Genomic DNA, 60,948 nt, shown 5'->3' with positions numbered 1-60,948 from the left:
TTTGTACACCTCTAATAAGCCTTCAGCCTTCTTTGTTCCAAGAAAAATAACCCCAGCCTATCCAATCTCTCTGTGTCGCTACACGTTTCCAGCCCTGGCAACGTTCTTGTAAACCTCCTCTGCACTCTCTCCAGATCAATTACATCCTTCCTGTAATGTGGTGACCAGAACTGCTACAATATTCCACTTGTGGCCTCACCAGTGTTTTATACAATTCCAACATTATATGCTTATTTTTATACTCTATCCCTCTGCCAGTGAAGGAGAACATTCCATATGCCTTATTTGCAATCTTGTTTGCTTGAATTGCTGCCTTTAGGGACCTATATGCTTGTACGCCAAGGTCTCTCGTTTCATCTACCCCTCTCAGTATATTCCCTGTAACTGTTTGAGCTCCCTAAATGCATGACCTCACACTTCTCTATGTAAAAATTCATCTGCCACTTTACCACCCACTCCACCAACCCATCGATATCGTTTTGGAGATTATATCCTCTACACTTTCCACTGCTCGGCCAATCTACTTGGCCACCCTGAGCATTTAATTTCAGACATACGCAGAAGACACTCAACCCGTGTCCAGAGCTGCCTGAAGGAAATCTGGTGAAGGGCAGGATCCCAACAGTAAGTAACAACATCCCACAATAAAAAACTAGAATCAAATTTTAGGAAGGATAGTAGATCAGAAATGGAACCGGTCATTTAGTCAGTTTCCACAGACCTGGTCAGTTTCTCTGGACTGGTCAGTTTCGATGTGGAGATGCCGGCGTTGGACTGGGGTAAGCACGAAGGAGCTGTGCTCCGAAAGCTTATGGTATTTGCTACCAAATAAACCTGTTGGACTTTAACCTGGTGTTGTGAGACTTCTTACTGGTCAGTTTCCACAGACCCTGGTCAGTTTCCACAGACCCTGGTCAGTTTCCACAGACCTGGTCAGTTTCTCTGGACCTGGTCAGTTTCAGTTTTAACAACACCAGGTTAAAGTCCAACAGGTTTATTTGGTAGCAAACACCATTAGCTTTCGGAGCGCTGCTCCTTCGTCAGATGGAGTGGAAATGTGCTCTCAAACAGTGCACAGAGACACAAAAATCAAGTTACAGAATACTGATTAGAATGCGAATCCCTACAGCCAACCAGATCTTAAAGATACAGACAATGTGGGTGGAGGGAGCATTAAGCACAGGTTAAAGAGATGTGTATTGTCTCCAGACAGGACAGCCTGCAAGTCCAGGAGGCAAGCTGTGGGGGTTACTGATAATGTGACATAAATCCAACATCCCGGTTGAGGCCGTCCTCATGTGTGCGGAACTTGGCTATCAGTTTCTGCTCAGCGACTCTGCGCTGTCGTGTGTCGTGAAGGCCGCCTTGGAGAACGCTTACCTGAAGATCAGAGGCTGAATGCCCGTGACTGCTGAAGTGCTCCCCCACAGGAAGAGAACAGTCTTGCCTGGTGATTGTCGAGCGGTGTTCATCCATCCGTTGTCGTAGCGTCTGCATGGTTTCCCCAATGTACCATGCCTCGGGACATCCTTTCCTGCAGCGTATCAGGTAGTACAACGTAGTCAACGTACAAACCTGGTCAGTTTCTCTGGACCTGGTCAGTTTCCACAGACCTGGGTCAGTTTCCACAGACCTGGTCAGTCTCTCTGGACCTGGTCAGTTTCTCTGGGCCTCGGTCAGTTTCTCTGGACCTGGTCAGTTTCCACAGACCTGGTCAGCTTCCACAGACCGGGTCAGTTTCCACAGACCTGGTCAGTTTCTCTGGACCTCGGTCAGTTTCCACAGACCTGGTCAGTTTCTCTGGACCTGGTCATTTTGCCTCGACCTCGGTCAGTTTCCATGGACCTCGGTCAGTTTCCACAGACGTCGGTCAGTTTCTCTGGACCTTGGTCAGTTTCCACAGACCCTGGTCAGTTTCTCTGGACCTCGGTCAGTTTCTCCAAACCCTATTTGAATTACATATGTATCCAACACTTGGGAGGTTTTGTGAAAACACTGCCACTCTGGCCATTGCTTCTTTGCAGCCATTTCCACACTCTCTTTATAAATTTTTCCATTTTCTCCACAGGTGTGTTGGTGAGATCAGAAAAATCTCCAGAAATTCTTCTTGATGGCCAGAAAGCTGAATAGTAAATAACTGGCATCAAGTGGGGACACAGTTTGTCTTTGCTGCTTTCATTGCTCAGGTTAACCTGTTTCTGCACTCTGAACATTACAGCTTGAATTCCCTCAGCTCTCCCTCGGACACAGGATGTCACCTTATCCTGTCTGATGAGCAGCTTTTGCAATTCCCACCATTCGCTTCTCAATGTCTCTCTTAAGATGGGTTAATGCAAACTCTAAATACACATAGTGGAGTAGTGTCCTCAGTCTAAGGTCAGTCTTTATAGTATTTTCTGTCAGAGGGTCAGTACTGAGGGAGTGCTGCACTGTCAGACGGTCAGTACTGAGGGAGTGCCGCACTGTCAGAGGGTCAGTACTGAGGGAGTGCTGCACTGTCAGAGGGTCAGTACTGAGGGAGTGCTGCACTGTCAGACGGTCAGTACTGAGGGAGTGCTGCACTGTCAGGCGGTCAGTACTGAGGGAGTGCCGCACTGTCAGAGGGTCAGTACTGAGGGAGTGCCGCACTGTCAGAGGGTCAGTACTGAGGGAGTGCCGCACTGTCAGAGGGTCAGTACTGAGGGAGTGCCGCACTGTCAGAGGGTCAGTACTGAGGGAGTGCCGCACTGTCAGAGGGTCAGTACTGAGGGAGTGCTGCACTGTCAGAGGGTCAGTACTGAGGGAGTGCCGCACTGTCAGAGGGGTCAGTACTGAGGGAGTGCCGCACTGTCAGAGAGTCAGTGCTGAGGGAGTGCTGCACTGTCAGAGGGTCAGTGCTGAGGGAGTGCTGCACTGTCAGAGGGTCAGTACTGAGAGAGTGCTGCACTGTCAGAGGGTCAGTACTGAGGGAGTGCCGCACTGTCAGAGGGTCAGTACTGAGGGAGTGCCGCACTGTCAGAGAGTCAGTGCTGCACTGTCAGAGGGTCAGTGCTGAGGGAGTGCTGCACTGTCAGAGGGTCAGTACTGAGAGAGTGCTGCACTGTCAGAGGGTCAGTACTGAGGGAGTGCTGCACTGTCAAATTGTCAGTACTGAGGGAGTGCCGCACTGTCAGAGCAGAGTTCCCACCACTAGCCTATTCAGATGGATTGAAAGATTCTCCGGGACTGTTGAAAGATCAGAACATCTGATGGTGAAATCTTCCATTTTAATGTGAAACATTTTGGACAGTACCAAGGCCACAAAGCTGTCATTATTAAGACTGGTTCTCTCCTTATGAGACAATTCTAGAAAAATCACTGACAAATCACAACTTCCCATTTGTCTGTACATGTAACCATTTTATTTTACTTGCAATACTCTACAAACATACTCAGTATTTTCTCATGAAATGGGTCAGGTAGAGCACAGATGAAACACTTTTGTTAAGAGTTAGCAGCTGGAACTCGAATAGCTGGACTCTCCACTGAGAGAGGAGGAAAGAATTGTATTTATGTAGAAAGAGGATAAATGTACATCTGTGTCAATACACATACATGTATGGACACGGTTGTGCAAACACAAAATCACACATACACTTATGCATGCACACCACACACTCACAGCAACACTCAAACATTGAAAGTCTGCAACAGGCTAACTCCAACTTGTCACAATGAACAATATGACAACGATTGGATAACTTGCTCTCAATGTCTCCCATTGCATAATTTATTCTCTTGTGAGAGAATTCGTCCCATTTCCCACCTCAGGAAATAAAAGAGCAACACAGCCTGACAGCCAAACAATTCGTTCCCTTTTGAACCACAAATGCTGTCCTTTTGTTCAGCTTCGCGATGGAGGCAAGACTTTAGAACCATAGAAAATTACAGCTCAGAAACAGGCCTTTTGGCCCTTCTTGTCTGTGCCGAACCATTTTATGCCTAGTCCCACTGACCTGCACTTGGACCATATCCCTCCACACCCCTCTCATCCATGAACCCGTCCAAGTTTTTCTTAAATGTTAAAAGCATTTACCACTTTATCCGGCAGCTCATTCCACACTCCCACCACTCTCTGCGTGAAGAAGCCCCCCCTAATATTCCCTTTAAACTTTTCTCCTTTCCCCCTTAACCCATGCCCTCTGGTTTTTTTCTCCCCTAGCCTCAGCTAGGGGTAAAATCCCATCTGGTTCACTCACCTCCTTTCAGAAGGAAATCTGCCATCCTTACCTGGTCTGGCCTATGTGTGACTCCAAACCCACAATAATGTGGGTGACTCTGAATTGTCCCTCTGAAATGGCCAAGTGAGACATTCAGTTGTATAAAATCGCTGCAAGAAAGTCAGCAGGAGTAAAACTGGAATGAAAACTCGGCATCAACCCAAGCACCAGAAATGACAACCGCATCTTCTGCCCAGTGTCAAACAGCCTGTCAGTCATACTCACCAAATGATAAAGGAAAACCCCAAGGCATTCTACAAGTATGTGAAGAGCAAGAGGATAAGACGTGAAAGAATAGGACCTATCAAATGTGACGGTGGGAAAGTTTGTATGGAACCGGAACCGGAAGAAATAGCAGAGGTACTTAATGAATACTTTATTTCAGTATTCACTATGGAAAAGGATCTTGGTGGTTGTAGTGCAGACTTGCAGCGGACTGAAAAGCTTGAGCATGTAGATATTAAGAAAGAGGATGTGTTGGAGCTTTTGAAAAGCATCAAGTTAGATAAATCGCCGGGACTGGATGAGATGTACCCCAGGCTACTGTGGGAAGCGAGGGAGGAGATTGCTGAGCCTCTGGTGATGATCTTTGCATCATCAATGGAGACGGGAGAGGTTTCGGAGGATTGTGGATGTTGTTCCTTTATTCAAGAAAGGGAGTAGAGATAGCCCTGGAAATTATGGACCGGTGAGTCTAACCTCAGTAGTTGGTGAGTTGATGGAGAAGATCCTGAGAGGCAGGATTTATGAACATTTGGAGAGGTATAATATGATTAAGAATAGTCAGCATGGCTTTGTCAAAGGCAGATCATGCCTTACGAGCCTGATTGAATTTTTTGAGGATGTGACTAAACACATTGATGAAGGAAGAGTAGTAGATGTAGTATATATGGATTTCAGTAAGGCATTTGATAAGGTGCCCCATGCAAGGCTTATTGAGAAAGTGAGGGGGCATGGGATCCAAGGGGACATTGCTTTGTGGATCCAGAACTGGCTTGTCCACAGAAGGCAAAGAGTGGTTATAGATGGGTCATATTCTGCATGGAGGTCAGTCACCAGTGGAGTGCCCCAGGGATCTGTTCTGGGACCCTTACTCTTTGTGATTTTTATAAATGACCTGGATGAGGAAGTGGAGGGACGGGTTGGTAAGTTTGCTGATGACACAAAGGTTGGAGGTGTTGAGGATAGTGTGGAGGGATGTCAGAAGTTGCAGCGAGACATTGATTGGATGCAAGACTGGGCGGAGAAGTGGCAGATGGAGTTTAACCCAGATAAGTGTGAGGTGGTTCATTTTGGTAGGTCAAATAGGGTGGCGGAATATAATATTAATGGTAGGACTCTTGGCAGAGTGGAAGATCAGAAGGATCTTGGGGTCCGAGTACATAGGACGCTCAAAGCAGCTGTGCAGGTTGAGGCTGTGGTTAAGAAGGCGTATGGTGTACTGGCCTTCATCAATCGAGGAATTGAGTTTCGGAGTCGTGAGTTAATGTTGCAGCTATATAAGACCCTGGTCAGACCACACTTGGAGTACTGTGCTCAGTTCTGGTCACCTCATTACAGGAAGGATGTGGAAGCCATAGAAAGGGTGCAGAGGAGATTTACAAGGATGTTGCCTGGGTTGGAGAGCATGCCTTATGAGGATAGGTTGAGTGAGCTCGGCCTTTTCTCCTTGGAGAGACGAGGGGTGACCTGATAGAGGTGTATAAGATGTTGAGAGGTATTGATCGAGTGGATAGTCAGAGGCTTTTTCCCAGGGCTGAAATGGTTGCCACAAGAGGACACAGGTTTAAGGTGCTGGGGAGTAGGTACAGAGGAGATGTCAGGGGTAAGTTTTTCACTCAGAGGGTGGTGGGTGCGTGGAATGGGCTGCCAGCAACGGTGGTGGAGGCGGATTCGATAGGGTCTTTTAAGAGACTTTTAGATAAGTACATGGAACTTAGTAAGATAGAGGGTTATAGGTAAGCCTCGTAATCGCTAAGGTAGGGACATGTTCGGCACAACTTTGTGGGTTGAAGGGCCTGTATTGTGCTGTAGTTTTTCTATGTTTCTACGATACCATGCCGCCAATTTTCCAGAACTTCCATCACCATCCCTGGGTATGTCCTGTCCCCACCAGCAGGACTAGTTCATCAGACGCTGGTGGCACAGTGCTATACAATCGAGGGGGAGCTGCCCTGAGAGACTCAGTGATGACTCTGGACCCCAGCATCAGGTCAAATGTGAGAAAGGAAACCTGCTGGTTACCACCTATCACCCTCCCCCTCAGATGCTGAATCAGTGCCCCCCATTCTGAAATCTAATTGGAAGAGGCACCAAGGGTGGCAAGGGCACAGTGTATCCTGCTAGGGGACTTCAATGTCCACCATCAAGAGTGGCTCAGTAATACCAATACCGACCAAGATAGAGGAGTTCTAAAGGAGATGTTACTGCTAGACTGGGTCTGTGGGAGGTGATGAGGGAACCAATAAGAGGGAAAAACTTACTTGATCTCATCCTCACCAATCTACCTGTTGCAGATACACCTGTCCATAATATAATTGGTGGGAAGAGACCACTGCACAATCCTTGTGGAGACAAAGTCCCATGTTCACATTGAGGATACCCCCCAACGTGTTGTGTGGCATTTACACCATTCTAAATGGGATAGATTTGGAACAGGTTTAGCAACTCAAAATTGGGCATTCATTAGACATTGTGGACCATGAGCAGAATTGTATACAACCACAATCTGTAGCTTCATGGCCCAGCATATACCCCTCTCACTTCATTATCATCAACCCTGGTTCAAAGAAGAGTGCAGGAGGGATACCTAAAAATAAAATGCCTAAATGGTGAAACTATAACACAGGGCTACTTGCATGCTAAACAGAAGAAGCAACTTGTGATATACAGAGATAAGTGATCCCAAAACCAACAGAACAGATCAAAGCTCTGCAGTCCTGCCACATCCAGGAGTGAAGGTGGTGGCACCATTAAATAACTCACTGGAGGAGGAGGCTTCACAAATATCCCCATCCTCAGTGGTAGGGGAGCCTAGCACATCAGCACAAAAGACATGTCTCAAGCATTTGCAACAATTTTCAGAGTGCCGAGTAGGTGATCCATTTCAGCCTCCTCCTGAGGTGCTTGGCATCACAGCTGCCAGCCTTCAGCCAATTTGAATCACTGCACCTGGTATCAAGAAATGGCTGAAGGCATTGGATACAAAAAAAGCTATGGGCCCTGACGACATTTTGGCAATAGTATTGAAGATTTGTGCTCCAGAACTAGCTGCACTCCTAGCTAAGCTGTTCCAGTTTGGCTACAACACTGGCACCTACCAACAAGATGGAAATATGTCCAAGTATGTCCAGTACTCAAAAAAGCAGGAAAAATCCAACCCAGCCAATTACTGTCCCGTCAGCGTACTCTTGATCGTCAGTGAAGACAGTGCTATCAAGTGGCACTATCACAGCAATAACCTGCTCACTGATGTTCAGTTTGGCTTCTGCCAGGGTCACTCAGCTTCTGACCTCACACAGCCTTGGTCCAAACATGGACAAAGGAGGTGAACTCAAAAGATGAGGTGAGAGTGACTGCCCTTGTCATCAAGGCCAGATGTGACTGAGTGTGGCATAAGTCCTAAGTCTTGCTGAAAAAATGTCAAAGCTGTCAGTTTTCCATTCACCAGGACATTTCACAAGAATACCTGCTTAAAGGGAAAATGAGAATTAATACTGTATGAGAAGGGAAAGGGTTGGCAAGTGGACTCTGATTGGTAGAGGCATTGCCATGGAGAATGCACCAGTTCTGTACTACCAAATGACTAAGACTAGAGTCAGTGGCAATAGGGGATGGAGTCATACTGAGCACAAAGGAAGACAGTTGTAGTTATTGAATGTCAATCATCTCAGCCCCAGAATATCACTACAGGAGTTCCTCAGGAGAGTGTTCTCGGCTCAACCATCTTCAGCTGCTTTGTCAATGACCTTCCTTTCACCATGGGGTCAGAAGTGGGGATATTCATTGATGATTGCAGAATGTTCAGTATCCTTTGCAGCAGCTCAGATACTGAAGCAGTCTGTGCCCATACGCAGCAAGACCTTGACAAAGTCCAGGCTTGAGCTGATAAGTGGCAAGTAACATTCATACCACACAAGTGTCAGGCAATGACCATCTCCAACGAGAGAGAATCTAACTTCTTCCCCTTGACATTCAATGGTATTACCATCGCTGAAATTCTACTATCAATCTCCTGGGGGTTACCATTGACCAGAAACTGAATCAGCCATGTAAATATTGTGGCTATAAGAGCAGATCAGGGGCAGGGAATTCTGTGGGGAGTATGTCATTTCCTGACTCCCTGAAGCCTGGCAACCATTGACAAGGCACAAGTCAGAAGCGTGATGGAATACACTCCACTCGCCTGGATGTGTGCAACTCAATGACACTCAAGAAGCTCGATACCATCAAGGATAAAACAGCTCCGCTTGATCGCATCCCATCCACCACCTCAAACATTCGATGCCTCCACCACCTGAACACAGTGGCAATGTTTCAAAGACAATTGCAAAGCCCTCATGAAGGTTTGCTCTGTTAATATCAACACCTGGGAAGCAGATGCCCAACAACAGCCTAAATGTTGATCCATTGTCAAAAGTGGTGTCAAAACTTTCCAATCAAAAACAGTAGCCAAGACAAGAGAACGGAGAGGGAAAGTGGGCAGCTTTTCCAGCACCTCTACTTGCTAACGACTGATGTCCTCACTAAGACAGAACGTGAACGTGGAGCCAACACTAATATTTAACTTCCACTGAGCAATCTGTAAGAAAGAATAAGACATGAAATTTGTCTAACCAAGCCTTAGAATCCCAACAGTGCAAAAGGAGGCCATTCGGCCCATCGAGCCTGCACCATCAACAATCCCACCCAGGCGCTATCCCCGTAACCCCACGTATTCACCCTGCTAGTCCCTGACACTAAGGGACAATTTTATATGGCCAATCAACCTAACCTGCACATCTTTGGAGTGTGGGAGGAAACCGGAGCACCCGGAGAAAACCCACGCAGACACGGGGGAGAACGTGCAAACTCCACACAGTCACCCAAGGCAGGAATTGAACCCAGCGTTGTGCCAAATGGCTCAGCCTCCACTGCCTTCTCAGAAGAGAATTCCATACACTAGCACCTGTCTTGATAGAAGAAGTTTCCCCTCCTCAGGAGACCCCTTCTATTTAATTACTAGTTCTAGACTCCCCAATGAGGGGGAACAACATTTCAGAACTGCATCTGTGCCCGCAGAATCTTATGTTTCAATAAGATCACCTCTCATTCTTCTTCGCTTCAGTGAGTAAAGGCCCAACCTGCTCCATCTTTTCTCATTAGACAACCCTTCATCCCAGGAATCATCCTCATGATTTCACAGAGTTTTACAGCACAGCACGAGGCCCTTCGGCCCATTGTGTCACTTTCTTTGAACTTGTAACATATATCCTTCATTTGCAGTTTTCCATTCAGCTGGAAGCTTTCCAGAACTTAGGGAATTTTGGAAGATTATAACCAATGCATCCACTCTGTGCAGCCACATACAGATGCAAACCATCAGGTCCAAGAGGACTTGCCAGTCTTTAATCCCATTAGTTACCTTAGTATCTTAATTCAAGGAATTGTTGATAGAGAGATAGGGAGAGAGCTAGAGAGACAGATAGACTGGCAGCAGTTTATACCACTCACGAGATGCACTGCAACAACTCATCAATGATCTTTTTATGCCACCACCTGCAAGTTTCCCTCCAAGCCACACACCATCCTGACTTGGAAATATATCGGCCATTCCTTCACTGTCTCTGGGTCAAAATCCTAGAATTCCCTCCCTAACAGCACAGTGGGTGTACCTACACCACAGGGACCGCAGAGGTTCAAGAAAGCAGCTCCCAACCACCTTTCCAAAGGGAATTAGGTCCAGGCAATAAATGCTGGGCTAGCCAGCAATGCTAACATCCCATCAAATAATTAAACAAATATAAAATGGAGAACTTCAACTCCCCCATTATGAGGGGTGGGGTGGGAGAGACACCCAGCTCCTACCTTCCCCATTATTAGGGGAGGGAATCTCTCATCCTTCTGCCACAACTCTGCACAAAGCCATTGATATTATACGTTACCTTCCGGGACCCTATTCATTACATGAAGCCACCCTCGGCAACATTTCTGTTACTCTCCCCGAGTCTGTTATTTGCAATCTGGAACCAGACTGAAATTCGCTGTTTCCTTCTATTTTCAACCTCCTGTTATTTCCTGTGGCTGAGTCCTAGAAGCCTCCCTGCATCCTGTCGCGTGGAAGACAACTGTTTACTAAATTAAGTAACGTTCTGCTCGAGTGTCATAATCGAGCATCTCAGGTTCTTGATCAGGGTGGCTCTTATTTTCGAGTGTTGCTAGATCCCTCCCATCATCCCCACTCCACCTATAATTCCCATCCCCATCCCCCCAACCCCAACTCCCACTGTTACTCCCCATCCCTACCCTCTTCCCCAACCCCATCGCTCCACACCCACTGCAAATATATCTCCCACTGATTGTTAAAATTATTTCTTGGTGTTGCTCCTTTCTGATAATTTGTGATATTGTTCACATTGTGCTTGAATCTTTTTTTGCATCGTTGGATTATTTTAAACAATACAAATTAATTCCAGTTTTCGAACTTCAGTAAAACCAGGACCTGTTTACCAGCCGAGTGTTCTGTTGGCGTGCCGGCAGAAAGATTGGTGTCCAGTGAGATGGACAAGCACCCCACAAAGAGAATGACCTCTTTTTCCACTGAGTCTGTTGTTATTAAAAATGTTTTGCAGCATTTGTTTTTTAAATGTTGAAGGCCCGAGGGCAGTGTCTGAAATGGGCAGACAAACTCCACAGGAGTTACTAAACCTTGGCACTGAACTCATCTTTATTGTCCTGTGACAGGTCATCCATTTCAAATGCATCCCCTTCTTCTGCCAGCAGTTCTGTTCTTTCAAGCCCGTCCTCGTCTGTCTCAACCTTCAGGTAGCCATTTCTCCCAGACACCTCTTCCTCGTTCATGGGAAGCGTCGACTCATCACCTCCATCACCACTGATGTAGACACATGCTGAGTAGGCCATGCGTCTCTCCAGTCTATCCTGCACCATCCGGTGGATGTACATCAGAGGAATGGGCAGACAGGCGATGATAATTAGGAGGATCATCATGGCCAATGCCCAGTTAGGATACTCCAGCATCTTCTCCTCTGCCTAGAAATACAGGATAAGTCAAAGAAGCAAAATTTTACACTGAACTCGCTATAAACCTCAAACAGAAGCAATGTCAAAAGCATCAAATTTACATCAGAGGCACAAATTACAGCCCCACCCATCACCATCAGACTTCCAAATGTCAATATAGCAGCTCCAATGAAAGCAAAGTTATACACCACAAACAGTAATCCGGTATAGTTGGACAGAGCATCCCAGGTGTGGCACATGTCTGCAGTAAGGAGCACCCTTTTGCAACAGGATACTCCATACCTGTCCTGGGAGTGTTTGATGGGACAGTGTAGAGGGAGCTTCACTCAGTATCTAACCCCGTGCTGTACCTGTCCTGGGAGTGTTTGATGGGGGACAGTGTAGAGGGAGCTTTACTCTGTATCTAACGCCGTGCTGCACCTGTCCTGGGAGTGTTTGATGGGGGACAGTGTAGAAGGACCTTTGCTCTGTATCTAACCCCGTGCTGCACCTGTCCTGGGAGTGTTTGATGGGGGACAGTGTAGAAGGAGCTTTGCTCTGTATCTACCCCCATGCTATATCTAGATAAGCTAGGAGAATGGGCCAAAATTTGGCAGATGGCGTTTAATGTGAATAAGTGAGGTTATCCATTTTGGCAGAAAAATTGAAAAGCATCAAATTTACATCAGAGGCACAAATTACAGCCCCAGTTACCTAAATGGAAAGCAGATTCAAAATGTGAAGGGCTGAAGTTGCCTACTTCTGCTCCTAATTTCTATGTTCCTACGTTCGCTATGTTCTGTACCTAATGCCGTGCTGTACCTGACCTGGGATGGTTTGCCATCACTAAGGAGAAGGTTCTGGGGAAACTGAAAGGTCTGAAGGTGGATAAATCACCTGGATAGTCTCATGAGGGGTGGATAAATCACCTGGATAGTCACATGAGCAGCCTGGGAATGGAGGGATACAAACGATTGGTCTAGTTGGACCAAGTAGCGGCACAGGCTTGGAGGGCCGAAGGGCCTGTTTCCTGTGCTGTACTGTTCTTTGTTCTACACCTCAGGGTTCTAAAAGAGATAGCTGAGGAAATTGTGGAGGCATTAGTGGTGGTGATCTTTCAGCAATCACTGGAGGCAGGGAGAGTCCCAGAGGACTAGAAAGTAGCTAATGTAACACCGCTGGTTAAGAAGGGAGGGGGGCAGCAGACGGGAAATTATAGGCCGGTTAGCCTGACTTCGATCATTGGCAAGATTTTAGAGTCCATTATTAAAGATAAGATCACGGAGTACTTGGAAGTGCACGATAAAATAGGACTGAGTCAGCACGACTTTGTCAAGGGGAAGTCATGACTGACAAATCTGTTAGAGTTCTTTGAGGAGTTAACAAGGAAGTTAGATAAAGGAGAACCAGTGGATGTGATTTATTTAGATTTCCAAAAGGCCTTTGACAAGGCGCCACATAGGAGACTGTTAAATAAGTTAAGAGCCCAAGGTGTTAAGGGTAAGATCCTGGCATGGATAGAGGATTGGCTGACTGGCAGAAGGCAGAGAGTGGGGATAAAGAGGTCTTTTTCAGGATGGCAGCTGGTGACTAGTGGTGTGCCTCAGGGGTCGGTGCTGGGACCACAACTTTTCACAATATACATTAACGATTTGGAGGAAGGAACTGAAGGCACTGTGGCTAAGTTTGCAGATGATACAAAGATATGTAGAAGGACAAGTAGTATTGAGGAAGCAGGGAGGCTGCAGAAGGACTTGGACAGGTTAGGAGAGTGGGCAAAGAAGTGGCAGATGGAATACAATGTGGAAAAGTGTGAGGTTATGCACTTTGGAAGGAGGAATGGAGGCATAGACTATTTTCTAAATGGGGAAATCAGAAACACAAAGGGACTTGGGAGTCCTTGTTCAAGATTTTCTTAAGGTTATCGTGCAGGTTCAGTCGGCAGTTAGGAAGGCAAATGCAATGTTAGCATTCATGTCGAGAGGGCTAGAATACAAGAGCAGGGATGTACTTCTGAGGCTGTATAAGGCTCTGGTCAGACCCCATTTGGAGTATTGTGAGCAGTTTTGGGCCCCGTATCTAAGGAAGGATGTGCTGGCCTTGGAAAGGGTCCAGAGGAGGTTCACAAGAATGATCCCTGGAATGAAGAGCTTGTCGTATGAGGAACAGTTGAGGACTCTGGGTCTGTACTTGTTGGAGTTTAGAAGGATGATCTTATTGAAACTTACAGGATGCTGCAAGGCCTGGATAGAATGGGCGTGAAGAGGAAGTTTCCACTAATAGGAAAAACTAGAACCAGAGGGCACCTCAGGCTAAAGGGACGATTATTTAAAACAGAGATGAGGAGGAATTTCTTCAGCCAGAGAGTGGTGAATCTGTGGAACTTTTTGCCGCAGAAGGCTATGGAGACCAGGTCATTGAGTATCTTTAAGACAAAGATAGATAAGGTTCATGATTAATAAGGGGATCAGAGGTTATGGAGAAAAGGCAGGAGAATGGGGATGAGAAAAATATCAGCCATGATTGAATGGCGGAGCAGACTCGATGGGCCGAATGGCCTAATTCTGCTCCTACATCTTATGGTCTTATGGTTTGATGGGGGACAGCGTAGAGGGAGCTATACTCTGTATCTAACCCCATGCTGCACCGGTTTTGGGAGGGTTCTAAGCATAATGGTGTATGTCAGAGTGGAATCTCATGAGAGTTTTTCCAGTAACATTGTTATGAATTTGGAGTGATTTGAATCTATTCTCGGGCATGAGGCACTAAACATCCAGGGGCTAGGTATGCGAAGTGATTTGGTATCTGTCCATCACAATTTGTGGACGTTGCCTGCAACGGTCAATACACCGTTCCCATCTTTCAAAAGGTTCAAGAATCTTTGCGCTCTGCCCCTTTGCCCTCTGCCCCTTTGCTCTCTGCCCCTTTGCCCTCTGCCCCTTTGCCCTCTGCCCCTTTGCCCTCTGCCCCTTTGCCCTCTGCCCCTTTGCTCTCTGCCCCTTTGCCCTCTGCCCCTTTGCTCTCTGCCCTTTGCCCTCTGCCCCACCAATGCATCCATGTGAATTTCACCAGCGCAGCAGTGTTGCAGTTTCACCCCATTCTGATCAATGTTGTTCTGAGAGCTGTGAAGGGTAAAGCAATCCGGCTGCTATGGGATAATCATCACTCTCAGTTCCATCTGCATCCAAACCAAACCACCCTGCACTGAACCTCCCTCTGGTTTAACCAAAATGATTCTGAGATAAGCTGTGATTGGTCGTACCTTCTCTTGGTTCCATGCTCGATATTGTGGATGCTTGAAGCACATGTGGATCAGACTGGCCAAGAGCAGAGCTGCCATCATACAGGGACAGAGAAACTTCCATAGATACTTGTACAGAACCACAGGACGATGATTAGTCATAGCTTGGATGTCATCTATAAACCTGCAATAAACAATCTTAGTTACAACTCACTCAGAACTTCCATCCAGAGAGTTAGTGGCTGGAAGAAAATCAAAATCAGTCACAGTCCAGATTCTCATCACTATCCAGTCATAACTCCAGGGAGTGTTTGACGGGGGACAGTGTCGAGGGAGCTTTACTCTGTATCTAACCCTGTGCTGTACCTGTCCTGGGAGTGTTTGATGGGGACAGTGTAGAGGGAGCTTTACTCTGTGTCTAACCCCGTGCTGTACCTGTCCTGGGGGTGTTTGATGGGGGACAGTGTAGAGGGAGCTTTACTCTGTATCTAACCCCGTGCTGTACCTGTCCTGGGAGTGTTTGATGGGGGACAGTGTAGAGGGAGCTTTACTCTGTGTCTAACCCCGTGCTGTACCTGTCCTGCGAGTGTTTGATTTTGATGGGGACAGCGTACAAGAGAATATTGAGTTTGCCATACAATGCTGACTCGGTTCGTCTTTCTTTGCCAAGATCTTCATTTTGGGGCTGCCTTAACTCAACCCCATGAAGAGCCTCTTACTCCCTCATCCTCCAAAGGTGGCATAAAGCAAATGGCCACTAACGCTTGGTACCAGACACATTGTGTCAGACATTGCGGCCTGAAATGGGAGTCCCCAGACCCTGATCACAGCAGGAATACACATCATGTTGTAGGCTGTTTTCCTCATAAAACACCAATCCCCAACACCGGCCCAGATGTTGTCCTGAGTCCCAGAGTTCCCTCATTCCCTCAGCACAGACATTAATCTGTCAGAGTACAAGGACTGACTCAGGAAAAGTTTGTGACATGCTCTCCAACTTGCAATTCTAAAGACAAAAAGTCCAGACAGAAAGAAGGGAAAGGAGATGGGAGACAGCTGAAATGGACAGAGGGAGTGAATAAAGTGTAGGATTGAATCTTCCGTGGAATGACAATCACCCTCTGCTCAGAGAGTCCGAACTGTCCAAAGTCTGAGATTGGACTGAGTTTCGAAGCAGCAGCAGGATGAGGGTGAATGAAAAAGTCAGCATGTGGATAGGGAAGATGTGGTGAAAAAGATAATAAACTAGCAAAAAAAAGGAAAAGAGCTAAGAGAAAGTGGGAGAAATAGGAAAGAGATAACAAAGATTAACAGACACACTGAACGCTGAAAATGGAGCCTGAGCTCAAAGACTGAGAACTTACTTATCAGCTCCATAGACCCACGCCACTGCAATCAACTCAAACAGAACCACCAAGATCAGAGGGAGTGTTGCCGAGTAATCATCAAACATGGTGACAAAGTAGTTTCCGGACCGCTGGGTAAAAATCATCCCAATAATAAATCCCAGTGTGCAGCAGAAGACTGGAAAAAAAGGACAAGTAGGATGATGAGGGGTCAAGGGTACGGGTGAAGTAGCTTCGAGGAGCTGAATGCGCCCCCCCCCCCCGCTCATTGATACACAACAGAGAACCAGCAAAAGCAGAACAAATTACACAAGATATTTTGTGCTTCAGAGATGAGATTTGTGTGGAATTGGTATGTGTTTGGTGGTGGGGGTTGGGGTGAGGGCGGGGGGGGGTGGAAGGGGAAGTGAAGGTTAATCTAAGTTCAGTAACAGCAACAACCTGCATTTATATAGTGCCGTTAAAACTGTAAATATCCCAAAGCACTTCACAAGAATGATTATCAAGCAAAAATAAAGCCTTGTGCCACGCAAGGAGATATTCGGGCAGGTGACCAAAAGCTTGGTAAAAGAGTTTTAAGGAATGTCTGAAAGGAGAGATGCATGGTGAGGTTTAGGGAGGGAATTTCAGAACTCAGGGCTGAGGAACCTCAAGGCACTGCTGCCAACGGGGGAATGATTAAATCACGGATGTGCAAGGGGGCAGAATTGGAAAAGAACAGAATTCTCAGGCAATTGCAGGGCTTGAGGAGACTACAAAGATAGCTGGGGAGGGGGGGTGGGGGGGCGGTGAGGTCGGGCAGGGATTTGAAAACAAGAATGAGAATTTGAATATTGTGGCATTAATGGGCTTTGACCCGATGTAGGTTTTGGAGCATTGGGGTATTCGCATTTGGCGTGTGTTTGGACATGGGCAACAAGAGGCAGCGTAAAGACCGGGAGAGGCGGCATAAAGACTGTGAGAGGCAGCGTAAAGACCGAGAGAGGCAGCGTAAAGATCGAGCGAGGCGGCGTAAAGATCGAGAGAGGCAGCGTAAAGACCGAGAGAGACAGCGTAAAGAGCGAGAGAGGCAGCGTAAAGACCGGGAGAGGCACCGTAAAGAGCGAGAGAGGCAGCGTAAAGATCGAGCGAGGCGGCGTAAAGACCGAGAGAGGCAGCGTAAAGAGCGAGAGAGGCAGCGTAAAGACCGGGAGAGGCAGCGTAAAGAGCGGGAGAGGCAGCATTACGACCGGGAGAGGCAGCGTGAAGACAAGCAGAGGCAGTGTAAAGAGCGAGAGAGGCAGCGTAAAGAGTGGGAGAGGCAGCATAAAGACCGAGAGAGGCAGCGTAAAGAGCAAGAGAGGCAGCGTAAAGATCGAGAGAGGCAGCATAAAGACCGAGAGAGGCAGCGTAAAGACCGGGAGAGGCAGCGTAAAGACCAGGAGAGGCGGCGTAAAGACCGAGAGAGGCAGTGTAAAGACCGAGAGAGGCAGCGTAAAGACCGAGAGAGGCAGCGTAAAGAGCGAGAGAGGCAGCGTAAAGACCGGGAGAGGCGGTGTAAAGACCGGGAGAGGCGGTGTAAAGACCGAGAGAGGCAGCGTAAAGACCGAGAGAGGCAGCGTAAAGACCGAGAGAGGCAGCGTAAAGGTCGAGAGAGGCAGCGTAAAGATCGAGAGAGGCAGCGTAAAGAGCGAGAGAGGCAGCGTAAAGATCGAGAGAGGCAGCGTAAAGACAAGGATAGGCACCGTAAAGACCGGGAGAGGCAGCGTAAAGACCGGGAGAGGCAGCGTAAAGAGCGAGAGAGGCAGCGTAAAGATCGAGAGAGGCAGCGTAAAGACCGAGAGAGGCAGCGTAAAGACCGAGAGAGGCAGCGTAAAGACCGGGAGAGGCAGCGTAAAGGTTGAGAGAGGCAGCGTAAAGTCCGAGAGAGGCAGCGTAAAGACCGAGAGAGGCAGCGTAAAGACCGAGAGAGGCAGCGTAAAGACCGGGAGAGGCAGTGTAAAGACAGAGAGAGGCAGCGTAAAGACCGAGAGAGGCAGCGTAAAGACCGGGAGAGGCAGCGTAAAGGTCGAGAGAGGCAGCGTAAAGTCCGAGAGAGGCAGCGTAAAGACCGAGAGAGGCAGCGTAAAGACCGAGAGAGGCAGCGTAAAGACCGGGAGAGGCAGTGTAAAGACAGAGAGAGGCAGCGTAAAGACCGAGAGAGGCAGCGTAAAGACCGCGAGAGGCAGCGTAAAGACCGAGAGAGGCGGCGTAAAGACCGCGAGAGGCAGCGTAAAGACCGCGAGAGGCAGCGTAAAGAGCGAGAGAGGCAGCGTAAAGATCGAGAGAGGCAGCGTAAAGACCGGGAGAGGCAGCGTAAAGACCGGGAGAGGCAGCGTAAAGACCGAGAGAGGCAGCGTAAAGACCGGGAGAGGCAGCGTAAAGACCGGGAGAGGCGGCGTAAAGACCGGGAGAGGCGGCGTAAAGACCGGGAGAGGCAGCGTAAAGACCGAGAGAGGCAGCGTAAAGAGCGAGAGAGGCAGCGTAAAGGTCGAGAGAGGCAGCGTAAAGAGCGAGAGAGGCAGCGTAAAGAGCGAGAGAGGCAGCGTAAAGGTCGAGAGAGGCAGCGTAAAGGTCGAGAGAGGCAGTGTAAAGACCGAGAGAGGCAGCGTAAAGACCGGGAGAGGCAGCATAACGACCGATAGAGGCAGCGTAAAGATCGAGAGAGGCAGCGTAAAGACCGAGAGAGGCAGCATAAAGACCGAGAGAGGCAGTGTAAAGACCGGGAGAGGCGGTGTAAAGACCGGGAGAGGCAGCGTAAAGACCGAGAGAGGCAGCGTAAAGAGCGAGAGAGGCAGCGTAAAGAGCGAGAGAGGCAGCGTAAAGGTCGAGAGAGGCAACGTAAAGACCAAGACAGGCAGCGTAAAGACCGAGAGAGGCGGCGTAAAGACCGGGAGAGGCAGCGTAAAGAGCGAGAGAGGCAGCGTAAAGGTCGAGAGAGGCAGCGTAAAGACCGAGAGAGGCAGCGTAAAGACCGAGAGAGGCAGCGTAAAGACCGGGAGAGGCAGCGTAAAGATCGAGAGAGGCAGCGTAAAGATCGAGAGAGGCAGCGTAAAGAGCGAGAGAGGCAGCGTAAAGACCGGGAGAGGCAGCGTAAAGATCGAGAGAGGCAGCGTAAAGACCGAGAGAGGCAGCGTAAAGATCGAGAGAGGCAGCGTAAAGAGCGAGAGAGGCAGCGTAAAGACCGGGAGAGGCAGTGTAAAGATCGAGAGAGGCAGCATAAAGACCGGGAGAGGCAGCGTAAAGATCGAGAGAGGCAGCGTAAAGACCGAGAGAGGCAGCGTAAAGACCGAGAGAGGCAGCGTAAAGAGCGAGAGAGGCAGCGTAAAGACTACGAGAGGCAGCATAAAGACCGGGAGAGGCAGGTGTGAAGTAAAGTTGGTTGTTGGCAGCAACATGTGGCAACTGATGCTTTGTTTTTGGATGATGTCACCAAGAGGCAGCATGTAGATTAGCAATAGGAGGCTGGGGGTCAGTGGTTCAAGGCTAGATTTTTAGGGGACATCGGTCAGTGTAGGATCAGTAGGTGAAGCCAATGAAGGTAATTTTCTGGTTCCAATTGGATAGATGAAAATGGAATCTGGTGAGGGAGACTCGCTCAGTGGTACAAAATTGGAGAGGAGTTTGAGGAAGATGGACTGGTCAATAACCAAATAGGCTGCAGATCGGACAAGACGGCCAATTGAAATGGGGATAGAGATTTTTCAGGTCCACAATGTTTAACATTGGTCGCATTGGGTACTTGACAAACTATCATTCAACTACTACCCGTCTTGATTCAATTGGTCCAGCACACATTACCTGTGAAAATGGACTTCCTTCGAGACAGAGAGGGGAAGTTGTCAAGGAGGGGAGTGAGAATTCCCTGCATGTTTCCAAACATTGTGCTCATCCCCAAGTTCAGCAGCATCAGAAAAAACAAGATAGACCAAAATGGCGACGCAGGGAAGTGTGTGATGGCTTCTGTGAATGCAATGAAGGCAAGGCCAGTACCCTCAACACCCTGTGGCAGACGGAGAATCAACAAATCAGTTAGACTTGATCAAGTAGCATCTGGTTTTCAGGCAAAACCAGTCAGAGCTCTAATAGTCATAAAACATCTCCTCATTTCCCCCTTCCCCATTGTACAAATCCCAATGGATCAAACCCCTTCCCCATTGCACACAATCCCAATGGATCAAACCCCTTCCCATTCACCCCCACTGTGCAGGATCCCAATGGACTGAATCCTTTCCCATTCACCCCCGTTGTGCAGGATCCCAATGGACGGAAGCCTTTCCCATTCACCCTCACTGTTCTGAATCACTATTTGATAAGCTTGCAGGAACAGATTACCTTTTGCATTTCTTGTTCAAGTTTGCACTCCTGGATATGATGATGTTCTAACACTGAGCTCACGGAGTCAAACCATTCTCTGTATTGCTTGTTCGAAACAATTGAAAAGTTGAGAGATTCTGGGATTAAACTTGTGTTTAAAACTCCATTATCGATCAAGTCAATCACTTTGAGGCTGTTCCTGAAACACAGCAATCAACAAATCAATATCCGCAATCTACTAATGTTCGACCAATCAATAAGTACACACCATGAAAACCTGTACCACCCCCAAAATCAACCATCAACAAACTCAGTGTGATCCAGAGAGTGAATGAGTCCCATTGTTAAACCTTCCCCATAACATGCACAGGATTAAGCCACTGACTGAATCGTAACATCATTCACACTTTAAAATCTGTTCACAGCAGCCAGCATATAATCCTTTCATAATGCTTCAGAAATCCAATTATAATCCCATATAATTCCATTTTAAACCCCATATTTAACCACTTCTTTCACAGAATAACATTTTACAAAGGAGGTGACATTGCTCAAATTTCTCATTATCATTGAAGTAAACAGGTGCCAAACCTTTGCACACATTTCTGAGTGAGTACATTCGCTCGGAATCCCAGCACTGCAAAAACGACCAATGTGGCAAACACAGACGTCAGGAAGTTGATGAAGGAGACGAGGAAAGCATCAAAATGACAATTATTGTTGCGGTTATTGTAGCTGGAATAAGCAATGACGCTCCCAAAACCCAGGCCCAAGGCAAAGAACACTTGGGTGGCAGCCTGTCGCCAAACTTGGGTATTAATCAAACTCTCCAGCTGCAAAACATACAAACAAATCTGCTTTTAAATTTACAGCAATTATAGAAAGTAGAGTCAGGATTTTATCCCTAATTATCACTGAATTTACCCACTAATCTACAATTTCCAGTATCAAGGTACCACTCGGCCAGATCCCCAGGACAGACACAGCATTGGGGTTGGATAGAGTAAAGCTCCCTCGACACTGTCCCCCATCAAACACTCCCAGGACAGGTACAGCACGGGGTAGATACAGAGTAAAGCTCCCTCTACACTGATCCCCATCAAACACTCCCAGGACAGGTACAGCACGGGGTTAGATACAGAGTAAAGCTCCCTCTACACTGTCCCCCATCAAACACTCCCAGGACAGGTACAGCACGGGGTTAGATACAGAGTAAAGCTCCCTCTACACTGTCCCCATCAAACACTCCCAGGACAGGTACAGCACGGGGTTAGATACAGAGTAAAGCTCCCTCTACACTGTCCCCCATCAAACACTCCCAGGACAGGTACAGCACGGGGTTAGATACAGAGTAAAGCTGTCCGACAAGTGATCTCTGTAAAATCAGTAGACTCGGGGTCAAATTGTTATTCATTCGTAGGACTTGGATGTCGCTGGCTGGCCAGCATCTATTGCCCATCATTTGTTGCCCTTGAGAAGGTTGTGGTAAGCTGCCTTCTTGAAACGCTGCAGTCCACTCGTACTGCTCATAGAATCATAGAAACCCTACAGTACAGAAAGAGGCCCTTCGGCCCATCAAGTCTGCACCGACCACAATCCCACCCAGGCCCTATCCCCATATCCCCATAGATTTTCCCACTAATCCCTCTAACCTATGCATCTCAGGACACTAAGGGCAATTTTAGCATGGCCAATCAACCTAACCCGCACATCTTTGGACTGTGGGAGGAAACCAGAGCACCCGGAGGAAACCCACGCAGACACGAGGAGAATGTGCAAACTCCACACAGACAGTGACCCAAGCCAGGAATCGAACCCAGGTCGCTGGAGAAGCAGCAGTGCTAACCACTGTGCTACCGTGCCGCCCATATTATTGCTGACATATTATTGTTTTGGAATGGGATTAACTATTATCATTTTGAATTTCTGTGTTTCGTAACAGAATTGTTCCTTGGTATCCCGCATGGTAGGTTGTTGCATAAGGATCCAGGGTGAGGAATCTAAATGGATACAAAACTGGCTTCTTGACAGAATAAGAAGTCTCACAACACCAGGTTAAAGTCCAACAGGTTTATTTGGTAGCAAAAGCCACTAGCTTTCGGAGCGCTTGCTGCTCCTTCGTCAGGTGAGTGGGAGTTAGTGGCTTTTGCTACCAAATAAACCTGTTGGACTTTAACCTGGTGTTGTGAGACTTCTTACTGTGTTTACCCCAGTCCAACGCCGGCATCTCCACTTCTTGACAGAAGTCAGAGGGTGGTTGTAGAGGATTGTTTTTCAAACTGGAGGCCTGTGACCAGCGGTGTGTCTCAGGGATCAGTGCTGGGTCCATTGTTATTTGTCATTTATATTAATGATTTGGATGAGAGTATAGGAGGCATGGTTAGTAAGTTTGCAGATGACACCAAGATTGGTGGCATAGTGGACAATGAAGAAAGGTATCTCCAATTGCAACGGGATCTTGATCAATTGGGCCAGTGGGCTGACGAATGGCAGATGGAGTTTAATGTAGACAAATGCAAGGTGATGCATTTTGGAAGAATGAACCAGGGCAGGACTTACTCAGTTAATGGGCGTTGGAGAGAGTTACAGAACAAAGAGATCTAGGGTGACATGTTCATAGCTCCTTGAAAGTGGAGTCACAGGTGGACAGAGTGGTGAAGAAGGCATTCGGCATGCTTGATTTCATCGGTCAGAACATTGAATACAGGAGTTGAAGTGTCTTGTTGAAGTTGTACAAGACATTGGTAAGGCCACACTTGGAATACTGTGTGCAATTCTGGTCACCCTATTGTAGAAAGGATATCATTAAACTAGAAACAGTGCAGAAAAGATTTACTAGGATGCTACCGGGACTTGATGGTTTGGGTTATAAGGAGAGAGTGGATAGACTGGGACTTTTTTCTCTGGAGCATAGGAGGCTGAGGGGTGATCTTATAGAGGTCTATAAAATAATGAGGGGCATAGATCAGCTAGATAGTCAATATCTTTTCCCAAAGGTAGGGGAGTCTAAAACTCGAAGGCATAGGTTTAAGGTGAGAGGGGAGAGATACAAAAGTGTCCAGAGGGGCAATCTTTTCACACAGAGGGTGGTGAGTGTCTGGAACAAGCTGCCAGAGACAGTCGTAGAGGTGGGTGCAATTTTGACTTTTAAAAATCATTTAGATAGTTACATGGGGAAGAGGAGTATAGAGGGATATGGGCCAAATGCGGGCAATTAGGATTAGCTTAGGGGTTTTTAAAAAAAAGGGCGGCATGGACAAGTTGAGCCAAAGGGCCTGTTTCCTTGCTGTAAACCTCTATGACTCTGTGAGTCTCTCACTGAAGGCCCTTCTCTGAGGAGCCCTGAGGGATACACTCTCAGCAACGACTTGCAGAACATTCAAGTGATGAAACCTCACTAAGGCGGGACAGTGATGGGGATTCGAGGAAAGCATGCAATGAACCTCCAGTTTGTGAACAATCTTGATGGGGAGAATGGGTTTGCTTCGGATGCTCCAATTTCCTCCCACAGTCCAAAAATATGCGAGTTGGGTGGATTGGCCATGCTAAATTGCCCCTTAGTGTCAGGGGGGATTAACACGGTAAATATGTGGGGTTATTGGGATAGGGCCTGGATGGGATTGTTGTCAATGCAGGCTCGATGGGGCGAATGGCCTCCTTCTGCACTGTAGGGATTCCAGGAACACTATTAGAACGCCAGTCATGCCAACTGTGGGGTAGAGCTGAAGAGATTGGCTGCCTCCAGAATGTCTGGATCTCAGTCAGGATAGCAACAGGGACGTATAATTGACATAATGTCGTTGAGTATGGCAAGGTCAAAGGAGGCCAGTGTCCAGATATGTGTTGGTTAGTTGGATTAGCCATGGTAGATGCACATGGTTACTGGGATAGGGTGCAAGGGAGGGCCCGGATGGGATGCTCTTTCGGAGAGTTGGTGCAGATTCGATGGGCAGAATGGCCTCTTTTTGCACTGTAAGGTTTCTTTTTTTATTCATTTGTGGGACATGGGCATCACTGGCTGGCCAACATTTCTTGCCCATCCCTAATTGCCCTTGGAGGGCTGTTGAGAGTCAACCACATTGCTGTGGCTCTGGAGTCACATGTAGGCCAGACCGGGTAAGGACGGCAGATTTCCTTCCCTAATGGACATTAGTGAACCAGATGGGTTTTTCTGACCATCAACAATGTTTTCATGGTCATCAGTAGATTCTTAATTCCAGATTTTTTAAAAATTGAATTAAAATTTCATCATCTCACATGGTGGGATTCGAACCCAGGTCCCCAGAACGTTAGATGAGTTTCTAACTGGGCCATCGCCTTTCCCTCTATTGATTCTGCTGCACTTCAACATCCAGTGATCTCTACAAGGAGCCAGGGTCATCTGGACAAGAGACCCCCAGTCAGTTTCACTGAGCAAAAACCCCTCCCCATCACTGAGTGAGGCCCCACCCCCAGTCACTGAGTGAAGCCCCTCCCCAATCACTGAGTGAAGCCCCTCCCCTGTCACTGAGTGAAGCCCCTCCCCCAGTCACTGAGTGAAGCCCCTCCCCATCACTGAGTGAAGCCCCTCCCCAGTCAGAGTGAAGCCCCTCCCCGTCACTGAGTGAAGCCCCTCCCCATCACTGAGTGAAGCCCCTCCCCAGTCAGAGTGAAGCCCCTCCCCAGAGTGAAGCCCCTCCCCAGTCACTGAGTGAAGCCCCTCCCCAGTCACTGTGAAGCCCCTCCCCTGTCACTGAGTGAAACCCCTCCCCAGAGTGAAGCCCCTCCCCAGTCGCTGAGTGAAGCCCCTCCCCTGTCACTGAGTAAGCCCCTCTCCAGTCACTGTGAAGCCCCTCCCCTGTCACTGAGTGAAGCCCCTCCCCGTCACTGAGTGAAGCCCCTCCCCAGTCACTGTGAAGCCCCTCCCCAGTCACTGTGAAGCCCCTCCCCTGTCACTGAGTGAAGCCCCTCCCCAGTCATTGTGAAGCCCCTCCCCTGTCACTGAGTGAAACCCCTCCCCTGTCACTGAGTGAAGCCCCTCCCCAGTCACTGTGAAGCCCCTCCCCTGTCACTGAGTGAAGCCCCTCCCCAGTCATTGTGAAGCCCCTCCCCTGTCACTGAGTGAAACCCCTCCCCAGTCGCTGAGTGAAGCCCCTCCCGTCACTGAGTGAAGCCCCTCCTCTGTCACTGAGTGAAGCCCCTCCCCTGTCACTGAGTGAAGCCCCTCCCCAGTCACTGAGTGAAGCCCCTGCCCAGTCAGAGTGAAGCCCCTCCCCAGTCAGAGTGAAGCCCCTCCCCATCAGAGTGCAGCCCCTCCCCAGTCAGAGTGCAGCCCCTCCCCAGTCAGAGTGCAGCCCCTCCCCAGTCCCCAGTCAGAGTGCAGCCCCTCCCAGTCAGAGTGCAGCCCCTCCCCAGTCAGAGTGCAGCCCCTCCCCAGTCAGAGTGCAGCCCCTCCCCAGTCACTGAGTGAAGCCCCTCCCCAGTCAGAGTGCAGCCCCTCCCCAGTCAGAGTGCAGCCCCTCCCCAGTCAGAGTGCAGCCCCTCCCCAGTCAGAGTGCAGCTCAGCCCCCAGTCACTGAGTGAAGACCTTGCCTTCCCTTTACCTTAGGTGTGAACATGTAGCGAATTCCATCCAAAGAACCTTCCAGAAGGAGGCCTCGAATGAGGAAACAGAAAAGCACCACGTATGGGAAGATGGAACTGAAGTACATAACCTGCAGGATAAATGGCAGCACTGGTGTTATAATCTCTGATAGTGCAATGTAGAATTATTCAGGCATCATGTATAAGTGTTTGAGAAAAGATACATCACACTTGGGAATGTTAAATCAATCCTCCTGGGAATGCAAAGACCATTCAGCCCATTCCAGAACTCTCCTCATTCAATCTACACGGACCCAAAGCTGTGGTGCCATCTCCCCTCGCCCCACGCCCTCCTCATTGAGCTGAACTGTGCTTTTTTTAATTCATTTGTGGGATATGGGTGTCGCTGGCTGGCCATCATTTATTGCCCATCCGTAGTTTCCGTTGGAGGGCAGTTGAGAGTCAACCACATTGCTGTGGCTCTGGAGTCACACGTAGTCCAGACCAGGTAAGGACAGCAGATTTCCTTCCCTTCAAGACATTAGTGAACCAGATGGGATTTTCCAACAATCGACAATGGTTTCATGGTCATTAGTAGATGCTTAATTCCAGATTCTGTCCAAAGATGTGCGAGTTAGGTGGATTGGCTATGCTAAATTGCTCCTTAGTGTCAGGGGGGACTAGCTAGGGTAAATGCATGGAGTTATGGGAATAGGGCCTGGTTGGGATTGTGGTCGGTGCAGACTCGATGGGCCGAGTGGCCTCCTTCTGCACTGTAGGATTCTACGATTTTTTTATTGAATTCAAAATCCGCGATCTGCCATGGTGGGATTCGAACTGGGTCCCCGTTTCAAACCGCATATTCCCTCCAACATTATGACCACTTAGTTTCAAAGCTGCATTGTCTATCCCGGTCCTGGGCTTCACCACCGAATCCCCATTTTGGCACCGGTCTCTCAATCCAATTCTCTCCAATTCCACACGATAAACTCTGCTGTGTCCCATGTGGAGCTGGTCCTATCCTGCTCTACACCAATCCGCACTCATCCAGCACACATAGAACATAGAACATTACAGCGCAGAACAGGCCCTTCGGCCCACGATGTTGCACCGACCAGTTAAAAAAAAAACTGTGACCCTCCAACCTAAACCAATTTCTTTTCGTCCATGAACCTATCTACAGATCTCTTAAACGCCCCCAAACTAGGCGCATTTACTACTGATGCTGGCAGGGCATTCCAATCCCTCACCACCCTCTGGGTAAAGAACCTACCCCTGACATCGGTTCTATAACTACCCCCCCTCAATTTAAAGCCATGCCCCCTCGTGCTGGATTTCTCCATCAGAGGAAAAAGGCTATCACTATCCACCCTATCTAAACCTCTAATCATCTTATATGTTTCAATAAGATCCCCTCTTAGCCGCCGCCTTTCCAGCGAAAACAATCCCAAATCCCTCAGCCTCTCCTCATAGGATCTCCCCTCCATACCAGGCAACATCCTGGTAAACCTCCTCTGCACCCTCTCCAAAGCCTCCACATCCTTCCTGTAATGTGGGGACCAGAACTGCACACAGTACTCCAAGTGCGGCCGCACCAGAGTTGTGTACAGTTGCAACATAACGCTACGACTCCTAAATTCAATCCCCCTACCAATAAACGCCAAGACACCATATGCCTTCTTAACAACCTTATCTACTTGATTCCCAACTTTCAGGGATCTATGCACACATACACCTAGATCCCTCTGCTCCTCCACACTATTCAAAGTCCTCCCGTTAGCCCTATACTCAACACATCTGTTATTCCTACCTAAGTGAATTACCTCACACTTCTCCGCATTAAACTCCATCCGCCACCTCTCGGCCCAACTTTGCAACCTGTCTAAGTCTTCCTGCAAACTACGACACCCTTCCTCACTGTCTACCACACCACCGACTTTGGTGTCATCAGCAAATTTGCTAATCCACCCAACTATACCCTCATCCAGATCATTAATAAATATTACAAACAGCAGTGGCCCCAAAACAGATCCCTGAGGTACACCACTTGTAACCGCACTCCATGATGAATATTTACTATCAACCACCACCCTCTGTTTCCTATCCGCTAGCCAATTCCTGATCCAATTTCCTAGATCACCCCCAATCCCATACATCTGCATTTTCTGCAGAAGCCTACCATGGTGAACCTTATCAAACGCCTTACTAAAATCCATATATACCACGTCCACTGCCTTGCCCCCATCCACCTCCTTGGTCACTTTCTCAAAAAACTCAATAAGGTTAGTAAGGCACGACCTACCTGCCACAAAACCATGCTGACTATCACCTATCAATTCATTACTCTCCAAATAACTATAAATCCTATCCCTTATAATTTTTTCCAACATCTTGCCGACAACAGAAGTGAGACTCACCGGTCTATAATTCCCGGGGAAGTCTCTGTTCCCCTTCTTAAACAATGGGACAACATTCGCTAACCTCCAATCTTCTGGTACTATACCAGAGGCCAACGACGACCTGAAGATCAGAGCCAGAGGCTCTGCAATCACTTCTCTTGCCTCCCAGAGAATCCTTGGATAAATCCCATCCGGACCAGGGGATTTATCTATTTTCAGACCCTCCAGAATATCCTGCACATCCTCCTTATCAACTGTAATACTGTCTATTCTACTCCCTTGCAACCCAGTGTCCTCCTCAGCTATATTCATGTCCCCTTGCGTGAACACCGAAGAGAAATATTGGTTCAATGCTTCACCAATCTCCTCCGGTTCCACACATAACTTCCCTCTGCCATCTATAACTGGCCCTAAACTTGCCCTAACCAACCTTCTGTTCTTGACATACCTATAGAACGCCTTAGGATTCTCTTTAACCCTATCCGCCAAAGTCTTCTCATGTCCCCTTTTAGCCCTTCTAAGCTCGCTCTTCAACTCCCTCTTAGCCAATCTAAAGCTTTCTAGTGCACTACCCGAGTGCTCACGTCTCATCCGAACATAAGCCTCCTTTTTCTTTTTAACCAACAAAGAAACTTTTTTGGTGCACCACGGTTCCCTAGCCCTACCAATTCCTCCTTGCCTGACAGGGACATACCTATCACAGACTCGCAGTAGCTGCTCCTTGAAAAAACTCCACATGTCGGACGTTCCCAGTCCCTGTAATCTCCTAGTCCAACCTATGTTTCCTAATTCTCTCCTAATAGCCTCATAATTACCCTTCCCCCAGCTAAAACCATTGGCCCGAGGTTCATGCCTATCCCTTTCCATCACTAAGGTGAACGTAACCGAATTGTGGTCACTATCACCAAAATGCACACCAACTTCCAAGTCTAGCACCTGGTCTGGCTCATTTCCCAGCACCAGATCCAATATAGCCTCACCTCTAGTTGGCCTGTCTACATACTGAGTCAAAAAACCTTCCTGCACGCTTTGAACAAAAACTGACCCCTCTAACGAGCTAGAGCTATAACAATTCCAGTCAATATTAGTCAAGTTAAAATCCCCCATAACAATTGCTCTATTACTTTCACTCCTAAGCAGGATTGACTCCGCAATCCTTTCCTCAACCTCTCTAGAACTTTTAGGAGGTCTATAAAAGACTCCCAACAGGGTGACCTCTCCTCTCCTATTTCTAATCTCCGCCCATACTACCTCAACAGATAAGTCCTCATCAAACCTCCTCTCTGACACTGTGATACAATCTCTGACCAATAATGCTACCCCTCCCCCTCTTCTACCTCCTTCCCTACTTCGACTAAAACATTTGAACCCCGGGACCTGCAGCATCCATTCCTGCCCCTGCTCTATCCATGTCTCTGAAATAGCCACAACATCGAAGTCCCAGGTACTGATCCACGCTGCAAGTTCACCCACTTTATTGCGAATACTCCTGGCATTGAAGTATACACATTTCAAACCTTGCTCCACCCCACCTCTGCAATGCCGTGCATTGCAGTCCCCATCCATGCATCCCTCACTTTCAGCCCCACTACTCAGGATCCCTCCCCCCCCCCGAATCAGTTTAAACCTCCCTGCATGGCCTTAGCAAATTTACCCCCCAGGATATTGGTCCCCTTCTGATTAAGGTGTAGACCATCCTTCTCATAGAGGTCACACCTTCCCCAGTACGAGCCCCAATTGCTTAAGTACCTGAACCCCTCCCTCCTGCACCATCCCCTCAGCCATGAATTCAAACCTTCCCTCTCCCTATTCCTCTCTAAACTATCCCGTGGTACAGGCAAGAGTCCAGAGATAACCACTCTGTCAGTCTTGGCCTTTAGTTTCCACCCCAACTCCATAAATCCCTGCCTAATATCCCCTTCCCCTATCCTCCCTATGTCGTGTGTCCCCACATGTACAATAACTTGTGGTTTATCTCCCTCCCCCCTAAGAGTCCTGAATACCCTGTCAGACACATCCCGGACCCCAGCCCCTGGTAGGCAACACACCAACCCTGAGTCCCTACCTTTAGTTCCGACCCTCCTATCTGTCTCCTTAATTGTGGAGTCCCCAATCACAAGGCCCAGTCTTTTACAGCCCCTAACCACCTGAGCTTTCTCACTCGGCTCACCCCCAGAGATCTGCTCTCTATGCTCAGTTGATTCCTCCTCAACTGTAGCCTCCAGCACCGAAAACCTATTATGGAGGGGAACCGCCCCAGGGGATTGTCTTCCCGATTGCTTCTTACCCCTCCTCCTGGCATTGACCCAAGCCTCATTTCTAGGAGTTACTATTTCTCTATAACTCCTATCAACTTCCACCTCCGCCTCCCGAATTATGCGGAGTTCCTCTACCTCCCCCTCCAGCTCCTTTACACGCTCCTCCAGAAGCTGCAATCTAATGCACTTCTTACAACTAAAATCTCCTGAAACACTACTGGATTTCCTCACCACATACATCCCACAGGAGATGCAGCATACTGCCTGAACTGCCATCCCTGAAGCCATTACCAGCAAGAAAAAAAAGAAAACAAAAAAACTTCCCCACACTTCCCCAACTGTCACTCTCCACTGCAGCCCGAGCAACACTCCCTCACTGAGACACCAACTGTCACTCTCCACTGCAGCCCGAGCAGCACTCCCTCACTGAGACACCAACTGTCACTCTCCACTGCAGCCCGAGCAGCACTCCCTCACTGAGACACCAACTGTCACTCTCCACTGCAGCCCGAGCAGCACTCCCTCACTGAGACACCAACTGTCACTCTCCACTGCAGCACACTCGTCCTCTTGGCTCGCACTGTGCCACAGCATTCCATTATTGTTTACGTTCTGCTGCTTTTTACTTCTGTGACCTCCATCAGTCACATTCCCCCCCCTGCAGCCTTTACCTTTCCCACTTTGCGCTCCTGTGTGTGACTCCACTATTTGTAGAGTGTAAGATACAGGAGTAGGCCATTCAGCCCTTCCAGTCTGCTCCTCCCTTCAATACAGTCAGGCTGATTTGATTATGGTCTCAACTCCATTTTCCTGTCTGCCTCCATAACCTTTAACTCGCTCGTTTATCAAAAATCTATCTCAGCCTTGAATGAATTCAGTGACCCAGCCTCTTTCCAGGGAAGAGAATTTCAGACGAACAGCCCTCTGAGAGATGCAAGTGGAGCTGCCTCAGGCTCTGAACCTGATCCCACCCCCTAACCTTCTCTGAAAACCTTCTCAAATTCCATCTCTCACCCCCAAACCTTCAAACACTTCCTTAAACTCTGTCCCAACTCTGACAAAGCTCTTGGGATATTTTCTAAATGAAAGGTGCTCAGTGGAGTCTGTTCTTCCCCGCAGTGCATCCAGTCAATATTCTCATTCAAAAAGATGCTTCTCTCTCTGACAAACCAATTCCATCTGGGGCTGCAAAGACACAGGGGGGTCGCAGGCACATGGGAGGGGCGCAGACACATGGGGGGGTGGGGCACATCGGCATGGGGGGGCCGCAGTGGGATCACTATTTGCATTCAGCCAGATGGGACTCCCGTCCAGACATGATTGTGGTATTCCCCCCCTCCCCAACCCCGCCTCCTAACAAAGCCCTATCCAAGGATCAAGACTGGGATCCCTTGGTTGCTGGGGTTCAGACGGGGGTGGGGGGAAGAGTCCCACCCACTGGGAGCCCACTTGTCACTGTCTGTAGAAATGAAGATATTGAAGGTGTGAACTTCATCCGTTACCTTCCCTGAGGATTTGATTCCTTTGATCATGGCGAGACAAACAATCACCCAGGCAGCGAAGAGGCAGCCAGTCATGGTGGGATCTAGTCCTCCACTCTCATTGATGGAGCTGGTGATATTCAGGGCCTCACGGTACCAGAAGTAGGTGGTGGCGGAGCTCTCCAGGCACTCGGTGACTGTGGCACAGACAGATAAAACACCACAACATTGGCAAATGTCAACAGCAGGGAGCAGGCAGAGCTATGTGGGGGCAGGGGCTGATGATGGGGGGAAAGGGTGGGAAGTGAGGAAGAAAATATGGTGAAGAGATAGTAATTGAGGAAGATTGGCTGTACCTGCTGCTGTCTGGTTGGGGAGAGAGGGACACGACTGCCAGGGCAGTGGATACTGGAAAGAGTGACCAAAGTAAAATAGACTCCAGCTGATGATGACATTGTAATAGAGCGAGACAAGGGAACAGACCTACAGAAAGCAGAAAGAGACACATCAGTGACCTCAGCTTGAATATACTTCAAACCTCATACAAAATTATAGGACAGAATTCACCCACACTGATCCCCTCTTGCCACCATCCCCACCCCACTGTCCCCACGTCCCACTGTCCCCCCTAACCCCCCCCCTCCACTGTCCCCACGTCCCACTGTCCCCCCCACCCCCCCCCACTGTCCTCCTTCTCCCACTGTTCCCCCCAACCCTCCCATTGTCCTCACCTCCCACTGTCTCCCCCCAACCCTATCCCCCCACTGACCCCACCTCCTACTGTCTCCCCCAAACCCTAAACTCCCCACTGTCCCCACCTCCCGCAGTCTCCCTCCCTGTGTTGTCCGTCCCCCCATGGTTCCCACCATGCTTTGTCACCCCCACCTTCCCCAAGCTGCCACTGCGCCCAACCCGGGTGTTCTCTTCCTGCAGCCTTGGCAATCTTGCCCATCACAGATTAATCCGTGGAAATCTGGGGCATTCGCCACCATCCACACCCACTCAGCTGTTTAACAAATCCATTCCACTGTGCAGCACAGTGGTTAGCACTGCTGCCTCACAGCTCCAGAGACCTGGGTTCGATTCCCACCTTGGGTCACTGTCCGTGTGGCGTTTGCACGTTCTCCCCGTTCTCTGCGTGGGTTTCCTCCGGATGCTCCGGTTTTCTCCCACACTCCAAAGATGTGCGGGTTAGGTGGATTGGCCATGTTAAATTGACCCTTAGTGTCCTGGGATGCATAGATTAGAGGGATTAGTGGGGTAAATATATGGGGTTACGGGGATAGGGTTTGGGTGGGATTGTTGTCAGTGCAGATGTGTTGGGCCGAATGGCCTCTTTCTGCACTGCAGGGTTTCTATGTTTCTATGCTTCAGATTCTGACAAGAGTTCCCCCACCCCATAGCCACCCCCTCACCCACTCTCCTTCCCACAACTCACACACTCTTCTCCCAACCCAGCACTCCCCACACCCCCATCCACTCTCTCCACAATCCCCCTCTGAAACTTGCCACCTACCATACAGCTGGAAAATCCTATTCCCGAAAGGCGTGGGTTAATATGTTTCCAGACTCCGATGCTGCCCTGTCGGATACTTTGTCCAGCTGCCAACTCCAGGAAGAAGAGTGGGATTCCCATCGACACCAACAGGATTAGGTAAAGGAAAAGGAAAGCGCCTGGAACAGTAACAGAATGGGAAAGTTACTGAAGGATTTGAGAGTTATCGATGAAGAGAAACTATTTTCTCAGTTTGAGGGGGGGTGGGGGGAGGAATCCAGAACGAGGGGAGAGAGCTAGGCAGGTCAGGGGGGTTGTCAGGAAGCACATCCTCACACACAGGGAACGGAAATCTGGAACTCTCCTCCAGCTCCTCATACTGAGATGGATTGAGATTATGGAGTTCAGACGGATACACAGAGTCAATAAAGATCCAAGAATCGTCTAACTGAATGATGGGACAGACTGATGGGCTGAATGGTCTCCTGATGTTCCAAAAACTCAAACCCTGATGGGTCACTGACAATTCAGATTACATACAATTGTTACTGTGCAGCTAATAACCCAAGAATTACCCCACAGCTCTGCTATTAGCTTGGTAAGTACATGAACATATAATGGGGTACAGTCTCCAATCAGTGTTCAGAGAGCCCCTCTTAACCAAAGGGTTAACAGGTCGAGAGGGAGAAAAATCAGTGAGAGTCAGCACCTTCAGAAACTGTATCCCAGTGAGAGTCAGCACCTTCAGGAACTGTATCCCAGTGAGAGTCAACACCTTCAGGAACTGTATCCCAGTGAGAGTCAACACCTTCAGGAACTGTATCCCAGTGAGAGTCAGCACCTTCAGGAACTATATCCCAGTGAGAGTCGGCACCTTCAGGAACTGTATCCCAGTGAGAGTCAGCACCTTCAGGAACTGTATCCCAGTGAGAGTCAGCACCTTCAGGAACTGTATCCCAGTGAGAGTCAGCACCTTCAGGAACTGTATCCCAGTGAGAGTCAGCACCTTCAGTGGAGGACATGCTGTAGGTTTTACTAGTTCCTGAGGTTCCGTTCTGATTGGGATTTGATGGTATCAATGTCGCATCTTCCCTCTAAAGAAAAGCAAATTACTGTGGCTGCTGGAATCCAAAACTCTTTAAACTCACCCAGACTCGAAACATTGGCTCTATTCTCTCTGCACAAATGCTGCCAGAACTGCTGAGATTTTCCAGCATTTTCTGTTTTTGTCTGATCTTTCCTCGTCTGCTCTGTTCTACTTTAGCTGCGAGTGCACACGAGCAGTATTATTTCTTACGCAGCACGATGAATACAGTAGGTTTTAACCTCTGGAACGTTTTAGAAGAGTCAGAAAGTTCTGCTTTATTCTGAACCAACACCATTAAAAAGCTGCTCTGATTTGTTTCCCACTGGAGTTTCTGGCTATCAGCTGGACACAACTTGGCTGCCAGATTTCTTTCATTACAACAGTGACCGCATCTCAAGAGTACTTCCTGAGCATAATAAGTTTTTGTGAAGCCTGAGGTCGTGAAAGGCATTATAAAGATGCATGTCTTTCTAACTGGGTGTCTCTGGGTTTGGGTTTGCCTGACTCCCTCTGGTGATCCACCAGGTTTCTGATCTGAGCTGAACCAGGCTATCACTGGTCACTGAGCCCAGTGCGTGTGTGCATTCTGGCTGAGTACAGGTGAACAGCCCACACACACTCACTATCATAAGGTCATTGTGATGAGGTCACCCAGCAAATCAACATTTTCAGGGGAGGAATGTGGAAAGAAGCAAGTGCGAGTAAGAAAATGTTGAAGCTTACCGCCCCCATTCTGGTGGCAGAGATAGGGGAATCTCCAGACATTCCCTAGTCCCACAGAAAACCCCACCTGGGCGAGGATATACTGCAGCTTGCTTCCCCATGCTGGCCTGGAAGGTTCATCCAGCACAAGTTCTGTGCTGGACTCGTTCACATCAACACCCTGTGAATCCGTTTTGTTCTTTTCCATCAGAGGACTGTGTAGACCAGGTGTAGCTGATCTGTGTCCTTACAGTACAGGCTGAGGAAGTAAAAATACAACACGTGATTAGGAAAATCCAACATTTAAACTGCCTCATTACAGGAATGGAAAATTCCATGCCCCTCTTTCCAACAGGCCTCTGCTTCTCTGGCAGCCAGTCAGACAGAACACACCAGGAATAGGTCAGGTTGTTCAGAACAAGGCAACTGATTCAAAGTGATAAAGAACAAAGAACAAAGAACAGCACAGCACAGGAAACAGGCCCTTCGGCCCTCCAAGCCTGTGCCGCTCCTTGGTCCAACTAGACCAATCGTTTGTATCCCTCCATTCCCAGGCTGCTCATGTGACTATCCAGGTAAGTCTTAAATGATGTCAGCGTGCCTGCCTCCACCACCCTACTTGGCAGCGCATTCCAGGCCCCCACCACCCTCTGTGTAAAAAACATCCCTCTAATATCTGAGTTATACTTCGCCCCTCTCACCTTGAGCCCGTGACCCCTCGTGATCGTCACCTCCGACGATGATATTAGGAGATTAAAATGTACTGCATTATAATTTAAATTGTGATGTGTAGTCAAGGATATCAAAATCACCCTGGAGCTGCAGAAAGCATTAAGACCCCCCCCCCCCACCCCCACCCCCCCAACCCCCCGCAGCAGATATCCAGACGGCAGGATAGAATGATCAGATAAACACTTAGACACTGACCCACGACAGCGGTCTGGCAGGGGAACAGAGTGTTGCAGGGAAAGATGGAACGCTGTTACACTTTCAGCAGAGTTGGGCCAAAGGAAAGAGATCCATCAGAAAAGAGAATCAGAGATGTTAAGAATGAGAATTCAATCACGGCTCACAGCAGCCCGAGCGGTTCTGTCTGGAAAAAGGGAAGCAGTCTTTCGCACATCGATCCAGTGCGACAGATATGAACAGGCCTCCGGACCAGACTCACACTGAGGTGTGCAATAGTTAGAAACATAGAAAAACTACAGCACAAAACAGGTCCTTCGGCCCCACAAGTTGTGCCGAACATGTCCCTACCTTTTAGGCCTACCTATAGCCCTCCATCCTATTAAGTCCCATGCACTCATCCAGGAGTCTGTTAAAAGACCCTATTGAGTTTGCCTCCTCCACCACTGACAGCAGCCGATTCCACTCGCCCACCACCCTCTGTGTGAAAAACTTCCCCCTAACATTTCCCCTGTACCTACCCCCCCAGCACCTTAAACCTGTGTCCTCTCGTAGCAGCCATTTCCACCCTGGGAAAAAGTCTCTGAGAGTCCATCCGATCTATGCCTCTCAACATCTTATATACCTCTATTAGGTCTCCTCTCGTCCTACGTCTCTCCAAGGAGAAAAGACCGAGCTCCCTCAACCTATCCTCATAAGGCATGCCACTCAATCCAGGCAACATCCTTGCAAATCTTCTCTGCACCCTTTCAATCTTTTCCACATCCTTCCTGTAATGAGGCGACCAGAACTGAGCACAGTACTCCAAGTGGGGTCTGACGAAGGTCTTATATATCATTATCCCCGGACTCCTAAACTCAATCCCTCGATTGATAAAGGCCAGCACACCATACGCCTTCTTAACCACCTCCTCCACCTGCGGGGTCGATTTTAGAGTCCTATGGACCCGGACCCCAAGGTCCTTCTGATCCTCTACAGTACTAAGAGTCTTTCCCTACATATTGTACTCTTTCATCCCATTTGACCTGCCAAAATGGACCACTACGCATTTATCTGGGTTGAAGTCCATCTGCCACTTCTCCGCCCAGTCTTGCATCCTATATATGTCCCTCTGTAACTTCTGACATCCCTCCAGACTATCCGCAACCCCACCAACCTTCGTGTTGTCGGCAAACTTACCAACCCATCCCTCCACTTCCTCATCCGGGTCATTTATGAAAATGACAAACAGCAAGGGTCCCAGAACAGATCCCTGGGGCACACCACTGGTGACCGACCTCCATTTAGAAAAAGACCCATCTATACCCACTCTCTGCCTCCTTTGGGCAAGTTTATTTGGTAGCAAATATCCAACAGGTTGGACTTTAACCTGGTGTTGTGAGACTTCTTACTGTCCTTTGGGCAAGCCAGTTCTGGATCCACAGGGCAGCAGCCCCTTGGATCCCATGCCCTCTCACTTTTTCTAGAAGCCTTGCATGGGGCACATTATCGAACGCCTTGCTAAAATCCATATAAACCACATCTACCGCTTTCCCTTCGTCAATGTGTTTAGTCACATTTTCGAAGAACTCCACCAGGCTCGTAAGGCACGATCTGCCTTTGACAAAGCCATGCTGAGTATTCTTGAGCATACTAAACCTCTCTAAATGCTCATAAATCTTGTCCCTCAGGATCTTCTCCATCAGCTTACCAACCACTGAGGTTAGACTCACCGGTCGGTAATTTCCTGGGCTATCCCTATTCCCCTTCTTGAAAATAGGAACCACGTCTGAAATCCTCCAATCCTCCGGCACCTCTCCCGTCTCCATCAACGACGCAAAGATCATCGCCTCCCACAGTAACCTGGGGTACATCCCATCCGGACCCGGCAACTTATCTATCTTGATGCCATTCAAAGATTCCAGCACAACCTCTTTGTTAAAGTCCACATACTCAATCTTTTCAGTCCACCGCAAGCCCGCAGTACATCCACCCAGGTCCTTCTCCTCTGTGGAAACCGAGGCAAAATACTCATTAAGCACCTCTGCCATTTCTACTGGTTCCATACTGATTTTCCCGCCTTCACCTTTTATAGGCCCTATTCCTTCACGTCTCATCCTTTTACTCTTCACATATTTATAGAACGCCTTAGGGTTTTCCTTAATCCTACCTGTAGTTATTGCTACTTGACACTTTCACTCTGCATTTGTGGAACAGCATATGGCACAAGCCAAAACCCTCGCTCAAACGGTCAAGGATGTGCGGGTTAGGTTCATTGGCCATTCTAAATTGCCCCTTAGTGTCCCGGGATGCGTAGGTTAGAGGGATTAGTGGGTAAATATGTAGGGATATGGGGATAGGGTCTGGGTGGGATTGTGGTTGGTGCAGGCTCGATGGGCCGAATGGCCTCTTTCTGCACTGCAGGATTCTATGATTCTATGAAACAAAATATTAACGTGGCAAATTCATCTCTGAAAATCTCCTAACAAGGCCAGCGTCAACCTGAGGCTGCAGCAGAGTCTGTAACCCCCCCCAGAAGGCCACTGACAGCCAACTGCACACACTTCTTCAATAGCTGCTCCACTTTTACCTAATTTCATCCCCAAAGAATGGCTTCTGTGACCATTAGCTGAAAGTTACCCCTGGGGTAGCCACTCTCCCCCTCCACGCCACCCCCCCCCCCCCCCACCGCCATGGTCTCCTCCTCCTTCTCATCCACATGGTGCAACATGATCCAAAAACACAACCGTTACACTGTCAACACCCAGTTCTACCCCCCTACCACCTCCCTCGGACCCCCCCCGCAATGTCTCACATTCGTCACACTGCCTGACCAACATCCAGTCCTGGAAAAGCGCCAAATTCCCCAACTCAATCCTGGGAAGACCACAGCCATGGACTCCAATCTTCACCACAAACTCCGTTCGCTAACCAGCCTCACCCATCCTCTGGCCACTGTCTCTCATTGAGTGGGTTCTTGGCAACCTTGTTATCACATCTGACTGCAAGATGAGCTTTTTGACTCATATTTCACTAAGACCGGCTATTTCCATCCCTGTAAGAAGTCTCACAACACCAGGTTAAAGTCCAGCAGGTTCATCTGGTATCAGGTGAGTCACCTGATGAAGGGGCAGCGCTCCGAAAGCTCGTGATGCCAAATAAATCTGTTGGACTTTAACCTGGTGTTGTGAGACTTCTTACTGTGCCCACCCCAGTCCACCACCGACATCTCCACATTATTTCCATCCCTGACTGAGCCCATCAGTGACTGAAGCTCTTAGCCAAACCGTTCTTATTGTGACACTTCACTATTCCACTATTTCCTGCTCACTCTCCCAACTGACACAACCTCTGGCTTCTCCTAAACGCTACTGCTCCAACTTGCACCAAGTCCCATTCACCCATTACCCAATGCTTGGTAAACTCTTTGAGCATTCCAACTTTAATCATCCTTGGCTGTGCCTTCAGCAGCCGGGACCCTAAGCTCTGGAAATCCCTCCATAACCGTCTCTGCCTCACCTTATAGAATCATACAACGGTTACACACTCTTCCTTCAAAAAACTCCTTCAAACCTATCACTTTGACCAAGCTTTTGGGTCATCCACCCCAATATCACCAAACGTGGCTCACAGTCAGATTTTGTCTGATTATGATTCTGTGTTGTTTTAATATATATATATAAAACACAACTGATGGTGAGTGGGCCGAGACAGACAGAGGGACTGAGAGACAGAAGCCAGTATAGACATTCTCCCTGTGGTGATATAAACAGGGCCTAGTTTTAAGGTTGATAAAATTGGATATCCTAAATTAAATAATTAGGCATATTGAAATCAAACACAGTCAAACCTCAGGCAGGCCAATTGTACAATACACAAATGTGTCTGTGCCTGACCCATCAACCACCCATCAAAGGTCGTTACACTCTACTTGAGACTTAGCAGGAGATCATGGCACCTCATTGAAATGCATCGGTCTATTGTTAGAAGCCCAGATCGAGCCAGACTTTCTTTCACCAAGAGTTCCTGTAGATACCTTATCTGATAACAAGTTCAATGTGTGGAGATGCCGCTGAAAGATGCCCTCATAAGAACAGGATATGGCGCTCGACTCATCGATCAACAGTTCCGACGCGCCACAGCGAAAAACCGCACCAACCTCCTCAGAAGACAAACACAGGACACGGTGGACAGAGTACCCTTCGTCGTCCAGTACTTCCCCGGAGCGGAGAAGCTACGACATCTTCTCCGGAGCCTTCAACATGTCATTGATGAAAACGAACATCTTGCCAAGGCCATCCTCACACCTCCACTTCTTGCCTTCAAACAACCACGCAACCTCAAACAGACCATTGTCCGCAGCAAACTACCCAGCCTTCAGGAGAACAGTGACCACGACACCACACAACCCTGCCACAGCAACCTCTGCAAGACGTGCCGGATCATCTCACGTGAGAACACCATCTACCAGGTACACGGTACCTACTCTTGCAACTCGGCCAACGTTGTCTACCTGATACGCTGCAGGAAAGGATGTCCCGAGGCATGGTACATTGGGGAAACTATGCAGACGCTACGACAACGGATGAATGAACACCGCTCGACAATCACCAGGCAAGACTGTTCTCTTCCTGTGGGGGAGCACTTCAGCGGTCACAGGCATTCAGCCTTGGATCTTCAGGTAAGCGTTCTCCAAGGCGGCCTTCACGACACACGACAGCGCAGAGTCGCTGAGCAGAAACTGATAGCCAAGTTCCGCACACATGAGGACGGCCTAAACCGGGATGTTGGATTTATGTCACATTATCAGTAACCCCCACAGCTTTCCCCCTGATCTTGCAGAATCTCACTAGCTGTACTGTCTGGAGACAATACACATCTCTTTAACCTGTGTTGAATGCTCCCTCCACCCACATTGTCTGTACCTTTAAGACCTGGCTGGCTGTAGAGATTTGCATTCTAATTAGTATTCTGTGTCTGTGCACTGTTGGAGAACAGATATCCACTCCATCTGACGAAGGAGCTGTGCTCCGAAAGCTTATGGTATTTGCTACCAAATAAACCTGTTGGACTTTAACCTGGTGTTGTGAGACTTCTTAACAAGTTCAACAACATGGAGATGGACACCTGGGGGGCGGACCCTGGTGTCCTGTCAGGCAGACATCAAGAAACCCACTGGGTATTGGAACCCCCTCCTGGGACCTCATTGGCCGGAAGCCAGAGAGGTTTCTGGAAAGGCAAGCAGGCTGGGGATAAAGGGACACACTCAGAGGCACACGGCAGCGAAGACTCGATGAGGGAGGCAGTTGTGACCATTCGGAAGACTGACCAGAGAAGGAAGAAGCTGCCATCGAGACTCACCTTCGTGATGACAGACCAGAGGGACTCAGAGAATCGGGCCTGCAGTTTAACCAAACCATCTTTACGGGTAGTATACTTGAATCTGGGGTACCCTCTTGTTTTATGTGGGTAATTTAAGGGTTAATAGTGTTATTATTAATAAACTTGTTGAATCTTTACTTGTGTTTGTCCTTTGTCCACCTTGCAAATAAGGGCACCGGGGTAAAACCTTGGAGTAAGTAAACTGGTTGAAAGTATCTGAGAATTAACAGGTACTACATCCCCCTGAGAGAGGAGGATTGAGAGATACCAGGCAATGGTCAGATAGTTCTGCGAGAATGAGAAGATGTACATTCTCACTCAGCCAGAATCTCAATGAAACACGCTCACTCTGACAGTGTCCTGCACAATTTCACACGCTCCCTCATCCTCCTGTACTCACAGTCGCAGACACCCTAACACACCCGTACTTACACTCGCTGACACCCTAACACACCTGTACTCACACTCGCAGACACCCTAACACACCTGTACTCACACTCGCAATCTCCCTAACACACCTGTACTCACACTCGCAGTCTCCCCGACACACCTGTACTCACACTCGCAGACACCCCAACACACCTGTACTCACACTCGCTGACACCCCAACACACCTGTACTCACACTCGCAGTCTCCCTGACACACCTGTACTCACACTCGCAGACACCCCAACACACCTGTACTCACACTCGCAGTCTCCCTAACACACCTGTACTCACACTCACAGCCTCCCCAACACACCTGTACTCACACTCGCAGACACCCCAACACACCTGTACACACACTCACAGACACCCTAACACACCTGTACTCACACTCAGACACCCTAACACACCTGTACTCACACTCGCAGACACCCTAACACACCTGTACTCACACTCGCAGTCTCCCTAACACACCTGTACTCACACTCGCAGACACCCTAACACACCTGTACTCACACTCGCAGTCTCCCTAACACACCTGTAATCACACTCGCAGCCCCCCAACACAACTGTAATCACACTCGCAGACACCGCAACACACCTGTACTCACACTCACAGTCTCCCTAACACACCTGTACACACACTCACAATCTCCCTGACACACCTGTACTCACACTCGCAGCCTCCCCGACACACCTGTAATCACACTCGCAGACACCCCAACACACCTGTACTCACACTCACAGTCTCCCTAACACACCTGTACACACACTCACAATCTCCCTGACACACCTGTACTCACACTCGCAGACACCCCAACACACCTGTACTCGCACTCACAGTCTCCCTAACACACCTGTACTCACACTCGCAGCCTCCTCGACACACCTGTACTCACACTCGCAGACACCCCAACACACCTGTACTCACACTCACAGTCTCCCTAACACACCTGTAACTCACACTCATAGTCTCCCTAACACACCTGTACACACACTCACAATCTCCCTGACACACCTGTACTCACACGCGCTGACAGCCCAACACACCTGTACTCACACTCGCAATCCCCCTAACACGCCTGTACTCACACTCGCAGACACCCCAACACACCTGTACTCACACTCGCAGTCTCCCTGACACTCCTGTAACTCACACTCGCAGTCACCCTAACACACCTGTAACTCACACTCACAGTCTCCCTGACACTCCTGTAACTCACACTCACAGTCTCCCTAACACACCTGTACTCACACTCGCAATCGCCCTGACACACCTGTACTCACACTCGCAGTCTCCCTGACACACCTGTACTCACACTCACAGTCTCCCTGACACACCTGTACTCACACTCGCAGTCTCCCTGACACACCTGTACTCACACTCGCAGACACCCCAACACACCTGTACTCACACTCGCAGTCTCCCTGACACACCTGTACTCACACTCGCAGACACCCCAACACACCTGTACTCACACTCGCAGTCTCCCTAACACACCTGTAACTCACACTCGCAGACTCCCTGACACACCTGTACTCACACGCGCAGTCTCCCTGACACACCTGTACTCACACTCGCAGACACCCCAACACACCTGTACTCACAATCGCAGACACCCCAACACACCTGTACTCACACTCGCAGACACCCTAACACACCTGTACTCACACTCGCAGTCTCCCCAACACACCTGTACTCACACTCGCAGTCTCCCTAACACACCTGTAACTCACACTCGCAGTCTCCCTAACACCCCTGTAACTCACACTCGCAGTCTCCCTAACACACCTGTAACTCACACTTGCAGTCTCCCTAACACACCTGTACTCACACTCGCAGTCTCCCTGACACACCTGTACTCACACTTGCAGTCTCCCTGACACACCTATACTCACACTCGCAGTCTCCCTGACACACCTGTACTCACACTCGCAGACACCCCAACACACCTGTACTCACACTCGCAGTCTCCCTAACACACCTGTACTCCCACTCGCAGACACCCCAACACACCTGTACTCACACTCGCTGACACCCTAACACACCTGTACTCACACTCGCAGACACCCTAACACACCTGTACTCACACTCACAGACACCCTAACACACCTGTACTCACACTCGCAATCTCCCTAACACACCTGTACTCACACTCGCAGTCTCCCTAACACACCTGTACTCACACGCGCAGACACCCCAACACACCTGTACTCACACTCGCAGACACCCCAACACACCTGTACTCACACTCGCAGTCTCCCTAACACACCTGTACTCACTGTTCTGTGACCTTGTTTCAGAAGTGAAGTTTGAAAGTTTTTGTTTAATGTTACTGGAGGATTTGTGTTCCTGGTTTCTGGAATACCTCGTGCCAATCACCCAGGAGCAGCTGTTGACACATTCTCAGAAGCTAATCTCCAGAAAGTCACATTCAGTCACCTCCCCTACCATCTCATCCAATCATCTGCTTGTGTTCAGCCCACAAGGGCACTGTGCCAAGAGCCTGAGAGCTGAGGGAGGCTGCTGGGCACTCAGTGTTCGAGAATAGAACCAAATTTAACATCAGCTGCCCCGTGACAGACATTCGCACTTAGCCAATGGGTAAAACAGATTGATAAATCACCTTCTCATGGACTAGCTCAATGTCAACAGAGCAAACAGTGAGTTTAGGAAACACAGCAAGTCTGCAACTAGAATAGGGCCAAGAGAAAGAGTGAAACTCCCTCTACATTTCCCCCCCATCAAACATAAGAACATAAGAACATAAGAAATAGGAGCAGGAGTAGGCCATCTAGCCCCTCGAGCCTGCCCCGCCATTCAATAAGATCATGGCTGATCTGACGTGGATCAGTACCACTTACCCGCCTGATCCCCATAACCCTTAATTCCCTTACCGATCAGGAATCCATCCATCCGCGCTTTAAACATATTCAGCGAGGTAGCCTCCACCACCTCAGTGGGCAGAGAATTCCAGAGATTCACCACCCTCTGGGAGAAGAAGTTCCTCCTCAACTCTGTCTTAAACCGACCCCCCTTTATTTTGAGGCTGTGTCCTCTAGTTTTAACTTCCTTACTAAGTGGAAAGAATCTCTCCGCCTCCACCCTATCCAGCCCCCGCATTATCTTATAAGTCTCCATAAGATCCCCCCTCATCCTTCTAAACTCCAACAAGTACAAACCCAATCTCCTCAGCCTCTCCTCATAATCCAAACCCCTCATCTCCGGTATCAACCTGGTGAACCTTCTCTGCACTCCCTCCAATGCCAATATATCCCTCCTCATATAAGGGGACCAATACTGCACACAGTATTCCAGCTGCGGCCTCACCAATGCCCTGTACACTCCCAGGACAGGTACAGCACGGGGTTAGATACAGAGTAAAGCTCCCTCTACACTCTCCCCATCAAACACTCCCAGGACAAGTACAGCACGGGGTTAGATACAGAGTAAAGCTCCCTCTACACTGTCCCCATCAAACACTCCCAGGACAGGTACAGCACGGGGTTAGATACAGAGTAAAGCTCCCTCTACACTGTCCCCATCAAACACTCCCAGGACAGGTACAGCACAGGGTTAGATACAGAGTAAAGCTCCCTCTACGCTGTCCCCCATCAAACACTCCCAGGACAGGTACAGCACGGGGTTAATACAGAGTAAAGCTCCCTCTACACTGTCCCCCATCAAACACTCCCAGGACAGGTACAGCACGGGGTTGGATACAGAGTAAAGCTCCCTCTACACTGTCCCCATCAAACACTCCCAGGGCAGGTACAGCACGTGGTTAGATACAGAGTAAAGCTCCCTCTACACTGTTCCCCCATCAAACACTCCCAGGACAGGCACAGCACGGGGTTAGATACAGAGTAAAGCTCCCTCTACACTGTCCCCCATCAAACATTTCCAGAACAAGAATCGAATGGGGTTAGAAACAGTCCCTACCATCTCTGGATATCAGGTTTTCAGTTGCTGGACTACCTCCCGAGCCTCACCCCACACAGTGAGTACAGGGTGTCAGCAGATTAATCGGCTCATGTTCCAGGACTTACAAACCAATACACTCCCTGAATGCTGTGCTGAGAAGTTGAAGGTTAAAGAATCCATTTCAATAAATGTAACAATATTTACAAGATAAAAGGAAAAAATGTAGACTGAAAGACACAGCCTCACCAGCTGTCTCCCCTGTCTCAGACAGTGCACAAGTTCTGAGCCCAATGTGGTTACATCCATATTGCAACAAATCCCCAGTGTGCTGTCCCTCTCACCGGTGCCTGCCAGATGGGTCTGTGCCGTGCTGATTGACCGCACTGTGGGTGTTCTATTTCAGATTAATGTTATCATCCAACAAGTACCTCAAATTGTGCCAGCGCTGGACACTTATTCGTACTCACCGACAGGGTGAATCCAAGGTCAAAGAGAGAGAGACTCTGGCAGGATGCAGGAATGGAGTGGGGATGGGGAAGGGAGTGGGACAGGACTACTGAAGACCTGTGCTCCAGAACTCCCCTCGCCAAGCTGTTCCAGTACAGCAACAACACTGGCATCTACCTGGCAATGTGGAAAATTGCCCAGGTATGCCCTGTATACAAGATGTGGAGATGCCGGCGTTGGACTGGGGTAAACACAGTAAGAAGTCTCACAACACCAGGTTAAAGTCCAACAGGTTTATTTGGTAGCAAAGCTTATGGTATTTGCTACCAAATAAACCTGTTGGACTTTAACCTGGTGTTGTGAGACTTCTCACTGTACACAAGAAACAGGACAAATCCAACCCGGCCAATTACCGCCCCATCAGTCAACTCTTGATCATCAGTAAAGTGATGGAAGGGGTCACCAACTGTGGCACTTACTCAACAATAACCTGCTCAGTGACGCTCAGTTTGGGTTCTGCCAGGGTCACTCAGCTCCTGGCCTCATTACAGCCTTGGTTCAAACATGGACAAAGAGCTGAATTCCAGAGGTGAGGGACAGTGACTGCCCTTGGCATCAAGGCAGCATTTGACCGAGTGTGGCATCAAGGAGCCCGGGCAAAACTGGAGTCAATGGGAATTAAGGGGATAATTCTCTGCTGGTCGGAGTCATACCCGGCAGAAAGGAAGGTGGTTGTGGTGGTTGGAGCTCAAATCATCTCAGCTCCAGGACATCTCTGCAGGAGTTCCTCAGGGGAGTGTCTGCGGCTCAACCATCTTCAGCTGCTTCATCAATGACCTTCCTCCCATCATAAGGTCAGAAGTGGGGATGTTCGCTGATGACTACACAATGTTTACCATTCGTGACTCCTCAGCTACTGAAACGGTCCATGTTCAAATGCAGCAAGACCTGGACAATATCCAGACTTGGGCTGATAATTGGCAAGTGTGGGCTATAAGGTGGGGCAACTAAACAGCAACTGGGGCAAGAATAGGAGGTAAAATGCAAGGACAGGGAGAGGCGAACCCAGCATTGTAGACAGGACACCTGGTGGGGTGGCGGGTGGCGGGGGGCGGGGGGGGGGCGGTGGGCAGGAGTGGGTGAACCCAGCGTTGTACACAGGATATGAGTGCAAGGTAATGACTGTTTCCAACAAGAGAGAATCTAACCATCTCCTCTTGACAGTCAATGGCATTATCCATCACAAATCCTCATCAACTGGAGATTATCATTGCCCAGAAACTGAACTTACCATAGTGTGGCTACAACAGTAGGCCAGAGACTGGGCAAATAACTCAACTCCTGACTCTCCAGAGCCTGTCCAACATCTACTGGGCACAAGTCAGGAGTGTGATGGAATGCTCTGTGCTTGTCTGGATGAGTGCAGCTCCAACACTCAAGAAGCAGTTATATGGAGAGTTATAAGGAGAGGCTGGACAGACTGGGACTTTTTTCTCTGGAGCATAGGAGGCTGAGGGGTGATCTTATAGAGGTCTATAAAATAATGAGGGGCATAGATCAGCGAGATAGTCAATATCTTTTCCCAAAGGTAGGGGAGTCTAAAAATAGGTTTAAGGTGAGAGGGGAGAGATACAAAAGTGTCCAGGGGGGCAATTTTTTCACACAGAGGGTGGTGAGTGTCTGGAACAAGCTGCCAGAAGTAGTAGTAGAGGTGGGTACAATTTTGTCTTTTAAAAAGCATTTAGACAGTTACATAGGTGCGATGGGTATAGAGGGATATGGGCCAAATGTGGGCAATTGGGACTAGCTTCAGGGCTTAAAAAAAAAGGGCGGCATGGACAAGTTGGGCCGAAGGGCCTGTTTCCATGCTGTAAACCTCTATGACTCTAAGAAGCGTCACACCACCCAGGACAAAATAGTCCCCTTCATTACCCATCTATCACTATCAATGCACAGTGGCAGCCATGTTTGCCATCTACAAGATGCACTGCAGAAATTCACCAAGGCTCCTTCAACAGAACCTTCTAAACCCACAATCTCAACCAGCTAGACGAACAAGGGCAGCAGATGCATGGGAACAGCACCATGTGCAAGTGTCCCTTCAAGCCACACACCACCCTAACTAGGAAGAATATCATCTTCTCAAGATAGATTTGGGATGGGTAACACTGGCCTTGTCAGCAACATTCACATCCCACAAATTATAAAGAAAAAGATGTTGAAAGTTTCTCCAGTTTCTCAGCTCTCGCTGTTCGAATTGGTTAATTATTACTCAGTCCAGCTCTTATCAGTGCTCAAGTTTCCGAGTGCTTCTGATATTTTAGTTGAGTGGAATTTATCTCAGAGAATCGCAATTCAGAGTCATTCAAACCATCAACTGGCAACCAGCCCAGGGCGACCCTGGGCTATGAGGTGGGGCAACTGAACAGCAACTGGGGCAAGAATAGGAGGTAAAATGCAAGGACAGGGAGAGGTGAACCCAGCATTGTAGACAGGATACGGTGGGGGGTGGGGGGGAGACACAGGGGGGGGTGAACCCAGCATTGTAGACAGGATACGGTGGGGGGTGGAGGGGAGACACAGGGAGGGGTGAACCCAGCATTGTAGACAGGATACGGTGGGGGGTGGGGGGGAGACACAGGGAGGGGTGAACCCAGCACTGTAGACAGGATACGGTGGGGGGTGGGGGGGAGACACAGGGAGGGGTGAACCCAGCATTGTAGACAGGATACGGTGGGGGGTGGGGGGGAGACACAGGGAGGGGGGGAGACACAGGGAGGGGTGAACCCAGCATTGTAGACAGGATACGGTGGGGGGTGGAGGGGAGACACAGGGAGGGGTGAACCCAGCACTGTAGACAGGATACGGTGGGGGGTGGGGGGGAGACACAGGGAGGGGTGAACCCAGCATTGTAGACAGGATACGGTGGGGGGGGGGGGGGGGGGAGCATTTCCACAGATTGAGGTCCTGAATAGGAACTCATTAAAGATTGTGAAGAATCTGGGTGTGAAGGGTATAGCTAGCCAGTGATGCTCTTTTTCCAATAAGTGAAATGTAGCCAGCGTGAAGGTTCTGCAAAATACTTCAGTTGACTTTAATTCATTTCCAAACACACGCAACAGCAAAGGTTCCAACTCAACAGCTGTCGTCTGAGTCAATGCCCTGAACTTTGCCGAATTTATATTTAAACTTTTGAGTGTTGGGACATCAGGCTTGATGCTTACCTTCCAGCTCGTGCCCCAGTCCAGGCGGTTGAGATGAAGTCTCATTTGCAACCTGCAAGCAGTAGATCTGCAGTGAGTTTGAGTTGCTATAAGCCGACTGCTCTTAGGAGGAATCCTCAGAACCAGCAGAGGCTTGGCAGCGATTAGCAACTGGGGCTAAAGAAAGGGAAACACTCTGATTGCTGACGCTCTATTCAGACTCGACTAACCTCAGTGTGCACAGAAACATCACAGATCAGGAATGATATGGGAGACACGGAGCTGCTATTAATGATCCCAGTTTTACAGTGTTTATGGTGCCAGCTGTGGCTCACTTGGTCACAGCTCTCTCCTCAAAATGACTTCCCCTTAAATGCATCTTTTCTGCTCTGCTCATCCGCTCCCTGTGGCAGCAAGTTCCATATTCACACTATCTGGGCAACAGGTTTATTTGGTAGCATGAGCTTTCGGAGCTCTGCCCCTTCACCAGGTGAGGGCGGCGCTCCAAAAGCTCATGCTACCAAATAAACCTGTTGGACTTTAACCTGGTGTTGTGAGACTACTTACTGTGCCCACCCCAGTCCAACGCCGGCATCTCCACATCATGGCTATCTGGGCAAAGAGGCTTCTTCTGAATTCCTTCTTGGATTTATTGGAGACTATCCTATATTTATCACCCCTAGTTCTGATCTTGCTTGCACGTGGAAACATCTTCTCTATGTCTACCCTGTCAAACCTTCTTTATAATCCTAAAAATCTTTATCAGATCACACCTTAGCCTTCTCTTTTCTACAGAAAAGAGTCCTGGTCTGTTCAGTGTCTCCTGATAGTTATAATCTCTCAGTTCTAGGATCACTCCACTCACTTATTTTGCATTGTCTCCAGTGTCTCCGAATTCCTTTTTATAATACGGATACCAGATGCGATCTGACCAAGCTTCTAAACAAGTTTAACATAACTCCACTGCCTTTCAATTCTGCTCTTAAAGCAATAACTTGGCTTTCTAATTACTATTTCCAGCGATACGTGTGCCTGCATCCTCGGCCCCTCTAGGCATATATTTTACACCTTCTGAAACTTATTGAGATTGAAGTTTAATTTGCCAATTCGATGAGGGGGCTATTGGATTAATGTTTGTGCACACTTCATCAGAACTGAAGCCTGAGAATGAACTGCCGTTTGAGAGCAGAGACAGGGACAGAAAAGTCACCCAGTGATCCCGAGGATTGGTTAAAGAACTTCCAAACTCTTCATCACTGGATGTGTAAGGGGTGGAGGGAGGGTCCGGGTTTACGAGGTCAGGGTTTAGAGGTCAAGGTTTAGAGGTTTGGGGGGGAGCCCACGAGGGGGTCTGGGTTTAGTGGTCAGGATTTGGGGAGAGGGTCTGGGTTTTGGGGGTCAGGGGTTAGGGTTTATGAGGTCAGGTTTTAATTTGGGGGAGAGGATCCGGGTTCTGGGGGGGTCAGAGTTTGGGGTTGGGGGTTAGGGTTTATGGGGTTAGGAGGTCAGGGGTTAGCTTTGGGGAGGGGATCAGGGTTTTGGGGGTTAGATCAGGGTTTAGGGGTCAGAGTCGAGAGGTTGGGTTTGGGGGGAGGGTCGGGGTTTAGGGTTCAGAGATTGGGGTTAGGGTTTAGAGGTTAGAAGGTCAGGATTTAAGGGGTTAGCTTTGGGGGAGAGCCGGGGAGGGGGTCTGGGTTTAGTGGTCAGGGTTAGAGTTTGGGGGTTAGGGTTTAGAGGTTAGGAGGTCAGGATTTAAGGGGTCAGAGTTTGGGGGTCAGGGGTTATGGTTTAAGGGGTCAGCTTTGGAGGAGCCGGGGAGGGAGTGCAGCTCCGGGCTGAGCCCCCGCTCCCCGGGCCGAGGAACAGGCCCCGATCCCCGGCCCCGCGTTTACCTCAGGCCGCTGCCGCCTCCCGCCTCCTCCCGCCGCTCTGGGTGCCCGGGCTCGAGTGCAACCGCTGCCGGGGGCCGGAGCTCAGCATCGGGCTCCACATGGCAGCAGCTTCCTGCCACGAAGCAGCATTGCATCAGCCCGGGGCGGGGAGAGGGGCTGGGCCAGCCCCCTGGAACCAGCCCAGATAACCAGCTAAACCCGAGTAACCAGCTAAACCCAGCCCCCTGGAACCAGCACAGATAACCAGCTAAACCCGAGTAACCAGCTAAACCCAGCCCCCTGGAACCAGCCCAGATAACCAGCTAAACCAGAGTAACCAGCTGAACCCAGCCCCCTGGAACCAGCCCAGATAACCAGCTAAACCAGAGAAACCAGCGAAACCCAGCCCCCTGGAACCAGCCCAGATAACCAGCTAAACCAGAGTAACCAGCGAAACCCAGCCCCCGGGAACCAGCCCAGATAACCAGCTAAACCCGAGTAACCAGCTAAACCCAGCCCCCTGGAACCAGCCCAGATAACCAGCTAAACCAGAGAAACCAGCGAAACCCAGCCCCCTGGAACCAGCCCAGATAACCAGCTAAACCAGAGTAACCAGCTAAACCCAGCCCCCTGGAACCAGCACAGATAACCAGCTAAACCCAGCCCCCTGGAACCAGCCCAGATAACCAGCTAAACCCAGCCCCCTGGAACCAGCCCAGATAACCAGCTAAACCAGAGTAACCAGCTAAACCCAGCCCCCTGGAACCAGCCCAGATAACCAGCTAAACCAGAGTAACCAGCTAAACCCAGCCCCCGGGAACCAGCCCAGATAACCAGCTAAACCCAGCCCCCTGGAACCAGCACAGATAACCAGCTAAACCAGAGAAACCAGCGAAACCCAGCCCCCTGGAACCAGCCCAGATAACCAGCTAAACCAGAGAAACCAGCGAAACCCAGCCCCCTGGAACCAGCCCAGATAACCAGCTAAACCAGAGTAACCAGCTAAACCCAGCCCCCTGGAACCAGCACAGATAACCAGCTAAACCCAGCCCCCTGGAACCAGCCCAGATAACCAGCTAAACCAGAGTAACCAGCTAAACCCAGCCCCCTGGAACCAGCCCAGATAACCAGCTAAACCAGAGTAACCAGCTAAACCCAGCCCCCTGGAACCAGCCCAGATAACCAGCTAAACCAGAGTAACCAGCTAAACCCAGCCCCCTGGAACCAGCCCAGATAACCAGCTAAACCCAGCCCCCTGGAACCAGCCCAGATAACCAGCTAAACCAGAGTAACCAGCTAAACCCAGCCCCCTGGAACCAGCCCAGATAACCAGCTAAACCAGAGTAACCAGCTAAACCCAGCCCCCGGGAACCAGCCCAGATAACCAGCTAAACCCAGCCCCCTGGAACCAGCCCAGATGACCAGCTAAACCAGAGTAACCAGCTAAACCCAGCCCCCTGGAACCAGCCCAGATAACCAGCTAAACCAGAGTAACCAGCTAAACCCAGCCCCCGGGAACCAGCCCAGATAACCAGCTAAACCAGAGTAACCAGCTAAACCCAGCCCCCGGGAACCAGCCCAGATAACCAGCTAAACCCAGCCCCCTGGAACCAGCCCAGATGACCAGCTAAACCAGAGTAACCAGCTAAACCCAGCCCCCTGGAACCAGCCCAGATAACCAGCTAAACCAGAGTAACCAGCTAAACCCAGCCCCCGGGAACCAGCCCAGATAACCAGCTAAACCAGAGTAACCAGCTAAACCCAGCCCCCTGGAACCAGCCCAGATAACCAGCTAAACCAGAGTAACCAGCTAAACCCAGCCCCCTGGAACCAGCCCAGATAACCAGCTAAACCAGAGTAACCAGCAAAACCCAGCCCCCTGGAACCAGCCCAGATAACCAGCTAAACCAGAGGAACCAGCTAAACCCAGCCCCCGGGAACCAGCCAAGATAACCAGCTAAACCAGAGTAACCAGCTAAACCCAGCCCCCTGGAACCAGCCCAGATAACCAGCTAAACCAGAGTAACCAGCTAAACCCAGCCCCCGGGAACCAGCCCAGATAACCAGCTAAACCAGAGTAACCAGCTAAACCCAGCCCCCTGGAACCAGCCCAGATAACCAGCTAAGCCAGAGTAACCAGCTAAACCCAGCCCCCTGGAACCAGCCCAGATAACCAGTTAAACCAGAGTAACCAGCTAAACCCAGCCCCCTGGAACCAGCCCAGATAACCAGTTAAACCAGAGTAACCAGCTAAACCCAGCCCCCTGGAACCAGCCCAGATAACCAGGTTAACCAGCCAAACCCAGCCCCCTGGAACCAGCCCAGATAACCAGGTTAACCAGCTAAACCCAGCCCCCTGGAACCAGCCCAGATAACCAGGTTAACCAGCTAAACCCAGCCCCCTGGAACCAGCCCAGATAACCAGGTTAACCAGCTAAACCCAGCCCCCTGGAACCAGCCCAGATAACCAGGTTAACCAGCTAAACCCAGCCACCTGGAACCAGCCCAGATAACCAGATCAACCAGCTAAACCCAGCCCCCTGGAACCAGCCCAGATAACCAGGTTAACCAGCCAAACCCAGCCCCCTGGAAGCAGCCCAGATAACCAGACTAACCAACTAAACCCAGCCCCCTGGAACCAGCCCAGATAACCAGGTTAACCAGCTAAACCCAGCCCCCTGGAACCAGCCCAGATAACCAGGTTAACCAGCTAAACCCAGCCCCCTGGAACCAGCCCAGATAACCAGGTTAACCAGCTAAACCCAGCCACCTGGAACCAGCCCAGATAACCAGATCAACCAGCTAAACCCAGCCCCCTGGAACCAGCCCAGATAACCAGGTTAACCAGCCAAACCCAGCCCCCTGGAAGCAGCCCAGATAACCAGACTAACCAACTAAACCCAGCCCCTTGGAACCAGCCCAGATAACCAGCTTAAGCAGCTAAACCCAGCCCCCTGGAACCAGCCCAGATAACCAGGTTAACCAGCTAAACCCAGCCCCTTGGAACCAGCCCAGATATCCAGGTTAACCAGCTAAACCCAGCCCCCTGGAACCAGCCCAGATAACCAGGTTAACCAGCTAAACCCAGCCCCCTGGAACCAGCCCAGATAACCAGGTTAACCAGCTAAACCCAGCCCCCTGGAACCAGCCCAGATAACCAGGTTAACCAGCTAAACCCAGCCACCTGGAACCAGCCCAGATAACCAGATCAACAAGCTAAACCCAGCCCCCTGGAACCAGCCCAGATAACCAGGTTAACCAGCCAATCCCAGCCCCCTGGAAGCAGCCCAGTTAACCAGACTAACCAACTAAACCCAGCCCCTTGGAACCAGCCCAGATAACCAGCTTAAGCAACTAAACCCAGCCCCCTGGAACCAGCCCAGATAACCAGGTCAACCAGCTAAACCCAGCCCCCTGGAACCAGCCCAGATAACCAGGTTAACCAGCCAAACCCAGCCCCTTGGAACCAGCCCAGATAATCAGCTTAACCAGCTAAACTCAGCACCCTGGAACCAGCCCAGATAACCAGGTTAACCAGCTAAACCCAGCCCCCTGGAACCAGCCCTGATAACCAGATTAACCAGCTAAACCCAGCCCCTTGGAACCAGCCCAGATAACCAGGTTAACCAGCTAAACTCAGCCCCCTGGAACCAGCCCAGATAACCAGGTTAACCAGCTAAACCCAGCCCCCTGGAACCAGCCCAGATAACCAGCTAAACTCAGCCCCCCCGGAACCAGCCCAGATAACCAGTTTAGCTGGTTACCCTGGTTATCTGGGCTGGTTCCAGGGGGCTGCGTTTAGCAGGTTAACCTGGTTATCTGGGCTGGTTCCAAGGGGCTGGGGTTAGCTGGTTAACCTGGTTATCTGGGCTGGTTCCAGGGGGCTGGGTTTAGCTGGTTAACCTGGTTATCTGGGCTGGTTCCAGGGGGCTGGGTTTAGCTGGTTAACCTGGTTATTTGGGCTGGTTCCAGGGGGCTGGGATTAGCTGGTTATCTGGGCTGGTTCCAGGGGGCTGGGTTTAGCTGGTTAACCTGGTTATCTGGGCTGGTACCAGGCGGCTGGGTTTAGTTGGTTACTCTGGTTTAGTTGGTTATCTGGGCTGGTTCCAGGGGGCTGGGTTTAGCTGGTTAACCTGGTTATCTGGGCTGGTTCCAGGGGGCTGGGTTTAGCTGGTGAACCTGGCTATCTGGGCTGGTTCCGGGGGGCTGGGTTTAGCTGGTTAAGCTGGTTATCTGGACTGGTTCCAGGGGTCTGGGTTTAGCTGGTTAACTTGGTTATCTGGGCTGGTTCCAGGGGGCTGGGTTTAGCTGGTTAACCTGGTTATCTGGGCTGGTTCCAGGGGGCTGGGTTTAGCTGGTTAACCTGGTTATCTGGACTGGTTCCAGGGGGCTGGGTTTAGCTGGTTAACCTGGTTATCTGGGCTGGTTCCTGGGGGCTGGGCTTAGCTGGTTACCCTGGTTATCTGGGCTGGTTCCAGGGGGCTGGGTTTAGCTGGTTAACCTGGTTATCAGGGCTGGTTCCAAGGGGCTGGGTTTAGCTGGTTAACCTGGTTATCTGGGCTGGTTCCAGGGGGCTGGGTTTAGCTGGATAACCTGGTTCTCTGGGCTGGTTCCAGGGGGCTGGGTTTAGCTGGTTAACCTGGTTATCTGGGCTGGTTCCAGGGTGCTGGTATTAGCTGGTTCAGCTGGTTATCTGGGCTGGTTCCAAGGGGCTGGGTTTAGTTGGTTACTCTGGTTATCTGGGCTGGTTCCAGGGGGCTGGGTTTAGCTGGTTAACTTGGTTATCTGGGCTGGTTCCAGGGGGCTGGGTTTAGCTGGTTAACCTGGTTATCTGGGCTGGTTCCAGGGGGCTGGGTTTAGCTGGTTAACCTGGTTATCTGGGCTGGTTCCAGGGGGCTGGGTTTAGCTGGTTACCCTGGTTATCTGGGCTGGTTCCAGGGGGCTGGGTTTAGCTGGTTAATCTGGTTATCAGGGCTGGTTCCAAGGGGCTGGGTTTAGCTGGTTAACCTGGTTATCTGGGCTGGTTCCAGGGGGCTGGGTTTAGCTGGTTGACCTGGTTATCTGGGCTGGTTCCAGGTGGCTCGGTTTAGCTGGTTAACCTGGTTATCTGGGCTGGTTCCAGGGGGCTGGGATTAGCTGGTTGACCTGGTTATCTGGGCTGGTTCCAGGTGGCTGGGTTTAGCTGGTTAACCTGGTTATCTGGGCTGGTTCCAGGGGGCTGGGTTTAGCTGGTTAACCTGGTTATCTGGGCTGGTTCCAGGGGGCTGGGTTTAGCTGGTTAACCTGGTTATCTGGGCTGGTTCCAGGGGGCTGGGTTTAGCTGGTTCACCTGGTTATCTGGGCTGGTTCCAAGGGGCTGGGTTTAGCTGGTTAACCTGGTTATCTGTGCTGGTTCCAGGGGGCTGGGTTTAGCTGGTTAACCTGGTTATCTGGGCTGGTTCCAGGGGGCTGGGTTTAGCTGGTTAACCTGGTTATCTGGACTGGTTCCAGGGGGCTGGGTTTAGCTGGTTAACCTGGTTATCTGGGCTGGTTCCAGGGGGCTGGGCTTAGCTGGTTACCCTGGTTATCTGGGCTGGTTCCAGGGGGCTGGGTTTAGCTGGTTAACCTGGTTATCTGGGCTGGTTCCAGGGGGCTGGGTTTAGCTGGTTAACCTGGTTATCTGGGCTGGTTCCAGGGGGCTGGGTTTAGCTGGTTGACCTGGTTATCTGGGCTGGTTCCAGGGGGCTGGGTTTAGCTGGTTGACCTGGTTATCTGGGCTGGTTCCAGGGGGCTGGGTTTAGCTGGTTAACCTGGTTATCTGGGCTGGTTCCAGGGGGCTGTGTTTAGCTGGATAACCTGGTTCTCTGGGCTGGTTCCAGGGGGCTGTGTTTAGCTGGTTAACCTGGTTATCTGGGCTGGTTCCAGGGTGCTGGGATTAGCTGGTTCAGCTGGTTATCTGCGCTGGTTCCAAGGGGCTGGGTTTAGTTGGTTACTCTGGTTATCTGGGCTGGTTCCAGGGGGCTGAGTTTGGCTGGTTAACCTGGTTATCTGGGCTGGTTCCAGGGGGCGGGGTTTAGCTGGTTGACCTGGTTATCTGGGCTGGTTCCAGGTGGCTCGGTTTAGCTGGTTAACCTGGTTATCTGGGCTGGTTCCAGGGGGCTGGGTTTAGCTGGTTGACCTGGTTATCTGGGCTGGTTCCAGGTGGCTGGGTTTAGCTGGTTAACCTGGTTATCTGGGCTGGTTCCAGGGGGCTGGGTTTAGCTGGTTAACCTGGTTATTTGGGCTGGTTCCAGGGGGCTGGGTTTAGCTGGTTAACCTGGTTATCTGGGCTGGTTCCAGGGGGCTGGGTTTAGCTGGTTAAGCTGGTTATCTGGGCTGGTTCCAAGGGGCTGGGTTTAGCTGGTTAACCTGGTTATCTGGGCTGGTTCCAGGGGGCTGGGTTTAGCTGGTTAACCTGGTTGTCTGGGCTGGTTCCAGGGGGCTGGGTTTAGCTGGTTAACCTGGTTATCTGGGCTGGTTCCAGGGGGCTGGGTTTAGCTGGTTAACCTGGTTATCTGGGCTTGTTCCAGGGGGCTGGGTTTAGCTGGTTAACCTGGTTATCTGGGCTGGTTCCAGGGGGCTGGGTTTAGCTGGTTAACCTGGTTGTCTGGGCTGGTTCCAGGGGGCTGGGTTTAGCTGGTTAACCTGGTTATCTGGGCTGGTTCGAGGGGGCTGGGTTTGGCTGGTTAACCTGGTTATCTGGGCTGGTTCCAGGGGGCTGGGTTTCGCTGGTTATCTGGGCTGGTTCCAGGGGGCTGGGTTTAGCTGGTTACTCTGGTTTAGCTGGTTATCTGTGCTGGTTCCAGGGGGCTGGGTTTAGCTGGTTACTCTGGTTTAGCTGGTTATCTGGGCTGGTTCCAGGGGGCTGGGTTTCGCTGGTTACTCTGGTTTAGCTGGTTATCTGGGCTGGTTCCAGGGGGCTGGGTTTTGCTGGTTACTCTGGTTTAGCTGGTTATCTGGGCTGGTTCCAGGGGGCTGGGTTTCGCTGGTTTCTCTGGTTTAGCTGGTTATCTGGGCTGGTTCCAGGGGGCTGGGTTTAGCTGGTTACTCTGGTTTAGCTGGTTATCTGGGCTGGTTCCAGGGGGCTGGCCCAGCCCCTCTCCCCGCCCCGGGCTGATGCAATGCTGCTTCGTGGCAGGAAGCTGCTGCCATGTGGAGCCCGATGCTGAGCTCCGGCCCCCGGCAGCGGTTGCACTCGAGCCCGGGCACCCAGAGCGGCGGGAGGAGGCGGGAGGCGGCAGCGGCCTGTTTCCTGTGTTGTACTGTTCTTTGTTCTTTGAGCTGCTTGGGAATGCGCTCGTCCAGCATACGGATGACATGACCTGCCCACCGGGTCTGTGCTCTCATCAGCAGTGTGTGGACTGATGGTAGACTTGCTCTAGAGAGAACTTCAGTGTCTGGTACTTTGTCTTGCCATCTGATCTGTAATATTCTGCGAAGACAAGTCATGTGGAAATGATTGAGCTGTCTTGCATGCCTTCGATACACAGTCCACGATTCACAGGCATACAGGAGGGTAGTGAGTACCACGGCGCTGCAGACCTTCAGTTTTGTTGCTGGGCTGATTCCTCGACGTTCCCATGCAGTGGAATGCAGTCGACCGAAAGCAGAGCTTGCCTTTGCTATTCTGCAGTTAACCTCTGTATCAAAAGTCACTGCTCAGGAGAGGGTGCTGCCAGGATAAGTGAACTGGTCCACTGCCTGTAGTTTCTGCCCTTTGATTGTGATTATGGGTTCTGTGTGCGGTGCATGAGGAGCAGGCTGGTGCATGACTTCGGCCTTTTAAATGTTGAAGGTGAGTCCAAAGTTGTCACAGGCCGTGGAAAATTTGTCAATACCGACTTGCATCTCTGGCTCTGAGCCAGTATACAGGGCGCAGTCATCGGCAAAGAGGAAGTCTCTCAGAACAGTCTCCTTCACTTTGGTAATAGCTTGAAGTCTCCTCAGGTTGAAGAGCTTCCCATCCACTCTGTACTTAAGGCTGATGCCAGCATCACTGTCCTAGCCCTGGCACGGTAGCACAGTGGTTAGCACTGCTGCTTCACAGCTCCAGGGACCTGGGTTCGATTCCCGGCTCGGGTCGCTGTCTGTGTGGAGTTTGCACATTCTCCCTGTGTCTGCGTGGGTTTCCTCCGGGTGCTCCGGTTTCCTCCCACAGTCCAAAGATGTGCAGGTTAGATTGATTGGCCATTCTAAATTGCCCCTTAGTGTCCTGAGATGCATAGGTTAGAGGGGTTAGTGGGTAAATATGTAGGGATATGGGGATAGGGCCTGGGTGGGATTGTGGTTGGTGCAGACTCGATGGGCCGAATGGCCTCTTTCTGCACTGTAGGATTCTATGAACCCAGTAAGAGTTTTAACAACACCAGGTTAAAGTCCAACAGGTTTATTTGGTCGCAAATGCCGTTAGCTTTCGGAGCGTTGCTCCTTCGTCAGATGGAGTGGATATCTGCTCTCAAACAGGGCATACAGGGCATATGCCCTGTTTGAGAGCAGATATCCACGCCATCTGATGAAGGAGCAGCGCTCCGAAAGCTAATGGCATTTGCTACCAAATAAACCTGTTGGACTTTAACCTGGTGTTGTTAAAACTCTTACTGTGTTTACCCCAGTCCAACGCCGGCATCTCCACACCCTGGAACCCACCCAGATAACCAGGTTAACCAGCCTCCTGGAATCCAATCAGATTAACCAGCTAAACCAGCCCCCTAGAACCCACCCAGATAACCAGATTAACCAGCCCCCTGGAACCAACCCAGATAACTAGATTAACCAGCTAAACCATCCCCCTGGAACCTACCAAGATAACCAGATTAATCAGCTACACCAGATATACCAGCCCCCTGGAACCCACCCAGATTAACCAGCCCCCTGGAACCAACCCAGATTAACCAGCCAGGACATTCTGAAGGGGGAGGGTGAACAGCCAGTGGTCGTGGTACACATTGGTACAAGCGACATAGGTAAGAAAAGGGATGAGGTCCTAAAAGCAGAATACAGGGAACTAGGAAGAAAGTTAAGAAATCAGACCTCAAAGGTAGTGATCTCAGGATTACTACCGGTGCCACGTGCTAGTCAGAGTAGAAATGACAGGATATATCAGATAAATATGTGGCTGAAGAGATGGTGTCAGAGGGAGAGTTTCAGAATCCTGGGGCTTGGGACCAGTTCTGGGGGAGATGGGACCTGTACAAATTGGACGGGTTACACCTGGGCAGGACTGGGACTGATGTCCTAGGGGGAGTGTTTGCTAGAGCGGTTGGGGAGGGTTTAAACTAACATGCCAGGGGGATGGGAACCTATGTAAGGAGTCCGAGAAGGAGGGAGCAAGGACAAAATTTGGGGAGAAGGTTCCAACTACATCAAAAATCAGGAAAAAAGTTAAAAGGAAGGAGAACTCGGGAGATGTTATTAATGGAAGTGTTGGAA

General features: G+C 49.9%; 2 protein-coding genes across 7 annotated transcripts; one reads left to right on the top strand and one right to left on the bottom strand.

Moving 5' to 3' along the window:
• Positions 1–3,351: 3,351 nt before the first annotated feature.
• On the bottom strand, positions 3,352–51,657 carry LOC144509099 (sodium-dependent neutral amino acid transporter B(0)AT2-like). Of its 6 annotated transcripts, none has more exons than XM_078237452.1 (13): positions 51,523–51,657; positions 49,652–49,807; positions 35,384–35,621; positions 33,595–33,752; positions 32,435–32,561; positions 32,100–32,275; positions 25,961–26,071; positions 20,970–21,211; positions 20,397–20,577; positions 19,863–20,064; positions 16,062–16,221; positions 14,719–14,881; positions 3,352–11,486 (listed from the first exon to the last, which is right to left on the bottom strand). In XM_078237452.1, the coding sequence occupies exons 3-13, from the start codon at positions 35,568–35,570 to the stop codon at positions 11,139–11,141; spliced, it is 2,055 nt and encodes a 684-aa protein (XP_078093578.1). In that variant the 5' UTR covers positions 35,571–35,621; positions 49,652–49,807; positions 51,523–51,657; the 3' UTR covers positions 3,352–11,138. The 6 variants fall into 6 exon arrangements, with proteins under 6 accessions (XP_078093578.1, XP_078093576.1, XP_078093579.1 ...); XM_078237453.1 differs by having other exon boundaries at positions 10,761–11,486; positions 49,652–49,703; positions 51,523–51,623; XM_078237450.1 differs by lacking the exons at positions 49,652–49,807; positions 51,523–51,657 and adding an exon at positions 46,227–46,371.
• LOC144509465 (uncharacterized) lies at positions 16,952–19,648 on the top strand. The gene is made up of 5 exons (XM_078238375.1): positions 16,952–17,033; positions 17,607–17,921; positions 18,195–18,587; positions 18,726–19,322; positions 19,629–19,648. Exons 1-5 carry the CDS (start codon positions 16,952–16,954, stop codon positions 19,646–19,648), a joined length of 1,407 nt encoding a protein of 468 aa, XP_078094501.1.
• Positions 51,658–60,948: the final 9,291 nt, after the last annotated feature.

The sequence above is a fragment of the Mustelus asterias genome, chromosome 21 (genome assembly GCF_964213995.1).
Source record: "Mustelus asterias chromosome 21, sMusAst1.hap1.1, whole genome shotgun sequence".
Classification (NCBI taxonomy): domain Eukaryota; kingdom Metazoa; phylum Chordata; class Chondrichthyes; order Carcharhiniformes; family Triakidae; genus Mustelus; species Mustelus asterias.
The sequence above is the reverse complement of the archived record's forward strand: the minus strand, read 5'-3'. Positions and strand labels throughout refer to the sequence as shown.

Excerpts from the sequence above, each read along its gene's own strand:
- LOC144509465 (XM_078238375.1), top strand. The coding sequence starts at position 16,952 with ATGGGCAACAAGAGGCAGCGTAAAGACCGGGAGAGGCGGCATAAAGAC. Across the intron at positions 17,922-18,194 it reads CCGGGAGAGGCAGCGTAAAG|ACAGAGAGAGGCAGCGTAAA; the intron begins GTTGAGAGAGGC and ends GGCAGTGTAAAG. Across the intron at positions 19,323-19,628 it reads TAAAGATCGAGAGAGGCAGC|ATGAAAATGGAATCTGGTGA; the intron begins GTAAAGACCGAG and ends CCAATTGGATAG.
- LOC144509099 (XM_078237452.1), bottom strand. The coding sequence starts at position 35,570 with ATGGAAAAGAACAAAACGGATTCACAGGGTGTTGATGTGAACGAGTCC. Across the intron at positions 33,753-35,383 it reads CTGCCACCAGAATGGGGGCG|GCGCTTTCCTTTTCCTTTAC; the intron begins GTAAGCTTCAAC and ends TTACTGTTCCAG. Across the intron at positions 20,065-20,396 it reads TTGAACAAGAAATGCAAAAG|GGTGTTGAGGGTACTGGCCT; the intron begins GTAATCTGTTCC and ends CGTCTGCCACAG.